The sequence below is a fragment of the Lepisma saccharinum genome, chromosome 4 (assembly GCF_977018435.1).
Source record: "Lepisma saccharinum chromosome 4, izLepSacc3.1, whole genome shotgun sequence".
Taxonomy (NCBI): Eukaryota; Metazoa; Arthropoda; class Insecta; order Zygentoma; family Lepismatidae; genus Lepisma; species Lepisma saccharinum.
Window position 1 is genome coordinate 52,576,227 of NC_139232.1, and position 72,089 is coordinate 52,648,315.

A 72,089-nucleotide genomic window follows, 5' to 3' on the forward strand; every position below is an offset into this window, starting at 1 on the left:
GGCAAGGGATTCGCAAATTTTAGGGCATTGAAATGAGAGCCCAAGTCAGCTATGTTTGCTCTTGAGTGCAATGCTGTTACCTGCTACCATTCCAGCGACCCAGGTAAAATCCGATGTGCAGAGTTTAGTGAATCCTCTCTACTATGTTTCAAATTCAAATTCAAATTCTTTATTTGCGTGGGCGAGGTTCAGCCTGAGGCTGTTCTGCCACCTAACCCGTAGCACCTGAACGAAGATACAGAGGGCTTTTTTTATTTTTTTCCCCATTATTGACAACCTGTCATGCAGTTGTGCATTTTTCATCATTGCCGAACTTGCTTATTTAAACTTTTAAAAATTTCCACAAAATTCAAATCATATTCGGAAAGAAACAAGTTTCCTGAAAATCTGCTTGTTGACTTGCAAATACAATTTTTCCAAATGTTTTTGATTACAAGGCCTTAGAAATGAACTGATTGTATTTTATAGAACTGCAACAGTCCAGGATACATCGCCATGTAAATTGGTAGCATTTACGATAAAATGAAATTTAGACAACGCTTTTAAGGAAGTTTTCCATTTGGCTAAATTATCTTGCGCACTAAACCAGATATAACAGCACCAGTTGAGAGTTCTTCTGCTCTCAAAAGAATTCACACTTAAAAATCAATACAAGAGAATGTGCAGTTTGGCCCTATTATCCATCGAGAAAGACCTCTTGAAGTCATAAAAGAAAATAAAGAAATGTACGAGTTGTAGATTACACAAATTCGCCACAAAAACAGTGAGGCTAAAGTTTCTGTACAAGGAGAGACGTTTTAAATTAATTAGTCCTATTTTACTTTGTAATTCATACACGTCAATTTGTTATATTTAATTACAGGAGGAATGGAAATTAATCAGATTTCATAATTCTCATCATATGGGAGAGCTTTTTTTATTGGTTGTTTCAATGTCTATGGTATTGCAGTGAGATTTTAAAATTTGAAAACACAACAACCTTGCTGTTTATCCCGCAGAATTATTTCACCCCACCCTCTCCTTTGGAAAGTTTCATCCTGATATTTAACAAATCTTGGGATGACTACTTAACAATGTCACACCTCGCCACTGGAGGTGGTCTTGTGGGGTTCCAGTAACTTATCGTAAAACAAAGTCTGCCGCTCAGGAAGAGGGGTCCCTCCAAAATGCTGGATTAACTTACTTGCTTTCAGATCATTAGGAAAGAACCCTCAAAGCTTTATTTACAGTTTGTTGTAAACTTCTAGAGTGAGTGTAAATTGTCTGCTAAGCCAGTCTGGCTCTTACTGTCGCACAATAAACTATCAAACTTAGGAATTCAGGAGCTTGTACAGAACAGTCGAAGGAGGAAAGGGGGGGGGGGGGAGCAGGACTTTTTCATATTCAATTAAGAGCTAAGATAAAATTGCTTACATTGTGTACACCTGTTATGAGTTACATGGGATTCTCAATTTAGCTATACGGTTGATTTTTCTTTTGTTAAACACTTCAGAGGGGCTCAAAAATCAGTAGAATGTAAAGCCCATTGCACTAAGGGACAGACCCCTTGATAATAAGTCGTACATTCTTCATCCCTTTTCTTCCGTATTGAAGTTTTGTGGACATTTCTGTTGAACAAGTATTTACAAGTGTGATATGAGTGTTCCCGGGTTCAAATCACAGCCTGGCAATATGTGTTCTTTGTGAGCATCCCTTTACCAATTCCATCATATCATCACTCATCCTCATCTTCACGATTAGCCAAAAGTGGCAGAAAAATCAAGTGAAACAAAGGTAAATAGTATTTTGTGAATGCATGTGTAGGTGTGTATATAAAGAATAGTACCAAGCAAAACATACAAATCATCTTGCACTAAATATTTCTCCAGTTACTCCACTATGTTGAACTAAAAGAAAATATTTCCAATTTCCTTATTCACTATTTGTTACATTCATTTAGTTTCCAGAAGCTTGGTCGATAAGTAAAAATTGGAAGACAGGGTATTTGCTTTAAAGTTATTTCCCGTGCATGTAAAAAATAGAGGGAGAGTGAGAGAGTGTGTGCGTGTGTGTGTGTGTGTGTGTGTAAAGTGGGGGCAGGGGGTTGTTTCCGCTTGAGACTACCGTGGACATCCCTCTATCATCATCAATGGTATATATGTTATAGGATTCTCTATAGTTTGTTTTCACTAAAAGGACCCCAATATTTTACTTGGGGGTGGGGGCCACATAAAATTGCATTACGCCACTGGTTCCCTCCCCAATGTTTTTGTAGACACGAGGCTTGGCAGACATACAATTGAGCTCCACTGTAACTTTTGCTTGTGCATGGATAAGTGTGTACTTCAGCTCTTTAAATCTAGTTGATCAACATATTTTTTATAATGGTCTGCGAAACATTTCAAACATAATGACTCCATTAAAAAAAACAACTGGCAAAGGGTTTACCATAAAATTAAAGAAATATAAATAGGTTAAAACTGAGAGTAAAAATTTATGTCACACATTATGTCACGGTGGCAGCAGGTCCTTTCCCTTCCTTTGCGAGTGTGGCAACGTTTGCAAGCTTCACAATTTGCACATTATGTTTGTAATGATAATTGTGTTAATAACTTTAATTATACAGTTGATGAGATACATTGCACAACATTAGGCAAAACTCAGAAAAATGGATCAATTTAGCCAAGCAAAAATTTTAATGGAACTACTTACTGATAAAAAAAGATTCATGAAAAAGCTGGGGGGTGGGGGCAATGCCTATAATGCTACGTTAATTGCAGTGATGAATATAAACAGAGGATTCCTAGCATTGATTGATTGATTTAAAATTGTTGGGTATGTTAGCACATTACGCCATTTTGCACCCTTCAATGTATATGGGGAAATATCCTCTTACCTTACTTGAAAATTTACAAGGGGTGTAAAAAGGCCTTTGAGAAATGTTAAAAGTGCAAGGTTGTAAATTGACCTGCACAAGTCAAGCAAAACACATTAAAAAGAAAGAATAAACTAAAAACTTCCTCACAGACAGTGGAAGAAACAAGCTCTTCTAAAAAAGCTAAAAACATTTGATAAAACACTGTTGTCATTGACCAACACGGATGGCAAGAATATGCCGAATAATTAAAACCACATTACAAACATAATACATCGGAGGGTCCAGCCCTTGCAGCAAGTGACCACGGGCTGTGTCCAATACTCAGTCGAGTAAGAACTTCTTCTCGACGAGGAGGACAGGACGAGGAACCCCATGCACCTATGGTGGCTTAACAGCGTGAAGCTTGTTTCCCGTTACTGCATCTACTGTTCCTACCAAGTGTCTACCAAGAAGATAGCAATGAAACACATTCTGCAGATCACTAGCTGGCAGCTGGATGAAAACGTCACCATCTGCATCAGCAGACTGGGCAGCATCATCGGCTAGAAGCAGACATCAGCATTGGCAGATAAGGACACAAGTCGCGGAAGAAGTTCTGCACTACCGGATCCCGGGAATTTGGGCAATTTCAGTGTGAAACACGCTGGTCGAATCAGTGCAGTCAAGGACTTTCTTCAGACCATTGATGTCAGCAAAGTCCAGCACCTTGAGTAACTGGAACTTTGAGGGTCTAGGAGAAAGGCGAAACCAAGTCATCATACCTATCTGGTTGCATACATTTTCAAGGATACAATTTGTTTTAAGAATGTATTGTCATTTCACTCACCTGACTCTTCCATTTGAGAAGATGACACTCCAACAGTGTCAAAAGCTGTGACTTTTTACTGTTAGAATTCATGTTTTTTATACAAGGCAAAATAATCCAAACTTTTCAAATTGCAAGTCTAAACAAAATATTTGCCATTATATATTACTACAACTTGATGTGTTCCTGCTCAGAGAACAAGTTTCAATAAAGTGCTATTCTATGTATAATGAACAATGCATAATCAAGTATACCAAAGTGACCTGCCAATGCACAAAACTTTTAATGAAGATATGCACGTCACTAGACTTTCTTAAGCAAAACAAAGGTTTATCATTTCAAACTGATATTGGTTCAACCTTAGTTTACAGAGCAACCTGCATGAAGTTAGAAAAATTGTACACATTGCTACGTACAAGTACATGTCTGTCAAAGCACAATAAAAGTAAAGAATATCCACAAGAAAACTTGTAGTTTCTATAATCAGCATGAGAAGACAAGCTCTGGACATATATCAAAAGAAAATATCATGGATTTGTCACCACAAATGCTGCACTTATATATTGTATGTGAAATGTTTGTAAGAGACTAAATAAGAATAGAGAGAAAGCAATAAAAACTTGATAATTTTATACATTGAGGGCTCGCTAAATTGCAACCTCCATTGGAATGTACAATGGCTGACACCTTATCACGTGACTACCTTGAATGCTGGCTATACGGTGAGCATAGACACAAGGCTGCATGTTAATCACACACCACAAGTTCACATGCCTTTCCAAACAAGCATGATTGTGTCCAAACATCAGGCGTCAATAACCCAGGCAGTGACACTTGTTGGGTGCACCTATTATGCTGTAGTGAAGATGTAGAGTGAAACGAAAAAAGGGCAGCCACCACGAGGCAGAACCGCAAGGGCACACACAAGATGGGATGAGTGTTGAGTACAACAGCTCATAAAAATTATGGGACCTACAGAACCATGGATGCACAATACCAAGATTTTACACAACTGTGTGGAGCACGCTGGCACACATAGTGTTCCACAGCAGACAATTCACTTACCATCCACTATTACCGAAATGTCACTGCTGATTTAGTCTTACCTGGCCCACGAAAATCCTGTTTGGACCACCGAGGTTTGCAAGAGGGTGTGTGTGGCACCAACTGCAGAGGCTATGGACTCTTCCTGAATGGTAAGTACTGTCCAAGCTGGTGCAAGCGGTGTGGTGTAGATATGCTTTCGTTAGCATGGACCGGGGCCACTAAGCCCCGCGCCAAGTTAAGTTTGCAGCAAGTTTTATGTACTAATCCAAGCGAGAACGGTGCTCAGCACCTCCTGTGCCAGTTTTGCCTCAATCGCCGAACAGCGCAATCACATACAGTGAGAAAATTCGCAGTATTGCAGTGGAACTATATTCTGCGCACACGTTAGGGGTCTATATATGCGAAAAATTGCTGCAAACTTAACCTGTCGCGGGTCTTAGTAAATCTGGAGCTGTGTGTGATATCCATTGTGTTTTGTGTGAGGTGTTAGGGGAACATGTACACCCAACAATGCAACACTTCTATACACACGGGGATGGCATTTTCAAGGATGGAAATCCATGGTGCCACAAGGATTATCCTTCATTGGCTGGAGAAACATTGTAACAAGATGCACTATATGCATTGTCACCCTAACTTCCCTAATTTGATTTCCATAGAACATATATGTTATGTTGTGGAACAGGCCCCCTAGAACCATGAATCCTACTATGCCTTACATCAGCTCATTATATATATACACATATGGTGATATATAGTGTTGGATCCCTGTGGTGGAATCCCTGCCGTGTTTGGGCTAAGGTTGGACCAACAAAATATGTGGTAGCAATTTAGTGAGCACTCAGTGTACATATATATAAGCACATTAATGAAAATATCTTATCTGCATTTGCATAAAATTTAATGAACTATTATCCAAAATGAATATCAATGAAAATAATAATATATTTAAATAAGAAAATATATTTCAAAATAATGTTTTCTTATATACATCACAAAGCAACTGCTTTCTTATTGAACCAACTTTTCTTTGGCTTATGTTCTGATGATTTGGTTCTGCGTGGTAGTAGCTTTCCAAAAATCCTCACTTTATTTTTATGTGGTGGCACTGCAACCGAGGATGATTGTGAAGACAACAGTGATATACTTGATCCAGCTACACTTATAGATTCTCCTTCACTCTGATTGGAAGTTAGGCTTAAGCTAGGAACACTTGGACTGCCCTGCAGTGAAGCTGTGAAGAAACTTTCTTCACTCTCTTCACGTGATAAACAATCATCTGTCCAATCTGACTGGCCCGATTTATTCTTCACATGGAGATTCTCCACACTCTTGGACTTCGTTATATCCAGTTCAGTTGGAACTGGCGATGACCTCAACGAGCTGCTTCCTCCAATTTTTCCAGGCACTTTCAATTCTGACATGTTACTCTGCTTTCTGGAGTTTGTATCTTTCACATCCAACCTGCAACAACAAGCATGGATATATACATACACAGGCATTGCCGGGGGAGGTTTGCACAGGTTATACTGACTTCCATTCATTTCTGTTGTCCTCCATACCTGCACCTCACTATAGACCACAATTCCATAGGAACACATTTTCTACTATAACGATTTTAAAGTTACTATGGTTGCAAATAATATAGTTATTTTAAGTGTTCTTTTCTTTCTTTTATTTTTCATGTAACATTTCGTCCACAGAAAATCTGCTTGTGATGGGGTGGTTGGAACAATTAAAAGACTTGTATAGACTTCTACAGAACCAAATAACAAATGTGGCAATGATGTACCAATTCTGTATAAATAGTATTAAAGGTATAAGTCTTTTATTCATCATCCCGAGTGAAATGACAAATACCCACAGTAAAATGTGTCAGCGATTGCAAAGTGCTACAACAGTACCAAGAAGATTAAGTATGCACTATTTTGAACTTAGAGGTTATTTATAGTATTCGCTAAGTTACTTTTAAAAATCAACTGTGTTACAGTTACTCATGAAATAAGTAACTCAGTTACAGTTACTGGTACTTTGAAAGTAGCTGAAAGTACAGTTACTGTAAAAGTAAGTTACAGTTACAGACTTGCACGTTTTACTTATATTTCTGGTACATAATATGTCTTCATAGATTTACATTATTACTGCAAATAAATGATGGAACACAGAGTCAGCTTTGCTTAAATGATTTTAATTAAGAAATCATTTGTACGCTGACAGTGGTATTTTGAATATGTTGTCATTCATTCCACATGCACCTATTTCTTTCTCCTCCATTCCAAGTTCAAGAAGATTCAAAGATTTACTCCCTCAATAATGACTTTCTCCTACCGGGACAACCACATTCCAAATGAAGGCAGCAGTCCACCAAAAACACTGAAGTTTTCATATACAATTAGAAATGAATTGCAATAAAGTGCAGATGTTCTAAATTTAGCATGCAACAAAGCGTAGCTTCCTTGCCAGGCGAAACCATGAAAATCCTTTCACCTAGCATCCAGAGAAGGCACATTTTTTATAGTTGGAAACAGAGTTGTCAAATTTAGTTCCTCCCTTATTGCAAAAAGTAACTCTGTTACCGTTGTTAACATTATACAGTTATTTACTTTAAAAAGGAGATGCAGCAATTAAATTCATGCATCCACTTGGTTCATCACCTTCCTACTACTGGCCACAAAGTATTCTGTGTCCAGTGGACATTAACAACACAAATTGAAGGACATACGTACTTAGTGATAAGTCAAATATTTTGGTGTGTTCAAAATGGTCAAAATATTCTAAATGTGAACGCCACAATTTAAGGTATAGTACATGAAATTTTGGCAATGCATATAGTACAATAGAGTAAGTATCATTAGACACTACCTTCATGGGTATAACTTCAGAACTATCTTTCAGGTGAGATAATCAAAACATTTTCCATCCAATAAAAATAGTGTCCAGGATTATTTACTAAATACATTTGCAAAATTACAATTATTAGTCTTTATTTGTTTGCTCCTCAAGTGCCAGGAGGTTCACAAAATATACTTAACTTTTAAATTTTAATTATCATATATATTTTGGAGGGCAAGCATTCCTCTTTGGCCCCGTCAGGTTATGCCTATGCTTCACACATAGTAAAGAGAAATTTTGAATAATATACTTTAAAACATATTGTACTTCAGGCTCTGTGCTAAACACATAAGCATTTCTAATAGGATTAATTTTTAATGTAATTTCATGCAAATGATTTTTTTTAACACCCTGTCTCTGAACTACCCATCCTAATTTTTTCATCAGGCATTAGTACACACTCTGAGCTACTTATATATAAAATTCGGGGGCAATTCAAGGGGAGGCAATGCTTGAAATTCACTGTTGAAGTTAGTCATTTGTTTTTCTAAAAAATACATAAAACTACTCATAAAAATACATGGTTATTGATACACTCATCTGAAACCCTATTTAAATGAAAACTTACACTATTATAAACAAAAGATAACAAACTTGACGTTTCTACAGCAAACCTGAGGGGAGATATGATCATTTATAACCTGATGCATGTCATTTGAAATGGAGCCGCATGTGGCGTACACGGAGATTTTAAAGTGTGTAACATATGAACCCCTTGACTAATCTAAAAAGCAGTTGTCATTTTTGTAATCAGCATACCGAATTACATCAAAATCAGGGATGTTGTGTGACATTTTCACAAAATTCTGGATGATTTGACATGGAATGACCCAGACATCTTACACAACTGGGAGCGTCAAATTGAAGCATGCACTCAAGCAGATTGAACAATTACTGTAAATGTAAACATAACATATCAATCATGTGTATGTTTCTATACATTTATTTGTTTTAGTATGTAACCTGACTTTTGCCTCACCCTGTAGGATAACAACTTCAGACGTATGAAGGTGAGTACCTATTTCAAAAGGATGCTGGGCCAGATTTTTAAACTTTAGAACATTAAAAAGTTTGTAAGGAAAATAAGTTCTGAACTTCTTGAAGTCTGTCGCATAAAGATGTGCAAGACCATTTACTAAAATACACTAAACATTGTGATGCAATGGCAATTTGAGAGCTACGGTCCAGATGAAGTCTTTCACCAGATGTATTCTTTCATTGGGTGACACGTGCAACTGAGACCCATCACAATCATGTTCTGGCTTTTGAGATGGAAGTCTGCTGTTATTGCTTTTAAGTAGCTCCCCAATTGTCTTAATGATGCTGGTCCAACACTGAAATTTTGAAACTACCACCAGGGATCGAACCTGGTACTGTTTGCACCAAAATGAGGAGTGTTAACCATTTGCCTATGCAGCTCTCCAGGACAATTACAGGAGTTTTTAAAAAAGACTACTGTATTTTCTAAAGTTTTCATATAAAAGTTCAACACTTCTTGAGTCATTTAAAATTTACAAAATAATAACATGAATATAGTTTTAGCTACCCTGGTACGTTACTTCTCCTAATATTGTTTTAGTAGATAATTTCTGTATATAAAAATTAAGTAAAGTGGTACATACTTGGCATTCTGAGATGATGGGACTGCTAAAAGAGAATCTTTTAACTTTACCCAGAAGTCATATAGTTTTCCTGCCCGAGTGTAATCCAGAAGAAAGTAGTAACCTAGTTCTGGTGGAAGTTGGCAGTACTGGTATGAGCAAGGAATTACTTTCCTTTGCCTCTGTTCTGGAAAATATTACAACAAATCAGTGCATTTTTTAATTTAAAAATTCAAATAAACCATTCCAGGAGTTTCAAGTATTAAAATATTTATAAGGGTAGCAGACAAACAAGTTAATAAGTTTAACTACAAATCAAGTTTATGTACCATATTGACCCGAAAATAAGCTGCACTCTCTTTCCAAATTTCAACTATGAAAAGTAAGGTGCATCTTGAATTCGCAACCTTGGCTCTTACATTTCATCATATTGTATGTTGTTTATAAATAGGGAGCGGAAGTTGATGACCTAAAAAATATAGGTATATGACCTATAGAATGTCCTAAAAAATGGGAAAAAATGACATAAAAAATGCAAAAAATGACCATTATTAAATTTGTTAGTTTCAGGTTAAAAATTGAAATGAAAAGGAAATTAAACAAAATGCAATCTTTGCTTTCAAAAAGAATGCACCGAACGATACCACATGCACATTCAATTAAAATATGCAATGAGGATTTCCAATGGAAACAACCAAATATTTTTAAAACAATTTTATGAAAAAGTCATATACACTGAATGAATTAGTGTAAAGTGCATTAATTTCCTGCACCTTTGCCTGGTGATGTAGTGTGGTGTGTTTCTGTGGCACTGTAAAGAAAAATAAATCCTGCGATATATATATATATATATATATATAGAGGCCTATGTTCACTTTGATGAAAAGAGTAAAGAATATTACCAAAATGAAAGAAGTGACAAAATATGAGAAGCAATACACTGAATATTGCGAAAAATGACGAAAATCGGGGAAAATGACCTAAAACCTGAAAATTGGCAAAAAATTTAAAGAAAAAGGCACTTTAAAATTACGTTTTTGGAAAAACTAAATATGCTGACCAAGGCAGTAATTAATTTTATTAAAAACATAAACTAAATGTAACGTTTCAACCTTCTAGCAAGGTCTTCTTCAGACTCTGTGTCAAGTACAATACAGAGTCTGAAGAAGACCTTGCTAGAAGGTTGAAACGTTACGTTTAGTTTATGTTTTTAATAAAATAAATTACTGCCTTGGTCAGCATATTTAGTTTTTCATAATCATGGAAACAAGGCTTAATGGTGTTATAATTGGACCTTTTTTGGTTTCTAGACGAAGTATAATATTGTGCATATTTAATGGAAATCGCGTCCAAGATGTCAGAAAAAAGATGACATTTCATCAACTTCCGCTCCCTATTTATAAATGTTGCTTAACTATATTTCTCATTTTGAAATAATGCAACAATACAGTTAGCATCTGTACAAGAAACTGGTGGCATTCTAATGACAGTCCTACTGAAGTTATAATGATTGATATTGTGCCTAACAAGAAAAAAAAATGTGTTGAAAAGAAATTCTATTGGAACATGTTAATTTCCAAATACTATTTTATAATTTCCTGCATTATACAGGGTGTTCCATTTACAACACAACCGGGAGTTGGGATAGTACAACTTTTGAACCAGAAGTGGTACACATATAATCCTTATACCAAATTGAAGCCTTGTTCATGCATATATTTTTAAAATGGGGAACAATGATTGGATTTCATTAGTGTCCACACAGGGAAGTGTAAATGAAATGTTTTACATGAAAAATGACACATAACACACACGTACGGATATGGCGTCGGTAATTTTCAGTTTGGTTAGCTCGGAATCTATGGCTATACCGATAGCCAATCGGATGAGGTATCTTTAAGGAGGAACTAGGAAAATCGTTGTTTTTAGAAATTAAGACTGTGCATTGGCAACACTGCTGGTGTTTCAATGCCACAAAAGGTGTTTCGAAACTGTATACATCATGCAATTACTGAAAACAATAAAAAAGAAACTTGGAAATGTTCATGAATATAGTGTTACTTACATGCACCAGGCAACCATGCGATGATATTACATTTTCCCCCATTTGGAAAGAAACAGAGGAAAGGCCAGTTGTGTTCGGTCAGCAGTGCGTATTGTTATTGAGTGTTGGTCTCCTTGTAAGGTTCATTTTGTTTTGTGTTTTGTGTTTATTGATTTACTGTTAAGTTATTCTTGTGCAATGAGGTACTCTACAGAGGAGAAGGTTTTCATTATTGAGCATTATTTTCGTTCCAATTCACATGCCAAAGTGAGAGCAGAATTTCAAGAACAGTTTCCCAATGCTAGTCTTCCAGATAAGTCAACAATATGTAGACTTATTTCAAAATTTCGTCAGACGAAAAAACAACAACAAGATAAACAAAGTCATATTCTTACGCAAGAGGTTCTTTGAACCGTTCAACAGCGTATTTCATCATCACCAAGGAAATCTGTACGTAAGCTTGCGACACAAGCAAATTTACCAACGACGACGACTTACAGGGATTTAAAAATGGTGCACCTACGCGCATATAAGGTACAAGTTGTTCAAGAACTTAAGATGCCAGACTTGGATTCCCGAAGGAAATATTGGCATTGGTTCAAATTCTTTATTCAAGACCAAGGAATCAATGTATTGGACAAGGTGTTCTTCAGCGATGAAGCTTTGTTTCATCTTAATGGTTATGTCAACAGCCAGAATTCCAGATACTGATCAACTGACAATCCACATGTGTTGCAACAGTTGTATCCCCTAATGGTAGGTGTGTGGTGCGCAATGTCATGGTGCCGAATAGTCGGACCTATTTTTTCCACACTACAGTCGATGGCACAGTATACTGTGAACTTATCGTGCAATTTATTTCTTTGCTGGATATTGACGAACGTGATTATTGGTTTCAACAAGATGGGGCAAGATGTCATACGTCAAATGAAACATTAGACATGTTGAAATACTTTTTTAGTGACCGGATAATAAGTAAAGACTTATGGCCCAGTCACTCCTCTGACTTTTCTTTTTGGGGCTACTTAAAGAAAGAGGTATACAAAAATAAACATTCGCGGAGCCATTCAGAACATTAACATTTCTACTCTTAGTGCAGTTGCTGCCAACATGGTGAAATGGGTGAACCTGTGTTTGGATGAAAATGGCAGGCACTTCCCGTATCTGCTGTAAAACTGAAAATTCTATTCCTGATGCATCACATGGTTGCTAGGTGCATGCAAGTAACACTATTTTCATGAAAATTTCCAAGTTTCTTTTTTATTGTTTTCAGTAATTGCATGATGTATACAGTTTTGAAACACACCATTTGTGGCACTGAAGCAGCAGCAGTGTTGCCAATGCACAGTTTTAATTTCTAAAAACACCGATTTTTCTAGTTCCCCCTTAGAGAGACCACCTAACCAAACTTAAAATTACCGACGCCATGTCCGTACATGTGTGTTATGTGCCATTTTTCATGCTTTGTAAAAAAATTCATTTACACTTCCCGTTACATCTGGCAACACTGCATGGACACTAATGAAATCCACTCATTGTTCCCCAGTTTAAGAATATATGCATGAACAAGGCTTCAATTTGGTATAAGGATTATATGTGTACCACTTCTGGTTCAAAAGTTGTACCATTCCCAACTCCGGGTTGCGTTGTAAATGGAACACCCTGTACATTCAATCTTGATGACCCCCACATAGCAAAATGTTATAAAATTTTCCTCAATTTTACATTTTCCCACATTTTAAGCTTTTCAGCTTGGTCCCCAGAAAAATACTAAATAGAGATTCCACTATACCTACATAGAATAAAATTGCTACCGGTAATTTTTCTTCCCTCAATTTGACTGATTATTGTCTTGTTTCCTTCCCTCTCCTTAAGAGTGCAGCTTATGTCTGAAGAATGACTTATTTCTTTTTTCACTTCGAATTTTTAGGGTGCAGCTTATTTTCAGGCCAATATATGCAACAGTGCCAGAGGACACATGTTCCTCCACAGATCATTCTTTCCAAAAAAAAAAAAAAAAAAAAAAAAGGTATGACCCATCAACTGACCAAAGGAGCACCACCAGGTTCTATATTTGCATGGTATCTGTCTGGGTGGATCTAGACAAATGTACTTACCCTCTAGTTAAGACATTTTTTTTTTAGCAAAAGTGAAACCCTCAGCTGAGAATCCAGCACACTTGATTTTAGATGGACACCACACTCACAACAAAAACACTGAAGTGATAGAGTTGCCCTGTCAAAACCATGTTACTATTGTTTGTTTGCCAACTTATTGCACCCATAAACCACTGGATACAACATTTATGGGTGCTTTAAAGGTGAAGAAATATGTGTGTGGCTAGAGTTAATGATCTCAGTGAACTGTTTGGAAAAGCATATTTCAAGGTACAAACAGGGGTTATTGCTGTCAACAGTTTCAGGGCAATGGGAATATACCTGCTCATGGGTGCTGAAACCAGGGAGCCCTGCTCCCCCCCACCAGTTCTTGTTCGGGTCCCCCTTACAAGGGGCCCAATGTATAACTATCAACATGATTACATTTTGTAATAAAATATTATTTGTGTGATGGAAATTTCATAAATTATTTGAGGACTCTGGGAAATTATGCAGGATTCTACTCTGAAATAGTCATTTTACTTTAGCTCAGTATTTCCTTTTCCAAACACATAGTTAATTAAGGAAAATGCATGGTATATTATGATTATGCGCGGGAAGAAGAAGAAGCATGGAAATATTGTAGTCCTTGTGCTCTTGAGTGAGTCAGTCCATTAAAAAATAGGTAGGTGCCTTTGTTTAGCACACGAATGTAAGCTACTTTTAACTTCCATTGTCGGTGTCTGTTGTTGATGTATCGGTTATCTCACCTTATGAACTTCTCAGGTGCCAAATTTTGGAATGTTTTGCCTAACATTTGACAAAAGAAAGAAATCAGAAAACGAATTGATCGTCTTTGTTCACTATAAGCAGTGAATTGTGGTGGGTGGATGTTTCTAGCTCAAGGTTGAGAAAAAGAAAAGAAAAACTGGAACACTTGACTCTTTCAAGAAAAATTCGAAAAATGTAAGTCGAAACTTGATTTACTAACTCTTATATAAAACTTAATTGGCTTATTAGACACATTAATCTTATCAACCTATTAACTAAGCTTTATTATTACCACACGTGCCTGGGATGGGAAGTATAACTGCAATAAAAAAGAGGCTGTCCTTGTCCCGGGTGACAAGGAGCATGCTCTTGCGTCTGTATTAAAGTGGCCTAATCCTGTCACTATCTCAGAGAACTAAAAGTACTCTGTTGGAAATACCAATAAGATAACAATTTGGTGGAACATTAATTATCTAAATTGAACTATTATTGAACTAAGACGGTAAAATGAATAACGAAATGTATCAGTTTTTAATTTATTATCATACTATCCTCATTAGTAAGTTCGTAAAAGAAATCTATAAAAGACATGCTATAGATATTCCATGTTCCGATCAGTACTCATGGTGCATAATTAGGGCAACTATTTAAGAACAGCAGATAGACTAGTGCGCTTGCTTTTCTTCTTGCGAGGTTCAAAGTAGTTTTGCATCACCTCAAGAACTATTTACGACCCAAAAGCATGTTAACTCTGTAGCACTGTGTCAAGTACATACTGAATACTGAATAATATTAGCACTAAAGGGAACATGAAATATTTCGTTGAATGTTGTTTCCCTTCGTAAAAGTCGAGTAGAAGTGGAAAATATTCTGTTTTGCAATATGACACTGTCTTATTTAATAAGGATTAGTATTTTTTTTGCTTATACAATGCGTAACCGTTAAAAATTACCATGCATTACAGGTTGCAGTCCCTACCTGGGCTTGGGTGTCTTGATCCCTGGGGGAAAAAAAAAGAGAAAAGAAAGAAGATAAGAAAGAGAAGAGAAAAGAGAGGAGGGAGGGAGAGAGAGAGAGAGAGAGAAAAAAAGAGGAGGGAGGGAGGGAGGGAGGGGGAGGGAGGGAGAGAGAGAGAGAGAGAGAGAGAGAGAGAGAGAGAGAGAGAGAGAGAGAGAGAGAGAGAGAGAGAGAGAGAGAGAGAGAGAGAGAGAGAGAGAGAGAGAGAGAGAGAGAGAGAGAGAGAGAGAGAGAGAGAGAGAGAGAGAGAGAGAGAGAGAGAGAGAGAGAGAGAGAGAGAGAGAGAGAGAGAGAGAGAGAGAGAGAGAGAGAGAGAGAGAGAGAGAGAGAGAGAGAGAGAGAGAGAGAGAGAGAGAGAGAGAGAGAGAGAGAGAGAGAGAGAGAGAGAGAGAGAGAGAGAGAGAGAGAGAGAGAGAGAGAGAGAGAGAGAGAGAGAGAGAGAGAGAGAGAGAGAGAGAGAGAGAGAGCACGTGCGTGCGTGCGCTAGCTAGCTCTCTTCCAAAAAGTAACAATTGTCATCAAAATATTTGAAGCAAACAAAGTGTGGACCCATGACAGATATAGAAATCCCAAAAGTGCATATTGAATGGGAAAATGTGCATTTTCTCTCTCCCCCTCATTTCTTCACTTGCTCTCTCTATTCCCGCACCTTTCCAGGCTGAAAGTCAACCCCGAAGCCTTAGCTTTGAGTCAACTATTAAATTTGTCAGCATACGTTGAGTGGACTAAACACTTCGACAAAAGTTTAACCTATCACACTCAGTTTCTAAGAGCGCTTGCAGAGATAACAGAGTTGGGAACACTACTTTCAACAAGACTTACACTACTACGTGGAACTAGGCGAGCTTAAATTCAGGATTGAATAATGATCAGGGTGGGCCATTCATTGTTTTGTGAGTGTACATGATGGGAGAGAAAATCAACAGTATCCTTACCAATCCCAAGTGCCTGAGCAAAAAGAAGGAAAAATTTGTGTGCTTCACTCTTGAGGAAGTGGGGAGACACAACAACTATCAGCCTATTGCATCTTTCAGCAATCATCTTCATCACTGCTTCATGCTCAAAAATGCCAGCAACAAGATCCCTGTCTTTCAGGCACAGCTATGGAAAGAAAAAACAGCATTTGGACAAATTGTAAACAAAGACAAAGTCAAATGGGCCACATTTTTTATCTACTGGACTAAATTACTGAATGCCATTTTCAACATTATTATTATACACACATTCATGTAATTAATTTAACAATAAAAAATTTATAAAACAGAGAAAAAAAAAATTTGGCAAGATGCGTTATCAAAATTTCTACAGGGTGACAAGAAATAACCCATACAAAGTTTGGCGTATCCTGCCATGAATGTAGTGTACCGTAGCCAAATAATTGTTGTGTTATTGGATTCTCCATAGTCTTTTGTAACTGTACCTGTTGTTTCGGCTTCATAGCGATTACAGTCTTTGTGTTTCAGACTGTCAACCAAACGCTTTGCAATTTTTTAACTGTGGCGTCAAGGAAAGCGTCAATGTGAAATTGTTAGTTTGCTGGGTGTTCCAAAAATGACAGTCTCAGATGCAGTTCAGCGATTCAAGGAGCTCGGCCATGAAGGCGACCGTCCCGGAAGAGGAAGAAAGCCTACCGTCAACACGTCCCAGAACCGCAAGATCATCAAAAAGCGAGTTCAGCGAAATCTGAGGGTCTCCATGAGAAAAGTCGCCCGTGAGATCGGGATCAACCGCGAATCAGTGCGGCAAATAGTGAAAAAGAACCTCAATCTCAAGGCGTACAAGCTCCAAAAAGTTCAGCTTCTCACGGAGGAAAGCAAGCGCCTGCGACTCAAAAGACGCCGCCCTCTGAAGCGCCGGGCCACAGGTCAGCAATGGGAACGCATTCTCTTCACAGAGGAGAAGCTGTTCACCGTGGAGCAGGCGCACAACCACCAAAACAACAGGACCTGGTCTGCAGAGGCTCCCGGTACCTCAGCTATCGTGGAACACCGCCAAAATCCGCAGTCGGTCATGGTGTGGGGCGGAATTTGCGCAAGCGGCAAGACGCCCCTGGTTTTCGTGGATCAAGGGGTCAAAATCAACCAAGAAGTGTACCGCCGCGACATTCTCGAGAACGTCGTCCTTCCTTGGGCCCAGCAGCACTTCGGCGATATGCAATGGACATTCCAGCAAGACTCCGCTCCAGCCCACAGGGCGAAAATGACGCAAGCGTGGTGCAGAACCCATTTTCCGGACTTCATTGCATCGACGGAATGGCCGCCCTACTCGCCGGACTTCAACCCAATGGACTACAGTGTATGGTCGATTTTGGAGGCCAGGGTATGTGCTAAACGCCACCACAGTTTGGAGTCGCTGAAGCAATTGCTGCGTCATGAGTGGAACCGATTGTCGCCCGAGGACCTGCAGCCCATTGCCCAAAATTTCAAAGCCCGTTTGGACCTCTGTATCGCCGCTCATAGAGGCCACTTCGAAACCGGCTGAACATCTTGTTCCTAAGGTCCCATGTCATTGTTCTTCAGTGGTTTTGTTCAATTGTTTCAGTTTAATAACTTTATGATCACAAACATTAGTACGGGTTATTTCTTGTCACCCTGTATTATTAAATTTAACACTTCATGAGGACATCTTAGAAATTTCAACAAAAATGAATCTTGACCAGGTTTCTGGCATACCGTGCAATTGCTCTACCAACTGAGCTACCAAGCCAGCCTGCCATTGCCTGATTTTTTGCTGTTTTACATGTGTGGAATTGTCTCTGTCAGTGCTATCACAATGGAATCTGCTGCCTTTGAAATACTGTTCACGTCAATGTTGAGAGTTCCCCCCAGCAGTGGTAGCACTGACAGACAATTCCACACAGGTGAAACAGAGTGAAAAATCAGGTGAAGCCAGGCCCACTCGGTAGCTCAGTGGTACAGCAATGGCATGGTATGCCAGACAGCCGGGTTTGAGTCCTGGTCGAGCCTGCATTTTTCGCTGATATTTCTACATGGTATACATCTCCTGTGTGTGCCATATCTTAATTCATGAGAACTTGCAACACAAATTTCTGTGCATGGAATTAACAGTATGAAAAAATATTTTAAAGAAATAAATAAATAAACAGAATTCTTGAATTTAACTTAGATGGTATCAGGTTCATAATGCTCCACTTACCTTGAGACCATATGTATCCTCCATTTTTGTAACAATTTGAGAAGCAAAGTCCTCATCCTCTTGAACATACAAGAGAAATGCATCATAATGCTGTGGCTCAAGCCCCTTCACCAACCTATTGGCATCATCTGAAAGAAACATGAATATGTAACCTCTTACTTGGAGCACTACCACTATGAGGCATGACCTTTGAAAAAAAAAAAAAAAGGAGACAATTTTAACACATTAGGAAAAGAAAAGAAAAAAAAACAACTTGGTGGAGTCAATGCTACCTTGAACAGATAACGGTAACATTCTTATCAATACCTGCTGATATCAGTTACACCAATAATTATTATTATTGTAAATGTTAAAATATAAAAATTATCATGCAGCATTATTGTACATTTGCTCTAAATTATTAGTACACTAATTTCAGTGTCACAAAATTAAAAACCGCATGTTATTTTAATATAAAAATATACCAAAATCATGGATGTACATTCCAGTACAGCAAGACCAGCAGTGTTGGCCCACAAAAATTCAATTGCAATATCCATTTCTTTTGTAACTTTACATTTTTCTATATTTCTTTTCTATCACCTTAAAAGTTTTAATTAAGAGATGAAAATCCTCAGCGTAGCAAGTTGACAAAACATTTGTGTATATTGCCCAACAAGTCAGGCCCAGGGTAAGCAGGACATAAAAAAAATGGTAAACCACCAAATAACACGCTAGCTTCTATGCAGAGATACTTTTCTCTCCAATTGACAGGGGTTGAAATGTAATCACAGCAGCAAGCACTGATGTTGCATGTACGATTGTGTTGCAAACATCCACATACAGGGTTCTTTTCGTACCATATCAGTGTCATTTCTAGTATTGTAGAAGAGATAAACACACACACAAAAAGCTTTAGAACAACAGTAATAATATAGCTCAAATAGCAGCTATTATCCTAAATTCGCATAAAATTCCCTCTGAAGATGACATCATGCCTCCAATCTTACATACCTAAAGTATATGACACAATTAAAAGAAAGGAAGGTCTTCCTCTTTAAACTATGCAGTTATTTTGACCTAAGGTTCATATCCGGTTGATGAAATGGCATAATAACGACATCATAATAAAATGATGTCAAATATCAATCAATCAATCAATATGTTCATTCATCATTAAGCATTGCAATAATGCAATAGATGTCATCATTTGTACAAATATAAAACATAATTCAAGAATAGTATAAACATACAAATATAAGACACAATACAAGAATAGTATCAACATACAAATATAAGACATAAAACAAGAATAGTATAAACATACAAATATAAGACATAATACAAGAATAGCATATATATCTAAATATAAAACTCAATGCAAGAATAGCATAAAGAAGCCTACATAACTAATAAATATATAGAGTGAGTATGAAGAGGACAGTATTACATATATTACGAGTTGTAGAAATTTAAATCATCTTTGAGTGCAGAATAAATTCATCTATTGAGTAGAAAACCTTCTCTCTTAGCCAGTCTTGTAGCACCCTTCTAAATTTTTCAAGAGGTGCATAGTGGGCTGTCCCTGGCAGCTGGTTGAAGAGTTTTATTCCCATGTGTTTGTATTTTTTTGTACTTTGCTTAGCCTGGTTGATGGTCTTATAACTTAATCTTGTGTTGCGTCTGTGTATAGTGTGTCTTAAGTTGAATTTATGAATATTTTCTTTGATAAACAGTAGGCAGTTAAATATGTATAGGCATGGAACAGTCATTATTTTATATTGCTTGAAAAGAGGTTTGCATGAAACAGATTGGTTGAATATTCCAGCCATATTTCTTATTGCTTTTTTCTGCCAAATGAATACATTGCCAGCAGTTGATGAGTTACCCCATAATAAAACACCATATGTTATATGGCTATGAAAAAAAGCATAATAAGATTGTACCAATAAATTTTCACTTACGCAGGATCTAAGTTTATTTAATAAAAAAGATGACTCTGGCCAGTTTGCAGCATAATTTGTTTGTTTGAACATCCCAGGATAATTTTGAATCTAGATGTAGACCAAGAAGCTTTACTGAGGTACATTCAATGTCCTTATTTTGGGTGAAGATTATTTTCTCTGTTTTGTTTTGATTAATAGTAAATTGATTAGTTTCAAACCAGAGAGCGGACTTCTCTTCTACTTCTTTGTCCAGTTCTTCAAGTATGCATTTATTATTGCCAATTGTGAGGAAAGTAGTATCGTCTGCATACAAAACTGTTTTATGGGGTATGAAGTTGGGTAGATCATTTACATAAATGTTAGAAAGGAAAGGACCAAGAACAGAACCTTGTGGACTCCGCTTTCAATATTTAGGAGATCTGATTGTTTACTGTTTATACTGACCCTCTATTGTCTATTTGATAGATACTATTTTATGAGAGAGAGTTCAGCTTCTAGGATACCATAAGAGCGTGCCTTTTTTATCAGCATTTGGTGTGAAACTGGATCAAAAGGCTTACTTAAATCAATAAGCGCTGCACTCACAGAAAGTTTAGATTCAAAAGCATCCAGTACTGTTGCGAAAGTGTTTTCATTTGCTTTTGTGGTAGATGAATGAGCTCTAAAACCATACTGAGCATTTGTGAGTAAATTATTATTTAAATACTTAAATACTTATCTAGCTGAATATGTATGCAGTGTTCTATAATTTTTGATAGAATAGGCACAAGTGATATTGGACGGTAATTACTTGGATTGGACTTATCTCCCTTTGTATGTATTTTAACAACTACTGAGACTTTGAGACATGTACGAAAACACTCACTGTCAAACATCCAATTAATAATAGTAGTAAGTGGGTACTGCATAACATCAATAATTCTTTTTGTAACAAAGTTTGATAACCCATAGAAATCCTCTGATTTTGAATTGCTAAATTGTTGTGTTGCTTTAATAATATCCACTGGCTTAACTTCATACCATCTGAATCAAGGCAGATTACTACTATTGTCATGTGATGTTGGTACACCATTTACATCGCCATGGATACAATCTTTTGCAGCATGTTTGTGGGATCACCGTTACCAGACTTGACAAAGAAGTAATTAACTTCGTCTGGAGTATTTGAGATATTCTCATTTGGTTTGTACTTCACTTTGCCTAGCTGAGTTTTAATAATATCCCAAGCTATCTTACATTTATTATTGGAATTATTAATGAAGTGATCGTTTGCAGCAAGTTTGGCTTCTTCTATTTTTGACTTATAAATGCTCTTAATTTTTAGATATCTAGCCTTATCCACCTTATTATTTTTATATCCATAGTAATACATCATAAGCTGTGTTTTTAATTGAGTTAATTGAGGAATGTACCATTCACTTACGTGCTTTTGTTTTCATTTCGCCTCGAATGGTTTTTCTTTCTTAAGGACTTTGAACTGTATATTTTGAAAATAGTGTTGATAAAATTGTCAAATGCTTTGTCACATTTGCACAAGAAGTAATTAAGTAAAACCAATCAATTTATTTTAATTCGTTTCTCAGTGTATATATCTATAAGAATAATAGAGATATAAGAGCACCTATTCATTATGTAGCTTACGTATAGAAAAGATCGGCATAATTTTTGTAAAAAGAAGTTCCCTGGCAAAGAAATTCATCTCAAATTGATGAATAATTGAATATTTATTGAATAACAAAAAAGGATGTTAGATTCCGTTGGCGAAAAGTAAAGTTTCTGATTAATATTTTATGCATATTATCATAAATAGTAGCGTGCAAGCATAAATCATTGGTACTGCTCTTGAAAGCGCAATGATCCCAATATAATCCTTTTCTTCGAATAAGTTCAGAAGAAATTAATGACCATCGATTAAGCAATAAATGCTAAACAAATATATATGCTAAACAAATATATTTTCATTGTTTAATTTTAGTACTTGGTAAGTCTTTCAAGGGGGAAGATCCGGACCAACCGGACCCCCCTAAATACATCGTTAGTGTATGGTAATGGTAACGAACTTACCTCGTGTAAGAATATATTTCTCCAATGCAACATTTAATCGATCGGCAGACTTTTCTGATGATTCATCCCTCTTTAGGAACTCCTCTGCATCTTGCTCTATTGTGCATAAACATATGAAAAAAAATTATTCAGGTAAATCTGGCAATAGATGTAAACAATTTACCAATATACCAGAAATTACATATATCATTGCTCGATTTTGATTTTTGTTTAAAGTCCACTTTATGCACAGATAGGCTAATTGGGACAGGCCTTCAGTTAAAGTGGGGAAAGCAAATGCATAACCTCTGCTCTTTCAAAAATCCTGGGCATGCCACTAGTCAGATGTGTACGGTGGTCTCATAATCATCAATCAATTTATGATTCATTGTATTTGTATTTTTGCTATTTACCTTCACTGCGATGATGAGGATGAGAGACGATATGATGACATTGATGAACAAACACTGAAAAACAGCTCATGATACAGGCCTAATAATAGAATTGAAAAAAAAGGAAAGTGCTGTTGTATTGTAATCAAGGGATCCCAGATACAAAAATACATTTAGAAGGTTAAAAAAAAAAAAGTTTTCAAACCAGCTAAGATGATATTATGCCTTAATTTTCATACACAGTCAATTAAAAATTAATCTACTCCATCACATCAAATAAATAAATGGAAATAAACTTCACATTACAAAACAAAAGACATGCAAGTATTTTGCTTATTTAATTTTAGTGTTAAACGTACATTTTAAACCCCTGCTTCTCCCACTCCTCTCCCTTTGCTTTCACTACATCACATGGAGCAAAAACATTTATGTGAGCTATTCTTATTGTCTATATTGTTTCTGCCATTTCTATTTAACACAAATTACTCAAAACTCTACAACAACTTTGACTTTTTTCCTGAAATAATTACTTAGAAAAAGTTACCTACGAGAAGACCAGAGAAAACCGAAAAATTATACTCACCAAAGAGAACATTTGTATCATCCACAACATCCCACCTGTCAATCTTGGAAAGGTATGACTGTAGAAGATGTAGCGTAACCTGAATATCCTTACATAAAAGATTTAAAATTTCCAAGGTTGGGTCAGATTTGTATCCTATGGTAGACACAGTTTCTCCAGTCAAACCAAGCAGCTCTGCCAAACCTCTCCAGTCTCTGGAACAGGAACACTCATAAATTGGGGGGAAAAGTCACCAATTCACTTACCTGTAAACTTATTAAATAAAAGTGCAGGAAATTGTCATCATGTTGACATGCTACACAGTAAAAAATATTATTTCATGCAAACATACAAAATGTATTATTTAAAAGGTGCAGAGCATAATACCACAGACAAAGGTAATATGCAGACACCGAGTTCAGGCAGCAAACCTATTGCGGTTTCAGCAAGAAGTTGCTACATCCTCCGCTTGGAGGTGACCGCTTTCACTTCTGGTCAAACTTGCAAACAGCAGATGGCGCTGGCAAATTCCAAGCAACTGGGAACGGGACTTAACGGGAGGTACTCTGCAGGATGTGTGTTTGTAAGGAATGGTAAAGTGCTTATCACATTATCTGTGGATTGATCTTGGAATGTGAGTTGAGAGCAAGGTACATCGAATGGTAGTCTCCCTGCTGAGAAGTTCCTCCATAACTGCACTTTCTACTAACCCCGTGTTTGCAAAGAAGCTGTCCCACGGGCAGCCATGGCATTGAAGAAAGAAACTCATCGGTAAGGTGTGTTCTTCGTGAGTGTCCTTTCATCAATTTCATCCAATTGTCCCTCAACGTCGTGATTAGAGACTATGGATTATTATTATTATACGAATAGTGCAAGAGAGCCGAGGTGTAAGGTGTGTGACTGCTACGAGACCCAATGTTCGATAGGTTGATATAAGATCATTGAATATTTCAGCTCTTGTCTCTGCATGAAGCACCTCTGGGGTTCACTCAGCCACAAAGTACAGTGGGCAACTGCACATAAGCATAACGCAAATGGTACTCATAAAATGGAAGATTTATAGATTAACAATAATGCTGTTAGTTTCAGTTTCACTTTTCTCTTTTAAATGAAGTTTTCTTTTAAGTCCACTTTGTGCATAGAAAGGCTAATTGGTACTGAACCTACAGTTTAAAGTGGGATCCAAACTACTGTGTGCCTCCACCGGGACAGGGACCCCTTGATTTAGAAGTCGTATGGTTATTATGTTAGTTCATATTGTTATTGTTGATATCATGCACTATTCGCAGACATGGGCAGTACTAATCCATCCAAATCGCAGAGGCACAGCAACATATCGCAAGGCCCTGGGCGAGATTAGAATGCAAGGCCCCCATCCTTCATTAAATTTGAAATCTCAATGTGAATCGATACAAAATCTTCAGGGATACGTCAGCAATTATCATACGGAAATAATAATAATAATAAATTAGCCGAAAATTATGTTGAATAATTTCATTCACACTAAAAAAAAAATTCTCTTTTTCCGGAAGCTGAAATCTGAAGCTGTAGGAATGAAGGAAGAACTGCTAACATTATCCAAGCCCTCCTTTAGTTGAAAACAACACAAACATTTAAATGCTTCTCACCTTGCTCCATGGCAGTTGGAAGAACTGTATTGTTAACATATTAAAATCTGGAGTGCAAGGTCAAGAGAAAGAAGAAAACACAAGACAAAGTATTTTTTTATTAAATGAAAGAATAAATAAGTAAAAATGTCCAACTCCAAGCAAGTTATCGTGAATTCATGTCCAAATGTTTCACATAAGAAATACAACTATAATTGTTATTTTTTTCTGGTCCCTTAGGCTTAGGGCCCACCCATCTGTATGTTACGCTCCTGATTTGACTTATTCATTTCAATTCTGACGTTTAATTAGAATTTAAAACAACATGAAAACAGAATGTTTTAATTTTATTGCTCACAAAAATTTCCCTTTTCCACCATTTTCTCACTTCTATTATTACATTTTTTGAATCAACCCCATGGAAGCGCGAAGCCCCGGGCAGTTGCCCACTTCGCCCACCATTTTCTATGCTACTGCTCCATTGTATCCTTATGACCTTACCCCTAATGCAATAAAGCACGGAATTATGTTACATACTGCTGAAATGTATGACAGGCAAGCCCAGAATTGTGTCAGTTTATCTCAAGAAGTTAAGAATCTATATTTACCCTACCGAAATATATATGAATTTAAAGGTTATAATATGCAAACGACATCTGTAAGAAATTTTAGGCATCAAATTAAATTTTTAGAAAATATTACGTTAGAACCTATGGAAGAGGATAGATGGATAGAGAAATTCACCGCTTTAATCAAGTATTTTAGTACTTGTCATATCTTTCGGGTAGAATGTTACTTCCCCCCCAAACGCTTCCTCTAAATGAGTCATTGCATACAATCACTCCAAAAGATATTGCATACAGAGAGATCTGTATACTATTTGAAAGAATTCATGCCTCCAATTTGCGAAACAGCTAGCTAGCTAGGGAAGGCCAAGTACTTCCACGATGACGTCACAGAATTCTTTGAACATGGCGGTTGGGACAGACAAAGGAAAGGACTTTCGCAGAGAGGGAAGGAAGACTCCGATTCGACAGACCTTGCCGCAGGAACCCCATGGGGTGAGGAATAACTACGGTAACGGGAAAACAGGTTTTTCTTCTTGAAGATCATCAACCATGCCCATTCTCAACCTGAGAATGGATCTCTGCGATGGCGTTTTGGTAATGTTTGTTGTGCTGGGGAGTGAGTTTGTTCGTTGTATACCCAAAATTTTTATGGCGTGACCTTTCTCCGTGTCTATCTGCAATGTGCATTGTGCTTCGCTGTGTTCTTACCCCAGTGAGAAGGTATAAGGCTCTATGAGTTCACTCTCTCTTTGCCCTTTCACCTCTGATTTTCCCCTTGACTTTTCCTCCATTTTTTTCCAACTATCTACTAGGGCCTCCCCGATGGCGCAATGGTAGCATCCTCGGCTTGTAATCAAGGGGTCCCAGGTTCAATACCTGGTGGAGGCATATAGTGGATCGGGTCTCACTCAAAGCTGTAGGTCCAGTCCCGATTAGCCTTACTGTGCATAAAGTGGACTTCAAACACCAATTCAATCCAATCTTTCCAACTTTTTGTTACCTCAACCAAGGTGCATATCACCGTCGAAGCATGTAATGTAAGCATTTCTTTTTCAGCATCATTCCTACCAACATCTCCAATGTTATTTTTTTAATACTTTCCTGTAATATTTGGTCAAAATGTCCTTTGTACCTTTGCAGAATGAACAAAGAATTGGATGCTCGATATGATCTTGCAACTTTCCTAATAAGATATTAATTTAAGGTATTCCATTTGTTTCATTATGTGGCCCTTTTCAAATCACTTTGCTCCAGTTAAAGAGACCCTTTGCAGATGGAAACCTAGAGCTGCAGCCTCCCCTCCCCTCCCCTATACGAGTCTTATCACACACACATAATTTTGCACCTTTCGTAAAACCAACATCTTGGCTACAGCATACTAAGACTGTTGTTTGTTTGCAATCACAAAATTTTTCATTACATCACAAGTTTTGTTTCAAGGTTGCTTTCGAATAACACAGTTGAAGTTGAAACAAAATATTAAAATTATTTGTTCCACCAAAGGACAGCTATGTTTGTCATGGGATGGTAATTTCCAAACATTACTCGTGTCCATAATATCAAAAAGTAAAAATGTATGTGGACCAGAATAAACTTATTTATTGTTATATATTCATTTTTTCCTCCAGCGTAAGGAATTATTGAATTAGTTCCGGTGGACAAACGGGTGAGCAGAGAAATTACAGGGTGGCCCGCCCACCCGAGTTCACCGTTGTCGCTGTCCCAGATAATGTATTTTCTTACCTTAGAGGAGCCCATGTTCGAACCCTGGGTGAGTGGACCTGGATTTATGCAAATTTGGCGTATATATGGAGGGGGAAGGTAGAAAAACCCCAAAAATTATTTTAAAAAATTGTCACTTCACCCAAAAAATGTCCTCGCACTTGGGCACAAAACGACACCTACCCACAACATTCACGGACGAAAAGCTAGAATGCAGTGAAAAATGAGCGCCGATTCTTGCAGCTGCTTGACATTCTATTTTTAGACAATGCAGGGTAACCCCTGTTGCAACTTGTGGACACTTGTGCTAAAAAAACAAAGGTTTCCTTCAGCGTGCTTCGAAATTCCATTCTCACAACGCAGATTCAACAACCAGTCTTCCCCCTCTCCCACCCCCTGCTTGCACCCTCACGGAAAACTTTCATTTTGACATTGGATACTGATAAACAAGTTTCCTTCGAATGCAGTTAACAAGCAGGAGTGAAAAGGATTGCTTTAGAACAACAAAGCCCATCTTCCTTTGTCGGCAAAAATTTTCAATGAAAAGAGACGCAAAAGAGAAGTCCCTTTTCCCACCTTTTCACCTCCATTTTCATGAAGAAAAAAAAAGGTGCAAGAAACATTTCTGTTAAATACATGTGTTAGGAACAACATAAAAAAAATCGAAATTCTAGCCAAATATAGAAAAGTTATAACGTAAAAAAAACTACGACCTTGACACAGTGTCTCAATCGAGACGCTTGGGACCGTGATGGTTACATTTGGGTATCTCGATCGAGACGCTTGGGACCCAAAAGGTTAAAGTGGAATCCGAACCACTATGTGCCTCCACCGGATACAATGAATGAATGTAAGCTAGTTCCAATTGTGTTGTACAAGCAATGTGACTGTGAATTCTCCAAGAAGCAACAAGTGGAAACAAAGAACAGAATCAAACCTTCGACAAAATGTCAAACATATAATGGTGGAAACAACTTCCACGCTCCAATTAACCATGTCCTAAATCCGAACACCGACTAAATATTATGTACCAGAAAGTTTGTTGAGAACTAAAACATAACAGTATTATCTAGGCATGCTATCGAGTTACAATGACATAGAATATGTTCCGAAACCTGATTTTCGTCTCTAAACAATGTAAAGAGCATGTCGAGAGTGGTCTTTAAAAAAGATCGTGATGAAACTGTCGTATGTGTGACGCTTATTGCATAAATAGTCTGTATGGTTTATAAGACCTTTGAAGTTGTCAAGATGTAGGTAAAAACAGATTGTGTTTTGTCTTGTATAAATGGAGTTCATTATAGTTTGTTGAATGGAATTTTGTGATCAATTAAATATTGTTGAATTATGCGTGCATATCATTTATAATCTATTCGACACCTTGAGTGTGATCTGCGTGTGTTCCAAATACACAACAGATGTATTAAATGGCGACGAGAAAATATTTAACAGGATAGTACAGATTTAGGTGAGTTTTGTCTATGATTAATTGGATTTAATCGTTGCTGTAGGCATCATGTCTTATGTGCCAGGATTTGACAAATATGATCCACATGAAGGAACCATTAACTCTTATTTGGAAAGATATGATAATTATTGCCGAGTTTTTAACATATCTGAGGAAAGCAAAGTTCCTAGATTGATATCTGTAATTGGCGCCAAACCTTATGAAGTGTTACGCGAGTTATTCTCTCCAATATTACCAGAGAAGAAATCGTTCAAGGAAATTTCTGATAGGCTCACTTCTTATTACAATCCAAGTAGTAATTTTATGGTGCAACGCCTAAAGTTAAGAAAATGTACACAATTGGATGTGGAGAAGGTTGAGGATTTTACAAGAAGGCTCCGAAAGATAGGTGAAGCATGTGGATATGGTGAGTTTTTACCTATTGCATTGTTTGACACGTTCGTGAGCGGTTTAAGGTCTGACGTTATTAGGAAGAAAATAATAGCAGAAAATATCATGGAATTCCAGAAAGCTTTTGAGTTAACTAGACAAATGGAAAAACTCGAGTGTGATATGAAGGATTATTACCGTGAAGTGAACTTAAAAGGCACAATGAATAATATTAAGTGCAAGGGCAATGACAGAAGATTTCATGAAGCGAATAACGTTTCACGTAAAAATGAGATTGATTCCAAATTTAGCAATCAGCAAAGTAATCTTCATGGTCAAGGTAATAATTCAAAATCATATAAATCAAAGTCCAAAGTGCAAGGGCATTATGAAGGAAGTTTTTGTTCGTTTTGTGGGAAGCAAGGCCATAATTATTTGAAATGTTATAAAAGGATTAACATTGAACGTAGAAAATCCACACATTATGAACTTTTTATTAACAAATTTGTTGCTCATACAACTGAGTTAGAATCCGCACCTAACTCTGAAGCTAGTCCAACAAACACAGCTGCAAGTCAAGATTTATTTATTGCCACTATTTTTACGCATTCTAATGATGCACAAATGAACTTTAATAGTAAAGTTGATAAAGAAGAAATCGTGGATCAGGCATCCAAACTTCAATCATCAAACTTCAATCATCACAACATGTGATCAACGATTCTGAAAATGATATAAAAGTGTGTACAAGGGAACTAGATTCCAACATTAACCAGCGCACCTATTTAATAGAAATTAATGTACATGGTCATGAAGCAAAGTTTGAGATTGACACTGGATCCTATGCATCTGTAGCTAGTAAAGATTTTTATCAAATGTTTCTGCAAAATGTACAAATGTCTGAATCTAACTGTACATTGAAAGGTGCTGATAATAATGTGATACCTTTACTGGGAAAAGTTAATGTGAATGTTGCGTGGAGAAATCAGTTCTATCGTCTAGATTTGTACATAATCAACTGTCATTTAGAATTTCCGCTTTTAGGAAGAAGTTGGATTCAAATTATGATACCCAAGTTACATTGTGAGTTGACTGAAATTTATGCAAGGGGAACTTGTTCTCCGCAGTCTGATATTATTGCACACAATGTCACAGGAAATAATGCAATGAACTCTGATGTTCGTAATGTCAAGCATATATTAAATAAATGTGACAATTGTATAAAAACTAATGATGTACAAGGGATCGTTGATATTATTAAGGAAGAATTTCATTCTACATTTGATGGCGATTTAAGCTTGCCTATAAAAGATTTTAGAGCTGATATTCCATTAAAACCTGACGCAACTCCAATTTTTAAGAGATTTTACAATGTGCCTTATGGAATTAAAGATAAAGTAAAATCAGAATTGGATAAATTGGTAGAAAATGGCATTTATGAAAAAGTCAATACTAGTGAATGGGCCAGTCCGATGGTTGTCATTAAAAAGAAAAATGGAGATTTACGCATTTGTTGCGATCTAAAAAGTACATTGAACAAATATGTAGAAAATGCTTCTTATCCCCTACCTCTGTTAGAGGATATTTTCCAGAAAATTAGAGGAAATGCCGTATTTGTTAGTTTGGATTTACAGAAAGCTTATTGGCAAATAGCTTTAAGTGAAAAAGCAAAAAAGTTGCTTGTAATGAACACGCCATGGGGATTATTACAACACACAAGATTACCGTTTGGAGTTAAAATTTCGTCTCAAATATTTCAGAGAGTAATTGAACAGATATTGCAAGGTCTGCATTATGTAATTCCATATCAAGACGATATTCTAATTTGTGGATCTGGACTGAATGAAATGGTTAGCAGATGTATTGAGGTCATGCACAGGTTAGCACAATATAACGTGAAGGTTAATTTGGAAAAGTGCAAGTTCTTTAAATCATCCATTCAATACTTAGGATATGAACTCTCTGCGGAAGGAATTAAACCTTGCCAGTGCAAGATTGAAGCATTACTTAATTGTCCACGTCCGCACGACGTGAAGGAATTGAAGTCGTTTTTGGGAGGCATTAATTTTTTTCGAAGGTGCATTCCAAATATGGCTATACTGATTCCAGCCTTGTACAATTTATTAAAGAAGAATGTGCATTGGAATTGGAGTGATGACTGTGAAAGTCAGTTCAAAACGGTTAAAGAAGCACTGCAGTCATCCGAAACTTTAACTCCGTTTGATCCTAGCAAGGATACAGTAATCATATGTGACGCTTCGAGCTATGGTCTAGGAGCTCAGATATGCCATAGAATTAATGGTGAATTGAAAACAATAGTGTGTGCATCTACTACTCTTTCGCAAATGAAATGGCTTATCCTCATCATGAAGAGGAAGCTCTTTCAATTATATTTGCCGTGAAGAGATTTAGAAAATATATTTATGGAAAGCAATTTCAAATATGGTCTGATTCACTACCCGCCAAACAACTACTTCAATATGGAAAGGCTATACCCATTATGGCTTCATCCAGGATTCAACGTTGGTGTTTGTTCTTGGCTAATTATGAATATGAAATTGTGTACAAGAAGAATGTTGAAGTAGCGGATCTGTTGTCGAGGTTGCCATTGCAAGGGGAAACAGTTGATATCGACGGGATTCAGTTTGTAAATGCAATCAAGCTCACGGATCATCTGAAAGATGTCTTCCGAACTTTGCAAGAACAAGATGTGATGTTGAAACAGGTCAAAAGGTACGTTATGGAAGGTTGGCCAGAATCTAAGATTAAGGATCCAAATATAGATGCAAGTGAATTCGAAGCGCTGAGAAGAAGAAGAAATGAACTACAATGTGAAGAAGATATATTGCTGTGGAGTTCTAGAGTTATTGTACCTAATTCAATGAGGCAACAAGTTTTGGAGAAAGCTCATGAGAATCACGATGGCGTAGTTAAAATGAAGTTACTATTGCGTGAAAGATATTGGTGGCCTGGTATAGACAAATGCTTTGAAGATTACGTAAAATCGTGCAACGTTTGTAATGCAGTAAAACCTGACACCAAAAAGAAAGAATACAATGATTGGAAGGAAGTAACTAAGCCGTGGGAGAGAGCACACATGGATTTTTTCTATTTTCAAGGAAAAGTGTTGCTTCTTGTTGTTGACGCATTTACTAAATGGCCAGAATGTGAAGTTGTATCTTCTACATCATTCAGGGATGTAAAAGGATTTATGTCGAGACTAAGTTCAAGGTATAATCAGCCATACACCTTAGTTACGGATAATGGTCCTCCCTTCCAATCTGCAGAATTCAAGAAATATTGTGAAAATTATTAAGGGATTGCTTTGATGCATTCACCAGCTTATCATCCGGCTAGTAATGGACAAGCTGAGAGACACGTACAAATTATAAAAAGTGCTCGGAGATGTAAATTGTACGAAACTAGAAGAGATGACAAGCATTTTGATTTAAATAATGTTTTGCTGGATGTGCTACATAGTATCCGAATGGCTCCAAACACTGTTAATTTGAAATCTCCTGCTGAAATGATGTATGCATTTGAGCAGAGACCGAAAGATGATATAGGTCGGTTGCAGGATATTCCTGATAAAAGCAAACGCTAGGATACCAGTGGAGGTGTCAAAGTTTGGGTGAAACTTGCCAACCGAGATTCCAGTGGTGCATCCTATGTTCAAGGTGAAGTTGTCCGGAGAGCAGGGACATATACTTGGTATATTAAAGTTGGTAAAGATGTTAAGTTAGTGCATGGGAACCAGATAAAATGGAGAAATGTGAGAGAAAATGATAGAGGATATCATCATGATAGTGATGAAACAGGCGATAAGAATAATGACGCATCTTCAGAAGTCCACGAAGGAAGATATTTAGATGCGAATGATACGTTTAAGGATTACGAGAGAGGAGACAATCATGAAGTGGTGGAAGAAGCTGCAAGAGGTAACATAGATTTAGATAGACGTGAAGCAGCAGAGTCAAGAGTGTTAAGGAGAAGTCAGAGGCAAAGAAAACCACCTGACAGATTGGATTTGAGCGATTATGGTTATAAGAAGTAGACATAAAACCAAAATTTTGCTAATGCAAAATTTCATCGACGCGGGGGAATGTCGTATGTGTGGCGCTTATTGCGTAAATAGTCTGTATGGTTTATAAGACCTTTGAAGTTGTCAAGATGTAGGTAAAAACAGATTGTGTTTTGTCTTCTATAAATGGAGTTCATTATAGTTTGTTGAATGGAATTTTGTGATCAATTAAATATTGTTGAATTATGCGTGCATATCATTTATAATCTATTCGACACCTTGAGTGCGATCTGCGTGTGTTCCAAATACACAACAGAAATGTGAATTAAAAATCCCAGGCAGGAGGAATGTTATTAGCTATATTGAAGAAATAACAACTCACCAAAATTCAGTGTACTAGACAATCCTACCACTGATTCATTATGGAAAGGTTAAAACTGAAAACAAAGTTAATGCAGCCTATATTCCTCCTGATGCAACTAGAGTGCACGATATATAACGTCATAATAACTGTGTAAAGTTGTAGCATTCATTTTGAATTACCCTGTATTATTAAGCTATAAAACTACACACAGCCCTCTTTAATTGGGAATGTCAACATACGAAAAATCCCAGCCACTAACTGTAATTTACTAAATTCTGGAAACCGTTGTTTAGAGCTTCAAAATGTTCTAAAAGCTATATTCATAAAGCAATAACAATTATGTCACAAAACCTATAGGCTGAACACTACATTTAGTTAGATTTAACCTGCCTCGATCAAGTTTTGTTTGTTATAAATTACAAAACCTATGCTTGTTGTGCATAAACAAGCAAGAATGAAACAAGTCAGTAGTCTTCTGTTTCACTGGTATATTTTCATAGAATATCACGTGAGGTTTAATAGTATTTAATGGTGTGGCTAAAGAATGTTTTATTTATTCTTGACATCGCACACCCCATCACCGCTAGATGATAATAAACACTGGTGTACTCACCCACACCCCCAAAAATTTTAGAAAATACAAATAAATCACATGAAAGCAGTAAAGATGTAGGAAAATTCCCCCATAAAATGGCCCACGATAACCATTTTTGTCTTTGAATAACTTTTAAAAGATGAAGGTTCAAAATTGTAATTGGAGGTCATATCTCATGAAAAAGAAAAAAACAACAACAACGGGTCATCACTGACATTGATTTACGTCAATGTATTCTACAATCCAAGCAAATATTAGATTCATGGCACTGAGCCTGCATTCAGATTCAGCTACAGATATTGGTACAATTTCAATTGAGTTCACTAATCCTTGAGTGAGGTGGAACTGTGTTTTGGATTTTCCCTGTGGATGTGAAAATATTTGAAAATATTTAACTACTAACAGACACATTCTAAAGTTCACCTGACATGTCACCATAAAACAGACGTTAATAATAATATAACTGCCATCCATGTATGTGCACTTAATAGGACTACACACGAAAAGAAACCCAAGTCTTCAAGTGGCTATTCATATTGTCCATCAATGATTGAAAGAAAAAATGCTTTCTAACGTATGGTTTTTCTCAAATATGTGAACTACCGCCCTCGTACACGTTGAAAAATCGTTTTCAATGTTTCAAGAGTAACCATGTCAATTTCTTGATTTTCTTTGAAAACTGAACGATTTCGGTTTTACATATACAAATTTTGTAGATATTAGAATAATATGGGAATTAAGAGGAAGGAATTAATCATGCAGATCTGGCCAGGAGAAATTCCACGAGAACATACCCAGATTACATGCCGGGACTCTGGCTACCGCAATTAATTCTCCCCCAACCCTCTAGTAGTTCTGGATCAAGTGATGATCTTGAACGAGTTTTATCCTGTACACATACACATGCACATACATACATACATTTAATATACAGGGTGTATTAGAAGTCCCTTACCACCCCTTGTAAAATCTGCAGTTGTGTATTTTCATGGAATTTGACATGGACGATACAAAATATGCCTAGGGGGACACCTTTTGGAGTATGTCACGGGGACGGCCGCCATCTTGGTTCCGCCATCTTGAATTCAACTTTTTTATTTAAAATGATAGGTGGGTCATGTGATACATGACCATAGGCTAGAATTTCGTCAGGATGTCAAATCTGAAATCAGATTTCATGTAACATCATCATTTGGTGAAAAGTTATTGGCAACTGAAAGTGCCAATATATATATATTAAATGGAGCAACATAGGGGCAGCATAACTGACGAATAAAGAATGTGAGTGTTAATAACAAGAAATTTGCTAGAGAATAAAGCGGCATAGTTCAATTACAAAGGAAATAATGCACCCCCTCCCCCGTAGTTGCTTGGAACTTTCATCGGCTTGAAAATACTTAATTTTCTATCCTTAATATACTATTCTATACTTAAATACTTAATTTTCTACAAAATTATATAGCAGCATGGACGTCCAGAAGGAAGTGCAAGGATGGTTGCACCCCCTCCTCTTCTGGAAAATGAATGTTGCATAAAGGTAGGCTATTATTCCAGACGTATCAGTTGATTTCAGTCACAAAAATTTACACCCATTATTATAATGTGATAATTTTAAACTCAAGTGGTGTTTTCTGAGAAGGCAACATTATTACGGGGTAATATGCTTCGTTTACCCACCTGATAAAAATACATTGTTTCTCCTTCGCTGGAAAAAATCTGCGGACGTCCCTTTGCCCCACAGTTCGCATGCCTATGCCGCCCCCGAGAATGTCGTTCAACCGCTACTACTAGATCATCGGATTTTGTAGCCGATATTCTGGTTTTCCAAGGAACGATCAAGAATCAAGTCTGACCTGGCAACACTGCTCTGAGCACCGATAACGGCAGGAAAGATGTGCGAACGCTTTTCAGCAAAGGTTTTTTCCTTGTGGTCGAACTACAGTATCTCAAATTTAACAACTTGTTTACATTATTTTCATCATGTAGTAGCTGACCATCGAGGTGAATTGGTTAGCACATCGTGCCATGGTGTCAGTTAGGTGTGGATGTTCTTTGCCAGTGTCCATCAATTTCATGACATCATCACTCATCCTCATCTTCGCGATTAGCCAGAAGAAAGCAAAGCCAAATGAACCAAATCAATCAATCAATCCTTTCATCATGCAGGAGAGTGAATCCTTTTTTTTCCTTTGGCATCTGCCACTCTCGTTAGTTTTACGCAAATTTATGTACCAGTGATATCACAGGAATTAATTCTCTTCTCCTGTCTTTCCGCCTGTATCTCACGCTGCGCTTCTAATTCATTGCAAAGGAAAGTAGCTGCTCATTTCATTTAAGAGTGAAACGTAAAAACAGCTTCTTATACAGTATAAGTGTTTGTGTGTTAATGTAAGAAAGTAGACGTAAACCATCAAAGTGACTTTTCAAAAACATTATAACACAGAAGTCTATAAAAGTCTGCTCTTGTGTTTAAGTTGCAGAAGTCAATAACATAACATAAAATAGAAAACATTGAAATCAACGAAAACTACGCGATGTTTCCTTTGGAGATCTTTCATCTTTACATATAAATATGTCTATAATGTACTGCATAGAAATCATTAGAACACGTCAATAGACAGAAAGGAACAAGGTAGAAAACACAGGACCATGGAAAAGAAAGAATAAAGAATGAATGAAAGAAGGAAACTTACCCCAAAAGGCTATAAAATTAACTGGCAGATCTTTTTCACCCTTGAAACTGGTTTTGGTTACGACATTGACCTTGTTCCTCCCTAAAGTTCCCATACATTGTTAACCCTGCTTGGAAGCTTGCAATTTCTACCACTTGGTGGTGCCAAGATTTCTCTCGTCGAGTGTAGAGTTGTATGCATACCGAGCTAAATATGTAGCTATTATAATGTCATATAGGTGAAACACATATTTAATTAGTGATTATTTAAATTTTATTCACAGCATTCATGCACCCCCCCCCCTCCTTTCTTATATGAGGGCATATTGACACTGTATAACGCTACGCCACTAATGTTCTCTATTATACACAAAATTCAATACATCCTTGTATGGAAAGCCATGAACATTTTTTTTTTTTTTTTTTTAAAAAAACTTCATAGAGAAAACAGAATTAAAGTTACAAATTGCATCCTCCAGGTTCGATACCCGTTGGAGGCATATGGCACAGTGGTTCGGTTTCTACTTTAAACAATAGGCCCAGTTCCGATTAGCCTTCATGTACAAAAATCGGAATTAAACAACAAAACAAAATCAAACAAATCACTTTATGATTTGAAAGATTAATATATATACTCTATTAAAAACAGGCATACAAAATTAAAAACAGCTTAATTAAAAAAAATTGCTGTTTCTTCAACAAACTTAATGAATTTTATAGTTTTACTCATCCGTTTTTCAATTTCATTTGCCCTACTCTCTGGCACTCTTCCTCCAGACTGCTCGTCAAGAAATGCAGCAAAGTGAGAATAAATCGGACAACACCTCTAGAGCTGCTGAAATAAAATAATTCTGTGGAAGCAGAATAGGTGACATGAGTGAAAATACTAACCACAGACAAATCTATTAGCTTAGGTTTGTGATAGAAACGGACTTCGCCTTTGCTGTCCATGGGCAGAGCAAAGAATGAGCTGAGTGGATTCTCACAGCAGGTGCACCGCAGGGCTTTTGCCCAGTTAGTTGGAACCCTGTCGTTCACTCAGCGGAGAAGGTATTTGAAAGATTTTAGTAGCAGATAACAACCAACCGCTTCCTTGGTCACATACACCTCACATTTCCTCTGAGATTTTCACAACATTGGCGTTGGGGGGAGGGAGGTGGTTGAATACGCTGGTAGAGTTGTCTGCTAGTCCCGCGCATGGGTGTGACCACGTTGGGTTTATACACAACTGGTTGCTAGGTTGGTTGCTAAGGGAAATCAGTATCCTTCATTTCAAATTATTGCTATTATTATTATTATTATTATTATTATTAATAGCAGTTATAAAGTTTGGTTAGTCTGAATTTGAAATATTTTTAAAGTTAAAATTGTGTTAAGATATAAACTATAGGAGAGAAAGTTAAATGAAAATATTCTTCAACTTAAAAGTCCGGTCCAATGTAAGAATATAGTTTAAAATCTACCAGCTCTCATGCAAGTTAAGGGGAAAATTAATTAAATTAAAAATAAGCACGTGAGGCAAATACTAAAATTTAGGCTCCACACCAAACTGGCAAGTTGCAAGTACATGACAGTGTGAGTACAACTTGCATAAACATATCAGTGGTGGTAAATTTTCCATCTAACCTTTTGGATGAAAATAAAATAGCCGAATGCAATGGATGGAAATGACAATCTCCAGTTTTCGACACGCTATTGGATAGAAAGTAAACAGTATTTGCATAAAATACAAAAGCATGCTGAACACGCAAGTTACGAAATATAAGAAAAATAGCAGAAAGCTCAAAAATCTATGTTCCAGTGGGGAATTGTTGATGTGTTTCTTGATAAAGTACACAATTCCTTTTAAGGATATATCTTCACTAACTTCGTATTTTTTTTTCGAGTTTTTTTCTTCAATGCCATGCTCCGTGGGACAGCTTCTTTGCAAACACAAGTCTCGCACACCTGCCTCGCGTGACGTCACGTTCCCAAGTTGCTTGAAATTATACAATAAGTGCCTTAATGTAGGTGGCAATTATGTTGAAAAGTAGATGTAGGACCAGGCTTTTATGTAAAAATAAAATTATTACAACATGTGTCCTTGTGTTTATGTAATATCAAAATGGAATTACTTTAAAAATATGCCTCATATATCTTAAAGATCTTTGGGATAATAACAATTGGAAATTGATGTTGCATTTAAGAACTGAATAAAAATTCTCCCTACTTTGTTGTTAAATTTCCTATGCAAATTCTAAACGTGTCCAAAACATATTTCAAAAAATTAAGTTCTGACATTTTTTTTATTATTAGGTCAGGAAATTCAGTATGAAAAACAACACTAGTTTCTACAACTGCAACTCACCTTAAGAATCCTTCCTCTGTTGGAATTACTTTAACTGAATTCAGCATTGTAGAGAGTTTAATCTTTGTACTGCATCGTAAAGCATGAATTGGAACTTTGGATAAATCACGTGATGATGTACTGGTACTAGCAGAAGTCATTTCTGTTGCCGTTGCCATCACATAATCCTGTAAAAAGTCATAATACGTGTTATTTTATCCTACAGATTAAAATAAAAATAAATTGTTAGTGAAGTCTGATTTTGTACACCTATGACAGGATAAACACCACATTGACAAATATCTGTGTTCTGCATTTATCACTTAACCAAACTATATAAAAAAAAAACTCCATGGTATAACAGACCTTTCAGAGACAAGGTCTACCATATGTGTGTGTCAAGTGGAGACACTTGACACTGCACTCAGGGGCAATTCCTCCATGTAGAAAGTGAGGAACTTCCTACAGTTTATTTATACTTATTTCCAGTTCTCTACTTTTAAAGAGTTTAATGTGCATTATAAAATTATGAGCACAATTACAATTCACTAGGTTAGAGCTGACTGCTGTTCTTCGCTCCAGTCGCAGCACACAGATGAGGGGGGATGGACACACTGACTGAGGAACTTGACAGATCAAACTACAGACAGATGGGTGAAGGGCGGAAGAAACAGTGTGGGGGAGGGGGGAATGTTGAGTAGCAACACAGAGCAGGCTAAAAGATCCACGTAGGAAGCATCAAGAGTTTCCTCAATCAGCGATGCCAACCCCAGCAAAATGGTACTAAACCTAGCACAGTTTGATATTTCTTGGCCTAGCAACCTGTTTTTGCCATAAAGCATAATCTAAAAAGGGAGTCCTGGGGGGATGGGGTGTTTTCAGGAAATAAAAATAAAATTATATCCATATCTTATTTCTACTTCACCAGCGGACATTTTTTCAAATACGAGACGGGAGTATTCCGACCGAGTGACAAGCTTTTTACAATCATGCCATGAGTCATCCTTTATCTTTTCTTTATCCTGACCAATTTAGTTCATGAAGAAATTTTAGGGCAGGAAATTGGAAGTAAACAAACAATTTTCTCAAACCCTTTTCAAGTTCTATGTTGAACCCATTTCGTTTGTTGACCCATTGTACAAAATTTTGTGGGACAATTAACAATATTACATAACTGCAGCAGTGGTGGATCCAGAAGCTACAGTTGGTTCTTATTGCTCCTCTCATTGCCATGGTAAACTGAATGATCAGATATGAGGAGTAAAGTAAATAAAGAAAACAAAACCTATTATTTCAAGGATTCCCGGGTTCGATTCCCTTTTACACAGTGGCTCGGGTCCAAATTTAAACTGTAGGTCCAGTTCCGATTAGCCAATCGTGAGCTTAAAGTGGACTTAAATGAAACTTTTAAAAACATTCTCGATCCTGTTGAAAATGGTGATCAGACAGAACATTCTTTAAAAATATCAGGCAGTTGGGAGGGGCGATGGCCCTTCCCGTGGATCCGCGCCTGAACTGTAGTGAATAATAAGTAATGCAAGTTCAAAACTCGAAAAGTAGATGCATAATTTAACTTGAACACTTATCCGGAAAAAAAATAAGTAAATAATAATAAATCCAAGCACAATTTAGAAGAACTTAGCATAATATCAGTTCAAACAGAACTTTTTATTATCCTCATTCCACACGATGACAGGGAGGGAGAAGAAAATCAAAAATCTTGCAATCTGAAAATACGAAATATCGTCAATGCTATTTTCGTACGTTCATAATATTTCATAGTTCAAAGTGAGGAGCAAGGGCCTCCATACCTTGAGCATGGGCCTGCCGCTAACATTCAAAATGCAAAGGATAGTAGAAGCAATACATGTAATGTAATTGAACACATTTTTCAAACCTTCCTCGGTTTTCCATAACTTCTTCCTACATCCCAAAAAAAGGCACGAGTTTCCACTGACTGCACTGCTGGTCAGCATGTCAATACAGAGCAGAAAATAATAAAGAAATGATGTGCCAGGAAGAGAAAGAATGAAGCATCCTAAAAGAAAGAACTAAAGCATACAGTCATTTGTTCTCTCCGTTTGCAGACAAAACGTTGACGTTCTTCTTTGCTGCAGATGCTTTGTCTTCTTTCTACAGCAGTACTACACTATGTGATTGGTGCCTCATCTACCAGAGTCCCAGTCAGGCACGGATACATGGGGAGGGAGATGGGGGTGATCGCCCCTCCAAAATAATAAGACTAGGTTTTGCATACATTATATTTAATCTACATTACATTTCTATCTCAGTATTGTTAGATCTTTTATTTCAATGGCATAAAACATTATGGATGGTAATTTTAGATATTTTGTAAATATTGTAATACCAAATGTCACTTTATTATTATTGTTGTTATTATTTGTTTCTAATTCTGTATTGAGGTCTTCTGGAAATAATCTACATTTCAAATCAACATTAAATAAATAAATAACGACCCTAATGCTTTACGTATATTTTTACATTTCTTGGCTCAACAGGGACGATGTGAATCTAGAGAAAAGGCCCATGTTTCTTCTTTTCCCAACTTTTCGTTGTATCTTTATATTGTTAGGTTTATCACAACAATGGAAAGATATAATCATGATGAAATAAAATAATATACATTGGGCCCAGTATCCATATTTTCACCCTGTGCACGTTATTGTCGATAGACCACAGAGTAGATAAAAAGCTATGTAAATATTGGTTTTCTGTGGGATAATCGTCCCTCCCAAGCGTCATTCTTGGATCTGCCATTGGTTCCAGTACAACTTATTTTCTGAATGCACCACTACCACCAGGTATTTTTATTCACTTACATGGTCATGTCTTCAGCACGGCACTTTCTCGTCCTCTAGATCAGAATCTCCACTACTTCTTTTTAGCTTCCCAATTGTCCTCACGCTGCTTGATAAACACTAATACAAGGTTCGCCCATAAAAGAACAACAACTTTTTTTCAGGAAAGATAACAAGTAATTACCTTCAAATGAGTTTATCACCTTCAAAATAATCACCAGAGGAGGCAATACACTTTGACCAACGTTTGTACAGGTGTTGGAAACACTGTTGATAGTCATTGACAGTAAGTGTTCGCAATATACGCGTAACATTTAATTTGATGTTCGCGACGTCGTCAAATCTTTGCCCTTTCATAGTCATCTTAAGCTTGGGAAAAAGGAAAAAAAATCAGCAGGCGATAAGTCCGGAGAATATGGAGGGTGATTGATCACTGTCACTGAATGCTTAGCAAGGTATTGTTGTACAGACAATGCGGTATGAGGCCGAGCATTATCGTGTAACAGAAACCATTGGCCAGAATCACAGAGGTCCTTTTTAACCTGCTTCATCCTGTTTCTGAGTCGACCAAGCACTTCCTTGTAATACCACTGATTGATTGTTTGATTTTCAGGGACAAATTCATGGTGGATCATTAAACGTCTATCACCTCTCACCAGAGCACGAACTTTCTCCACATTGTCGTCATTCCTTGACTTTGAAGGGCATCCTGATCTTGGTTAATCCTCGACACTTTCACGTCCACCTTTGAAACGATTGTACCAGTCATACACCTGGGTTCTTGAAAATGCTGCATCACCATACACTGCCCGTATCATCTGCAATGTTTCGGTAAATAATTTACCCAATTTTTAACAAAACTTTATGCTGTAATGCTGTTCCATCTTGGTCCACGTATTTTGTACGCCGCCTGCACCTGACACATGCTTGCCCCGATACCAACTGACTGTAAACGGTTGAAACATGCACTGACGGGAAGTTTAGATATAGCTTTTTGCAGTGTTGCCAGAATATGGTTCCTTTTTATTTGCTTTGGTTCTTTTTTTCCTTTTCTTTCTTTCTTCCTTTTTTTTTTTTTTTTTTTTTTGACAGTTAGGTTTCTTTATGGGCGGACCTTGTATTTAGGTCTTCCTCCGTGGACTGAATTTGGGACTTCTTGTACCAAAGGCAAGTGCTATACAGGAGCCCATTTATCAACTTTTACCATTGTACAGTGCTACACACAACCAGCAACACGTTACATGTTGTACATGTACATGTTACATGTTAGAGAGCATACATTCATACCTTATAAAATATGGATTGGGTTCACAATACATTTGACCAGCCTTGCTGTCTGGTTGAAGTATGGGTGTTTAGAAGTAATTTTCAGAAATACCTGAAACGTATAAACATGTATCAACAGAGTTTGCAGATATGAGAGGGTGAAGTCCTACTAAAAATATAGAGCAGAGTAAAACTTACTGTTCTTCGTGCAATATGGTTCTCATTTCACATTGAAAATAACAGTTCTGATTGTACATGTATAATGACTTTCACAAGCTGGAAAGAAGGATGAAGAATACATTTAGAATTCTAGAAATGATTGCTGAATTAAGTTTTGAGAGCATTTCAAAACATAAAGTATTAATTTGTGAGGAATTGTCATGAAAAGTAGATTGTGCAAGTGTCACTCCGCATAAGTTCATGGTCCCCCATGTGTTATTTTCATATGGCATATGGTGTACACACATATAGGAGACCAATAAAAAGTGAAAATACTAAGGCAATAAAATCACACCACCCTAACCTATTCCAAGTATGAATCTTTCCCACCAAAGAATCACAATTGTACAGGTATATGCTTTCCTTCTTGTCTGCGACAACAGTGTGATCCTATGCTTCACGATGGACTGCAATGCTTCGTTGCTGTATGCTTTTTATGAAGTCACCATGTTGTCAGGAGAATTAGAGGGACAGGAAAAGTTTTAATTGGTTGCCAATATGCCAGCAGCGTGCATTCTGCGTATCCACAACACGGGAAGAAAAATGAAGCATTTTTTTTTTCGCCTTCCGCGAACATGAAAATTCGACAATTAACGCTCCGAAGGCATTTCCACTGCAAGAAATACCGATTTCCGCACGAACACGCTACTGCCTGCCTTGTGTCGCCTGCATCATCTGGCCCTCCTGGACGCAGTCCCGAATGATCCCGATTGATTATTGTCTCGGGGGGAAATTATGCGAACAATTTGCAAGTTTCACACAATACTCTAAGAGCACGAGAGTATCCCATTCCACAGATCAACATTTTATTTAAGTTCATTTGCATTTCAGCCTATAAGTTGATGATGATGGGAGATGACTGTTGACCCGACAATATAAATGAATTTTAAAAAAAAAAAAGACATAAGTAAACACAATGCTACTATGGGATTTTAATGAGGCACCCCCCTCCCAGACATTGCAAAGTGATGTGTATGGGTAGGGTTACCAGATCGCTGTAAGGAAAATGTAGGACATGATGTCCCACTGGTCAAAAAAATTAGGGGAGCAAGCAAGAAATCCCAAAACCAAAGTTGGTAAGTCAAAAGTAGCAATGTATTTTGATTAGGTGAGTGTGTCCTCAACCAGTACAATACATGTCTATTGAGTCATTAGCACAACAGAGTTCTAGGGGTGATTTCTGCAAGGTACTGCACAAAATCAGGAGAGCAGCACGGTGATAAGACAACAGAAATGGACAGATACGCAACAGATCCATACCTCTAATAAGCAGAGCTAGGAATTTTAGGTGCTGCACCTTAAATTTTTTTGTGTGAAAATGGGTAAAAAAGTGATTCATCCCTAAAATAAGCACTTATTGAACTCTACTCATGGTGTTTCGGTTGCACCTTTTTGCACCTTTTTCACAATCTCAGAACCTTTTCCACCTTTTTCACAATCTCAGAACCTTTTGCACCTTTTCGCCCTTTTTGCATCTTTATCATTTTTTTTAATACAACTTGCGCACTGTTTAACCCCACCCACATTCGAGACACCGCTTCTTGTTTACCGCACAACAATGAATCGGCTTTCTTCAGTTCTTGGACGTTAATGTAGTAAGCGCTCGGACTTTAAACAGTGCCAACAATGACGCGTTACAATTGCTAGAAGTTGTGCTCTTTTTGTCCTATACTGTATTGTTTACGGATTGTTGTAGGAAAGCTGTTTTGTTTTCGTTTCCTTCTCCCGTCTCAGCGAGCAAGGTAACTGCAGTCTGTGATCGACGCATCAGATTGGCTTGTTCACCATGCCAAAACATAAAGTAAATGTTGGGAAACTGCAGGACATTGTTAAACAGTTTAGCGGTGACAGCATCCTGAGTGATGGATCTGTTCTGAGGTGTGATGTGTGTGATATTTCTATTGCTGTTGATGACAAACACCAATGCACTCGGGTTGTGCAGCATCTACAAAGTGGGAAGCACGTCTGGAATAAAGAACTACGAGATGGTAAAGGTGGGAAGCGACAGTAATTCATTGGTGAGGCGCTTGTATCTTCGAGTTCCAGAAATACAAGGACATTTATAGCGTGTGGAATACCTCTTTCGAAAGTTAACAATCCTGTCATGAAATCATATTTGCGAAAATATACTGGGAAGTCTGTTCCAGATGAGAGCACCTTAAGGAAATCTTTACCTTCAACCTCTTTATGAAGCTAAAATCTTGCAGATCAGGCAAGTAGTAGTTGACCATCCAGTCTATTTCATACTAGATGAAACCACAGATAGGTAAAACAGGTACGTTTCGAACATCTTAGTAGCACCTCTCAATGGGCATCAAGTGAAACCCATGCTTTTAAAAACTTATTTTCTTTGCAAAACAGATAATGCATGTGTAATGCAAAGTTTCAATGATGCATGTTTTGTATTGTGGCCGGAGGGCGTAAAATATGATAGTGTGTGGTTAGTTCTTACAGACCAAGCATCTTACATGTTAGCTGCATTTTCTAATCTGAAGAATATGTATCCTAACTTAAAACATGTGGCCTGCATTGTTCATGCTTTGCATCGAGTTTGTGAAGCTCTTAAAGATGAATATACATATGTGAACGAATTTGTTTCTGGCATTAAGAAAAAAGTGAAAAAGGCTCCTAGAATACAGAAGTACGTAGAAATTACGAAACTTTCATTACCACCCTCTCCCATCCTCACTAAATGGGGTACATGGTTAAAAGCTGCAGTGTTTATTTGCAATCATTTCCATACAATATCGAAATTTTTAGATGCTTTGCCTAGTGATTCCTCAGCTGTAGAAAAAGCCAAAAAACTTGCACTTAAACAGGAATTTCAAGATGAACTCTATATTGTACATGGCTTCTCTTTCCTTACTACTGCAATCACAAAACTGGAGGAGCAGTGTTCTGAAAAGGAAGCACAGTGGGCTGTTTTGATGGATGTGCAACGAGAGCTGCAAGGGGTCGGGAAAGAGAAGTTAGAACAAAGTTTAGCCAAGAAGAACCCTGATGTTCAAAAAGTCACAACCAACAAGGATGTGGATTACTGGTTGAAAACAAAATACGCACCACTTGTGTCTGTTGACGTTGAACGTTCTTTTTCAACTTACAAGTATCTGCTTAGTGACTGCAGATGTAGCCTCACTCAGAAGAACATAGACATTTTGAATGTAATATATTTTAACAGTTTTCTAGATGACTAATTCTAAGCAAGTAAGAAGAAGCATGTTTTCCTTTATGTCGCTTTCTAATGTATCAGAGAATTTTCTTTGCTTAGTTATATTAAATGATTTAAAACCAGTGAATACTCTGTGTTTATCCAGACAAATTGAATCATATATGTATGCACTGCTCACAATAAATTTTACATCTGAAAATTAGCACCTATTTTAGCACCTTTTTTGTACAAAAATTGGCACCTTTTTTGCACCTTTATTGGCAAATTTTTGCACCTAAAATTCCTAGCTCTGCTAATAAGGCATGTGGTCGCCATGAACTGCTATGACAGCTGCACATCTGTTTTGCATGGAACCAATAAGGTTATCAACGACAGCCTGCGGGATATTCACCCATTCCTCCAGAAGGGCCATTTCCAACTGTTGCAGAGTTGTAGGCGGCGCTGGCCGAGCAGCAATGCGTCCCACACATGTTCAATGGGATTCAAGTCTGGGAAGGATGCTGGCCATACCATTCGTTCGATACCCTCATCCCGTAGCATGGCGTCAACCAGACGTGCTCGGTGAGGTCGGGCATTATCGTCCACAAAAATGAAACTATCACCGATATCTGCAGCCATTGGGACAACATGACACCTGAGGATCTCATCCCGGTACTGTAAGGCTGTCAAAGTACCGTTCCGGATAATGTGCAGGGGGGTACGTCAACCAACACTGATCCCTGCCCATACCATTAAGCTGCTACCATACTGAGACACTTCACGCACATGTGCGGGATAATTGCGAGTCCCACGTTCCCTCCAGATGAGAATGCGTCGATTATCTGACTGGAGACTGAAATGCGACTCATCCGAGAAGAGAACTGAACTCCACTCTCCATGTCCCCACTCACGATGTTCCACAGCCCACTGTCTGCGGGCCCTACGGTGTTGGGCATTCAGAGGGACACACACCATTGGTCTTCTTGCATAAAGACCCCTTTCCCGCAGGCGATTTCGTACAGTTTGGCCCGAGAATCTTCGTCCTGTTGCCAAAACAAGGCCGCGTTGCAAGTCAGTTGCAGTTTGGTGCCTATTCCTGCGAGCCGACAATGCTAAGTACCGGTCTTCCCTAACTGTTGTTGACCGTGGGCGACCTTGCCCAGGCCTCCTTCGTACTGTACCTGTCTGTTGAAATCGTGTCCACAACCTGGAAATGACACTGCGTGACACACCAAGGGCTGCAGCCACCTCACGTTGTGTTTGCCCTGCTTCCATCCCCCCAATGGCTCTCCATGCGCTAGATTCCCCTAAATCGTGTTGTTCTGCCATCGTTCCTATTCAACACTACTCAACTGAATCCCACCTGCACTTACGGTCTGCCAGCACCACACAACCGGTGTTCCCAAGTGACCTCGTGATTGCTCCTTATATCACAAATTCTGACATGTGCCTTATGGGGTCACTAGAGAGCTCTTCATGCTGATGATTCATCACAGATGAATTGTACTGGTTGAGGACACACTCACTTCATCAACACACATTGCTACTTTTGACTTTCCAACTTTGGTTTTGGGATTTCTTGCTTGCTCCCCTAATTGTTTTGACCAGTGTAAGTAAACACAATGCTACTATGGGATTCTAATGAGGCACCCCCCTCCCAGACATTGCAAAGTGATGTGTATGGGTAGGGTTACCAGATCGCTGTAAGGAAAATGTAGGACATGATGTCCCAAAATGTAGGACATTAAGTCAAAATGTAGGACACAAAACATTCTCAATAAAGGAAAGAAAGTAGTTGAAAAATGACACTTTTCAGTTTTTAAAAAATGAATTTCTAAAGAATTTTTAAATTAAAAATTTCAAAACTTGCAATCATACTAATCAATGCACCTCTTACTACATGATTTAAGTGGTACTTCTCAGAGGAGACAATTTTTATCAAAATTTCAGGTTTAGTCAAACTATATGTATGTTAGAGTGGACAGTCAAACTCTTTGAAATTATAGGGACCAGTTCCAAATGAACATATTACAGACTTTATGAAAAAATAATTTATCTCGTGAGTCTGTTGCGCTGATGGTAATGAATGTACTCTCTCAACATTTGAATTATGGCCTGTAATGGTAAACAAATATTCAGCAATTACCATAATTTAAAATTGTTCAAGAAATTTCATCTTGGGTAGTTTTTAGTTCAATAACAAGGTGTCTACCAAAATAACATCCAGAATTCTTGACTTTTTCTGGACTTTTTTCTGTTTTTCTTAATGTTTATTTATTCGACCCCTACTTAGGTAAAGTTGGAAATTAGTAATTGAGAAAATAAATATTTATTTAATGAAAACCCCTACCAAAGGGCCAGTTAAGATAAAAATTGAAGCTGGATTTAAGAAGAGAATTAGATGTGCTTTCTCGTATTAATGTATCCTGAACTGTGTTTGGAAGCAAGCGAGGCTTTGGGTTCTGGACTCACAGCCAGTATAATCTTATGTGGGGCTTGTATCAGTTGTCCCTATATGTTTGTGATTATCCCTTTATCCATCTTATCGTAAAACCATTCATTCTCATCTACGGGATTAGCCAAAGAGACAGAAAAATTGAAGTAAAATAAACTAAATCAACCAATCAGTCATTATGATAGCAAGAATTCTTGACCACAAGAGTAATTTATTGCCTTTTCATTGACTTTCTTGACCTACTTGTTGATTTCTTTACTTTTTCTTGACTTCCATGACTTTCTTGACTGGCAGACACCCTGAATAACTTTGTTCTCTATACCCCTCCTTTACAATCAAATTATATTGTATAAGAATGGGCAACACCTTGTTCCATCAGTATAAACCCTAAGGCAAGAAATTCTGCTCAGGCATTGAACAGTGACGTTATCAGAAAGTGGTCTCAAAACTTTGTTCATTAAGTGCTTCCGGTTTCCAGTTTGTTTAATAGCACAACAAACTTCTTTTCTTTTTGAACAATGACTGAATCAAAATAAATTTCACTATTGAATTTGTAAGCGCAGTCCATAGACTTGTAACTTGCATGTTTTTTTTTTTCCTATGTGATGCTCAAAATGTAGGACATTTATGGTATTCCTCCTGGACACCGGACATAAGGCTCAAATGTAGGACATGTCCGGGAAAATCCGGACGTCTAGTAACCCTATATATAGGTGGTATCTTGTGCCCATTTTTTTTTAAGTGTGCTGGGATGAATACCATTCTATGCTGACGTATTTTATTCGTGAATCCTTTATTATCTCCCTTCTACAAAATATTTCTTCAACTGGCAACTCCGAGTCATTCATCCACAAAAACGCGCGGTTCGGAGATGGCACACTTGTTACCATGGGACTATTGCTTTCTCCTTGTCGTGTGAAATTTGCAGCGAGTGTTCTGTTCCTATTATTTGCTTGTTTGTTGGTGCAGTGAAGTGATAAAATAAGAAGGGGAGGGGGAAGAGGAATTGGGAGTTATTGATGACATTCTGGAGATCTTTTATATAATAATTACGAAAAAGTGCAAACAATCCAAAATTTGGATCTCTCTGGCAGCGTTTAAAGTTATATCAGAGATTCCTTAGTTTCCTGGTTAATGTTGTGCACAAAGCAAGCTTTAAATAACTTCTGCTTCCCATAATCTTCAGTTAAAGGGAAGATTAGGAGGTAAACAGGAAGTAGCCATTCTCGGATGTCTAGTGACGAAGTAACTGAATGTGATGTCATATCAGGAACATGACCTTCTATCAGAGCTTGACTGCAAGCAACCTAGTTCTTCCATCTTGCATCTGCGTCAATGTATTTTCCTATTATCTAAGTCAGTGTTTACCTTACTATTGTGTGTTAAGTACTTGAGTACTTTAAATACTAATGTTTATTAATAGTGTTTAGAAGTTATGAACCTTGTTACAAAAATACTAGTTATGTTAATTAACGTTCATTCACTGAATTAATGAGTTATCAAAACATTAATTATTTAATTAATGAGAGTGATAGAATAAAATATAGTCGCTAATGAAGTAATAATTACTCGATGCAGATAGTTTCCTCATTCATTTTTTGGACTTAGTATAGTCCTGTTGCTTTTACAAAGGTCTCAATCGGAGACAGTATGCTAAATAAGCATGAAGCTTAGTAACCTACCTCAACTTATTATTTAGAAGTAAAAAAAGGAATTTAGATTTAGATCAAGTGAATTGGTGAATTGTTACTAGTAGAGTAACCAAGACAATGAATGTAATTTTAGGTGGAAATAAATAACGATGTCATATTGTCATATTTTAGTCATGTCTTATTTACAGGAAAATAGATTAATTGCAAATATACACCGTGTCCCAAAAGTCCGGTAACACTTTTCTTAATTCATTACACAAAACCTGCAAGTGATATAGCTTTCGTTTATATGTCATATGAAAGAGTATCTCAAATGTTTTTTTTTATTTTAATTTTTCAGGCAATGCTCATAGTTCCCACATTCACCGCAGTTGGTGTTGGCGTGTTGTAAACATGGCGACTTCTGGTACAGAGCGTGCTTTCTGTGTGTTGGAGTTCGATAAAAACAGATGTGCAACGGAAGTTTAGGACAAGGTACAAGAAAGAAGCACCAAACAGGAAGTCTATTTATGCCTGGCATAATAAATTTGTGACTACTGGTTGCCTGTGTCCTAACAAAAGGAGTGGCCATCCTACAGTGAGTGAGGAGACCGTTGACCGTGTGAGAGAGTCATTTGTAAGAAGTCCGAAAAAGTCTGTTCGTTGAGCATCCCGCAAGCTACAAATACCACGGACGACAGTTTGGAGAACGCTACGTAAGAGACTGTATATGAAGCCCTATAAATTGCAGCTCTTGCATCAATTGAAACCAAACGATAAACAACAGCGCTATGAGTTTTGTATCAGAGTGCAACGATTCATGGAAGAGGATGAGATCTTTGTGGATTGCATAATCTTTAGTGATGAGGCAACTTTCCACACAAATGGCAGAGTGAACAGACATAACTGTCGAATATGGGGTACCCAGAATCCTCGCGAAATCGTCGAATATGAGCATGATTCACCCAAAGTAAACGTTTTCTGCGCAGTGTCATCATGGAAACTTTACGGACCATTCTTCTTCGCAGAAACCACTGTAAATGGCCATACGTACCTGGATATGTTACAGCAGTGGTTGTTCGCACAAATTCAAGAAGATTCTGACAATTTCCTGTTCCAGCAGGACGGGGCCCCACCGCATTATCATCACGACGTTCATGAATTCCTGAACAATGAGTTACCTCAACGCTGGATAGGGCGAGCAGGGCAAAATGATCAGTGTTTCGACACGTGGCCTCCAAGATCCCCGGATCTAACTCCCTGTGACTTCTTCTTATGGGGATACATAAAAGATAGTGTGTATGTGCCACCTTTACCACAAAATGTAGAAATGTGTTACCGGACTTTTGGGACACGGTGTATTTAAATGATAAGATAGTTTGATTTGATTTGATTTAGTTTATTTTACTTCGCGTTTTGTGCCTCTTGGCTAATTTGCGAAGATGGGGATGAGTGATGAAATGATGAAATTGATGAATGGACATTCACAAACAACCAAGCCCGACCGGGATTCGAACCCGGGACCCTTGGCGTCGCAGCACGATGTGCTAACCACTCGGCCACAGGGTCGGGCAAATGATAAGATAGGATAAGCTTATAATAAGAGTAATATTTCCCCTTGTTTCATTATTTTATTTTATGTGATTAATTAATATGCCTTCATACTTTTAGTATTCATATACATGGTTGAATATGTGAGATAACTTGTCAGTACATTAATGCTTGTTATATGTTTGTAGATTCCCTATTTCTTGCACATAATGGATGGATGCTGACTGACTTTTCCCTTGTCTACTCCTTGGTTTGTGTTTCCCATTTGGATTCTACTCTTCCTTACTCTTGACTAATTGTGGTAGTCTACCAGCAGATCTGAGATACGGCCGGAGGCGCTCTCCAGTCTCCGACCCAAGATGGCTATCCACCCAGCCAAGTCCAGGCTGTCTTCAGGCACTTAGTAGATAGACAAGGATCTTCACTTCAAGATTACGAAGTATCACTAATCTACCCTTCTTTCATTGCAGTTCCCTCCCCTTAACACATAGGTTGGGATATTCTTCATATATCAACTATGATTCTCTATAATAAACCTTGTTATTGTTAATCATTACTTATGCGCCTAATTATGTACAGGTTCTCCTATTTAGTATTAAGACTCTACCTAGATAATAATGCATTCTCTTTCAGCTCTAAGCCCAGACGTCTGAGTTACATAACCCCTAACAGTAGTGGTCGGGGACTTGGCCCGAGTAACCGTTACACAGTACATGTTCCTCGTAAAAAAATAATTTAAAAAATGGTGTAATTCTTTATTCTCAAGCAACAACTTTTCTACGGGATGAATGAAGGTCTATCAAAAGGGTGCAACGATTGATAAATGCTGCTGTGCCGTTCCGAAAAGTGATTCCTGTTATTTGAAAATGATATAAGGATGATAAATTTCTCATTACAAAATTTTGGAAAAAGTAATTTTCTGTATAACATGATGGACTGGGGGGTCTGACCCCTCTAGTGCGCCCAAGTTGCATACCCTAGTCTAAATGTCACCGCATGCCACTGCAATATGCATTCCAGAATAACATCCATTGTTTTTTTTTTCTCGTTGCTTTTCTTTGGTATAATTTAGATGTAAATATCCAGTCCTACAATCAAACAGGTTAGGTAGTCTTTGAGTTCACAGTGCATGTAGAGATTTTTGTGCGGTACATCATGGTTGATTGTTGGAGGCAGTGATAACCTATTAAAATATTTTCTTAACAAACAATTTTCTTTCCGAAATAACGTTTCAATGAAGCCTGTTAGTTTATAAATTGTGAAAATATGTTATCTGGTATGTCTATACACATAACGATTATATTTTTCTTTCCAACTTTTGCTGATAGCTATGTATCACAGTTGCTAGAAAACTTCAATGTTGAAAATCACCATGCTAGCATCCATGACATATTTTTGAAACCACAGTGGAATGATTATGATGCTTCTTCCTTCTTTTTCTTTTCTTAAGGGGTTACACTCAGTCACCAGCCCCCAACAGATGGAAATTCCATTGGTACTAACACAGTGATTAACAATCTAATTACAAATATGGTAAAAAGACAAAAATAGAGAGGCCATTAATTTGCATTAAAATTGTACCTTTCAGATTTTGTTCAGTTGGTTCTTTACGATGTAACAAACGCATTCTTGTAAAAAACAATCTTCTCTCACATAAATTATACAAGTGTAACAAAAGCATTGTTTAACTTGTATGGTTGGAAAGTAAAGTGCATCATCAAGAACAATTGCAGTTATATTTATTTTATTCCTCAAAGTAGGGGAAGGATATTAATTAACATATAATTCTGCTTAGTATGAATATCCACCGGTAACGGTTCCGATCTGAAAAAAGTTATTTGCGTTGAAAAAAAAATACCACGCAAGCATATGCGCTTCCTGTGGAAAAGGTGTTCTCTGTTGACAAGTGACAGTAAGTATTGTGGACTAGTGGAAAATGAATGTAGAAGAAAATCGGAACCTTAGTAGAATGCATTTACGGACTTCATTTTAATGGTAAGGGAACCAAACCTGACCTGCCTAACCACGAAAGCACATAGGTATTGAGCAAAATCTTAAGTAATCCCTAAAACTCCGCAGTATGTGTTAACAGACGTAAATCGAAATCGAACCATGTAAAAAATGCGTAACAGTCTGTTATAGAAAAAACACTTTTCTTCAATTTTACAGGAGAAAGTACTTACGGAACTGAGTTTCTGTAGACTTTTGAAAGGTCGTTGAAGTGTTTTCTCCCTTCCTTCAATTTATTCGACTGGTAAAACATGTATTTTTCGACATTAATATCTCTCCGATGCACAAAAGCTCTTGCCTCCATTACCTTCGACTACGTGATCCAAATGTTCCGTGCATTCAATGACGTAACCCCTTGTCAGTGTTTCCAATGACGCCATTGTTTTCCCGGAACATGACAATTTCAACTATGTTTGCCTAACCTAACAGAACCTAACTTTGTCGTGCATGGTTTGTGGGGCTATTTATGAATGGTTTATAGGGCTTTCCGTAAATGGCGTGTGGGGCTAGGCTATACAAAATCTGTAACACCAAAGTAGGATTTTTTCGGTTAAGAAGGTTGGAAACACTGCATACCCACAGAGGATAGACACCGCTAGTCAAGATTTGCCCGCCATATTGCGTGTAACGGAAGCGAAAAAGCAACGAACAATAAATACTCGTAATGTGAAAAATTACAATTATTTCAATGAAAAAAACAAACTCCCACCTTAAATAATGTTTCGCAATGCATAATAGGGTAACAGTTTCATACATCGGAGACACATTTCTTCAATTTTACACAAGAAACTACGATACTACTTTACTATACTGGAGACACCTATCAATGATTTATTTCGTAATTTTTTACATTGCTAACATACTATTCTGCATTGCGGAACATTTCTTTAGGTGAAATAATAAATTTCAAACGAAAATAATGTCCATTTCTTACATTAACGAGTACTTACTCTTGTTCCTTATTTCCACACACAATATGGCGATATCTTACCCGTTCATTGCACGTTGTGCCAGTGTTTTGTCGATTCGGAGTGTTCATGCAGTGTTGCAACCTTGTTCACCGAAAAATACCTAATTTCTTTTTAAAAAATTAAAACATTTCACGAAATGTTTTTACCAAAAAAAGTTGGAATTTTTTACATAAAGAGTAATTATTAAACCATTGATGTTAGCCCCACAAACCATCCATGGGTAGCCCCAAAACCATTGACGTTAGCCCCACGAACCAACACGGGGACGAGGTATGCCTACTAGGTTAGGTTAGGTTCCATTAGCACTCCTTTCGTTCAATTTAGCATATACGGACAACATCGGTTTTTCTGGATGAAAGAAAATACACGGAATTATTTTAATTTTAACCTTCCATGTCCTGCATTCCACTTCTTTCTTCAAGATTCCGTGTTGAATTACAAATTCCACGGCATCTTCCACACCCGGCAACAACTTCACGACGCATCCTCGACACGTCATCTTGTAGTGATAACATGGCATGCTTTGAAACACTGACTACGGGGTTTACACATTGTGCTCTCGTGCAGAAAGCAAATGGTGGCAGCAGCAACAGCGCATCGGAAATAGTTATTCGTAGAAAACCACATGCATTCGCATTAAAATGGATCAAAACTACATTCCCGAACATCAACAACGCTACAGAAAATGATTTGCGTAAGTACTTTCTCCTGTAAATTTGAAGAAATCCGTCTCCGGTATAGTAAAATGTTACCGAAACAACCACTCAGAATGTGAAAAATTGAGTTTGTTTTCGTGTAAAAAACATAATGGCACCTTCAACTATGTTCCGCAATACACAATTGGTTAGTACGAACCATGCGAAACACAAAATATGCGATTTTAATGTGTCTCCGACCTATGAAACTGGTACCCAAAAGAGGTAAGTAGGAATGTAAAAAATAACGAAATGGACGAGTGAAATGTGTTTTTCCTATAACAAAAAATGCATTCGTAGCATGATGCAGTCGTAATAAAACAAAAGGAACTTGTGCCAAATTTGGCATTGTTCTTGACTTTTTTTGTGAATGACAAGTAAAAATATCGTTCGTAATTTCGAGGTTCAATCACAACATAAATAAATAAATGTACAAATGCATACTTGCCAATAGGTCTTCAGACAATCTTTGAATGGAATAAATACTGTGATACGTGCTCACTTCCTCGAACATCCTACCCATTGCACGAACTTGTCACTTTCTCAAACTACACATACAGGTTAGGAAAGACCCATTACTCATCAAAGAAAACTCTTTCACTTACCTGAAGAAATATCTCTTATTCGTAATATTTTAAGCAAGTTTTGGAACGCATAAACATCTCATGTCATTGTCCAGTTTTTTTTTTATATTTATTTAACTAAATCTACAAAAGAGCTGATAAATACCACACTACTTCCTCCTTTCATCACCTGTTGCATCGTCAACAAATCCAACGCCCCCCAGTGTTGTTCCAGTCAATTGAAATTTCCCTTACGAACGACGAAAAATTCCCTTTCCGAGCTTCAAATTTCCCGTATTGTGGTTCAATATGTTTCCGTTTTATTGAGAGCTATTGATATAACCACTGAACAGTAAAATTAACGAAAATAATTTTCATTACAAACTAGTAATCAACTATAATTTTAATTTTTATTTACTGTTGTTATCATTATTGTATCTTTAGATGATATACCATGTGAGTGAATATCGGGCACTATTGGAGGTTATGAGGATTAGAAACCCCCTTCCCCCCCTTGGACTATAGAAAATGGACTCTATTTATTTCTTTGCAATTTTCTATTCCTGATTGCACTTAAAATTATATTTCAGCAGTCGAACCACCCCGTTTAAAAATGTTATAGGTGTGCACCAGTTTTAGCACATCTGTTTTTCTTTACTTTTTCACATTTGACACTTACGTGAAAATTTAAGTTGTATTTTTAAAAAAAAATCATGGGACTAAGAGGTAGAATATGAAAACATGAAGTTCTAACCTGATTCGTGCATCTTACACTGAACTATTTTTTTAAACTTCGCTTTAACAAATGGAATACAAAATAACAACTTTAAGGACAACATTTTATCCTTTTGTATTTTTAAGGAAAAGGCAATGAACGATGCTATTCTCAATTCTTTATTTGGGAGGGGACGAGGGAGTGCTTGCGCACCCCTTAATTTTCTTCCGCACCCCCTACTTCAACCTCAGTGTCATATTATGTCATGTCGTCATATTGAGCACAGAATGTACTGAAGTAAGACCGTTATAATTACAAGCAAGCACCGAAAGAGATGCCGATGTACGAGTACATACTTTCCTGTACTGGTGGCAGCCTCTATAAAGATCAGTGGGCCCAGTGGCGCAGGAACGTTTTTCATTTGGGAGGGTACAAAATTCAGCCTCCCATATATATATATATATATATATATATATATATATATATATATATATATATATATATATATATATATATATATATATCAGAGGCGTGGCGTGCATGTAGCCGCTGTTACCGCAGGTAACACCAAAATATAAAGAATTGAAGAACCCGTCTTAAAATATTATTACGTACATAAACTGGTAATATTGTCGTAAAGTAAACATTGCAGACTGACATTTTTTCTGACACCGGCAAAAGCGAAGAGGAGAACTGATCCGGTACCCTCCACAGGCAACATGAGGAAAGGGCCCTGAGCCCACGCAAGGTAGACTTCGCGTCGCGGCAAAGACTGACCGCGGGAGGAGGAGGGGGGTTTATGGTATGCCTGTTTAGCCGGCGCAGTTGCAGGTGACCCTTACCGGAAACATACCAGTGTTGCCATATTCAATTGACAGAAAAGAGCTAAGTCGCCTAATCGGGTCTATCTTACTCTGAAGGTGTCCAGTCACACTGGGGAACGATGGCGCAGTGGTAGCGTCGCCGCCTTATAATCAAGGGATTCCGGGTTCGATACCCGGTGGAGGCACAAGTGGTTCGGCTCCAACTTTAAACTGTCCCGATTAGCATTACTGTTCATGAAGTGGACTTAAATCGCCAAATCAAAATTTTAAAAAATCAAATCACACTGGGGCAAAAGCAAACTACCAAGTGATATTTTGTATTTACACTAAATATCAGCGATTATGAAAGTCCTCTTTGTCCTTCTTCGACATCATGGGCGAGAAGGAGAGGAGAGGGATGGGTATGGTCAAGGGGTCCGCTGTCCTTCTAAAAATGTCAACCTAAAATTCTATATTTCACACATATAATATTATTTCGGTTACAGGAATTTGTGATAATTGTTGATAATACTGATTGAGATTGACATACGTTGTCGCAGGAATGCAATAATTTCGGATTGAAGCAATGTTTTTGAGGTGGTAGAACTGTTTTTGGGTGAAAACAATACTTACAAGCATAATTTCCCGATTGTTATCTTAGCACGCTCTGAAGTGTCAGGTGTCGCAGGTTCGAATCCTCAGCAAGAAATTGTTATTTCAATGTTCGTTGTTATTATTTTACTTACATAATTATAAAAATTAATAATTACATACACAAAGAAATAATAATTTTATTTCAATAATTCACCATGCATCCTCATCGTCACGATTAACCTATAAAGCGAAAGCCTTAAAGGTAGCAAAGGACGTAAAATATACGAAATAGTACTGGTGTCAGAAATGAGATTTCAGTGGATTTAGCGAAGCATGGGAGTGGGAGTAGTTAGGAAACAGATGAGGACTACATCTACTCTACATACGTCTTATTTAAAACGAAAAGTTTCGCGATTTGGGCAAATCTGGTTTCAAAAGAACTAAGATGGCAACATTAGTAGAACTGGACTTCTTGCAGGTTCCGAAGGAAATATTGGGGAAGGGCCGATGCTGAGAGGGGAGGGGGCAAGGAGGGTGCTTCACGTGTTACAAAAGTAAACAACGGTTTGTGGGAGGGACTGTGCAGTGGGAGTTTTGTGACTGGTGTCTTTCGTCTTTATGTTGTTTTCGGACATTGTCAATTAATTAATGAAGCTTGCTCCGAGTTCCGAGGTGGCGGGTTCATCCTATCTGGACAGTGTGTGTAATCGTGCGATAGAAGATATTTTGAAGCAATCTTTCGGTTCGTTATTTTGCAGAAAAAATCGAAATTGTGGCGAAAGGGAGGCCAAAGCCTATTTTGAACGATTTAAAAACCAAGTCGTCTGCTGGATATGACCGACATTTCAATGTTTCGTGGTATAACGACTATCCGTGGTTATGTGGATGTGTGCAGTTGTCGAAACTCTTTTGTTAGCCATGTACTCTATATTCGGGTGAAAAAAAAACGTGTCGAATTCAGATGTGGATAACGTGGACCATGACCATGACGCACCCAAAAATTCAAATTCAAATGAAAAACTTCTCTTTATGACAGCATCATGGAAGTTTTTTGATTTGATTTGATTGATTTTGCTTCGCTTGTGCCACTTTTGGCTAATTTGCGAAGATGGGAATGAGTGATGATATGATTAAATTGATGAATAGACATCACAAACGCCCATGCCCAAGCTAGGTTTCGAACCCGGGATCCCAGCAGCATATAACTATTGATCTGCTCTATAAGTAGCCTTCGATGTTTCTGTAAGTATCAAATTACGTATTATTGTGTCAACAACCAATGTTTGCGATTTCACTTTAGTCCTTATGTCAATATTTTTTTTCCTGATTAATTGATTGATTGATTGAGTTGCTGTTTTAAGTCCACTTTATGCACAGTAAGGCTAATCGGGACTGGACCTACAGTTTAAAGTGGGATCCGAACCACTTGTGCCTCCACCGGGTATCGAACCCGGGGCCCCTTGATTACAAGGCAAAGACGCTACCACTGCGCCATGGGGAAGGCCCTTTTCCTGATTAATAACTTTACCAAAATCTAGTATTGAATTGCATACGTACCAGATTAATATTATATGAACTACTTGGAAGACATTGGGGGGGGGGGGGGGCATGAGGTGGGGAGGCGCCCAAGTCTCCCTTAAATGTCCTACTGATAACCGGTAACACTTTTAAAAATCCACGCCACGCCACTGATATATATATGTCCAATCAACTGTAGCAATAATAATAATTAGGATAATTATATTTAATTAAATTAATATATTAATTAATTAGATATGTACATTAATTAATATTTTAATATTGTATTGTTATTATTACATGAATAGGTAAAAGATAGTAAAAGAATAGAAATATAACAGCAAGTATTCATTATCTAGCGTACGTGTAGTTAAGATCGCCAAGATTTGCACAAAATCAACTGCCCTGGCAAGGAATTTAATGTCAGATAGAAAAAGAATTGAATATTTATTGAATAACAAAAAAAGCAGTTAGATCCAATTAACGAAAAGTAAAGTTCCTGATTAATATTTTATGGATATTATCATTAGTAGTGTGCATAAATCTTTGAAATCCTTCAAAGCCGTATGAGGCAAATTCCTTGCCTTCCAATAAGTTCAGCGGAGAAAACCATCGAGTATACAGGGTGCAGGAGAAATAACTCCCGAATTTCATTCGTGAATAACAAAGCAACGATCGATGTTATGCAAAATTTTATTTCACAGTTGGAAAGAACAAGGATTACCATTTTGTTTCCCATATGTACCGAGACAACTCCATGAAGAGTTCCACTTCAGTTCCGTTCTCTAATTTTAAAAGTCCCATAGCTACGCATAAAAATATCCTTAAACAATTTATGGCAGATTACCACATCCAATGCCTTTTAGAAGCCATGTATTTGGTATTTTCTCACACACCTATAGGGTGTTGTATTAAGAAAGAAAAAAATGAGTTCAGATGGTTCCCAATCAATTCGTAAGAAGTCTAACTTTGAAATATTTGTGAAAAAATTGACAAATCATTTATTTGTAATAATTAATTATCTGTACTTAATGACGCTCTTCAAGTACTGAAAGTAATATCATTCGGTACATTTACAAAACCGAAATCCTTCAGCTCTCAGAAGTAGCAAGGAAAGCCGTACGCTCAAAAGTTTATTCTTTCTTTTCAATTTTTGGTGGACAATGTGAAGAGCCGGCCAAGGTTTATTTTCGTATGTAGTGGTATTAAATGCAGATACATGCGTGTGTTTTAGGATGACATGTCAATTTATCGTTTATGTGAAAAGGTAAATTTTAATGTAAGCAGAAGCATGTGCGCGTCACAGTTAAAGATTTTCGCATCTACAAAGAAAATCCAAAACACATTCCCACCTCACCGGACTCCGTGGCGGAGGGGTTAGCATAGCGCGGTATGACGCCTGAGGTCTCGAATCCTGGCCTGTCCATGGGTGTTATTTTTGAGTGTCCATCAATTTCATCATATCATCATCACTCATCTTCATCTTCGCGATTAGCCAAAAGTGGCAGAAATGCGAAGTAAAATAAATAAATCAATAAAATATTCCCATCTTACTCCCAGCGACCTTGTAAATCCAATCCAAAATCTACCAATAGAACCTGCAGTGAGTCTCATTTATCTCGTGCATTCATCTGACTAATGTAATTTTTAACCCATGACATACCTAACGTTGCTACATAATGTTCAGTATATGTTGTGACAACGTTGTCAACCAACGTTGCAGCAACGTTGAAAAAAATGACCCTGAAACGTTGACACAACGTTGTATCAACATACATTCAACGTTGTAACAACGTTAGGTATGTTAGGGGCTAACGTTGCCACAACGTTGTGGCAACATTACCTTGTTGACTGGGATGTGTTGTACTCTGCCTGCAGTGAATAATGAGAAAATTAGAAATGAAAATGTATCCCAGAACTCAAAAAGCCAAATGAATATCATTGAAGAAAGTAGAAAAATGGTTTGTTTAAAGTTGTGTTTTGTTGCCCATCGCTTTTTCTAGCTGTATAGATTTAATCGGAATAAGTAGCTAAGAGCTTGGAAAGTCGTGAGGGACAATCATAAACAGAGAATTCTAGGCTCCTGATTTCACAGTGCCCTGCAGATGCACTGGGAGGAAATTATTTGTATTTTCTTCTCTCTTCCATCGCTTTACCTAATTTCTGCCATGACGATGAACATTGATTAAATTAAACGGGTGAAGAGTGGTTGCAAATAAACACTCATGCAAAGGCCAGGGCTCGAGCCCGGATCCTTCAGTAACGAGATCGTGAGATGGGGAAATTATGGAAATCAAGCAATGCAAAATTTTTGAAAAAACGTTAATCATATATGAAGATGGTATTTCAAAAATTCAATTGAAAATTACTACTCAGGAGAAATGCAGTTTGCTTTACCGATACCCACGTATCCGGTCGGCCAACCTACCTGGGGGGAGTGGAAGTGGTCCCGGATCTGTACCCGATGGAGGCATATAGTGGTTCGGATCCCACATTAAACTATAGGTCTAGTCCCAATTAGCCTTTCTGTGTATAAAGTGGACTTAATCAACCAAATGTATAAAAAAGCGAATCAAATAAAATCATTCATTGATTGTTTGATTTGGTTTATTTTACTTCGCTTTCCGCCATATTTGGATAATCGCGAAGACGATATGATAAAATTGATGAAGGGCAAGGGACACACAAAGATCACCAATTGCCAAGCCGAGATTCAAACCCGGCATCTCTGGCTCAGTAGTCAAATCAAATCGCTTTTGATTTTCGAAAGTGGGTGGAAGTTATGTATACAATTTTTTGTAGTCATTCCTAACTTTGCAATTTTTCCTGTATTTGACGTTCTTCTTTTAGGAATACTGGGCCCTAAAAGGTGGGGGGATTATGACCCGTAGGGCACGCCACTCATTGCTACCCCAAGTGTCGACGTCACCGCACGTCACTGCCTAACATTAGTAAGTGTACGATTTCAGGCTTTTTCAAAAACTGTTAGGAAGAGGCCCAATGTTCGTTGTTGGTGATAGTGCGGCAGAAGGGATTTTAACGAAGGCGAAGTTGCTGTGGATTTCGCGTTTTGTCCTGAAGTGGCAGGCGGAAGGTACAATGTGCTATGTATTTTGTACTACCTCCATTGGTTACATTGAAAAGTTCAAAAATTGTGTTTTTAAAGGGAAGGATAATTTCATTTTGTATTTCAGTACATAGTTAAATAAGACTGCAACGTGTATCTGAATGTTTACACTGTATGACCACATTCTTGGAGTGTAAGACCACAGAGAAGTGTGATAAGTCTGTGATAAGACTTAATGCACATCATCATGGACGTCCAGGGGGAGGGCAAGGGGGCACAGCGTCCCTGGAAAATGAATGTCAATCAAAAGTTATATATTTCACACATATAATTTCATTTCAGTGAGTAATTTATGTTAATCAGTGGCGGCGATTAGGGGTGCAGTTGCCTCCCGCTTTTTGCTTTTTTTGCCCCGCACTATGCTAAACCTTATGTAGGGGAAGGTGGGGCAAAGTGAAATAGCTAACAAATAATAATATTTGAAACGCATGTAATTACAGAAATAACAAATCTAAATACACAGTGTAATACCTACATATGTTGGCTACATATAATAAAAACAATGAGATGTAGCCATCTTTACTTTAGGAAAGACATACAATATTTATAAACACTGTAAAAATTTCACTTTGCCCCATATATGGGGCAAAGTGAAAAACTAATTGGGGCAAAGTGAAATACACCAATTGTGAAACATTACAATTAATTATGTGTTACAATTGTCACAAATGTAATGGTTTTCATCATCAATCTCATTATCAAATGTTGTGCATTCCTCGTGAGCCCATTTCTTGCACTTGGAGCACGTGATCCATCCCTCACCTGGCTTCGATCTTGAAAAGGGCTCACTACAAAACATGCACTCTTCTTCGTCACTCTCATCAGAAGATTCATCATCCAGGCCTACTGGTAGTTTTGTTTTTTTGTTCTTACCCTTGCTTAGAGCTCGACCCCCAAACAATTGTTTACGCGCTGGCCTGTTCTTACGTGATGAATCTTTGCTGTTTCCTGTAGCTGAAGAGTTATGAACCTTCAGCTCTGTCAAGTAAGTACTAGAAGTCAAAACTGCTGTCACTCCTGTCTTTCTCGATGTTTTTCGGATACTGTTGTCTCTTATCATTGCAGGTAAAGGCAAGATGTCCTTAGGGCTCACCTGTTTACACACTTTTGATGAAGTGCTAGGTTGTGGCTGTACCGTTAGGACGTCAAATGGACGAACTTTTGGCTCATCGCGAACTATTTGTACTCCTACTCCTACTCATAATATTATCTTTTACAGCTGTTACAGCTAGAGCCATAGACTCCTCTGTCCAGGATTGCTGATTAGTTGTGCGTTTGTAATTACGTACCATCTTGCCTGAAACAAGAAGATGTAACATAAATAATACACAATTTTATTGGAATTGTATTAAAATCTAACCATTACTATTTAGATACTTCGAGAAACTGTAGCCCGGGGCAAAGTGGAATAACATTTCTCTTTGCCCCTTTCATTTTGCCCCTGGCACACAGTACAGGTTTATAAATTATTTGCATTTAATTTATTTCGTCTTTACACATTTTGCCATTGCCACATGATGCATGACTTTATAAGTAATGATAAAAATATCAAGAGAATAATGTTAACAAAATACATACCTCTCAGTGTGCAACGAAGCAGGGCGTCAATATTACAAGACCATGTGCTCCAAACACTTTCTTTGTTACTGAAGCCGGAGGAAAAGTTGTCACGTGCTACCACCTATGAGGGAGATGCACCTGTACGTGATGGTGACAATACATCGGCAAACCAAAAGATGGCGCTGCGTGTGTGCTTGGCAATTCGATCATTTCACTTTGCCCCTTATTTCGCTTTGCCCCACTTTCCCCTACCAAGGGAAAGTGAACTGTCCTTCCTTCCCCCCAGTTTTGGCACCTTGCTACCCAGGGGCGCCAACTTGTCAAAATTATTGGGGGGGGGGCCTCTGATCACTGAAATAAATGAATGAATGACTCACTCCCTTTTTTTAAAAATAAAAATTACGTCTTCGTTTAGCAGTTTTTAAGCAGTTATTATATTCCTCATGCAAATGAAATGTAAAATGCAAAATGTTTAGAAAATGTTTCAAATTCTCTTTATGTCTTTTGTGTCTGCTCATTTGTTTTTTAGATAACAATTAACATTTTTATTGAAAAGTATGTATTCACATTAAGAGACAAACCTAACAGTTTTATGCCGGCCTCGGTAGTAGCCTAGTGTTGCCCACGGAACGAGACGGGACAGGCTTTTAAAAATTCGAGACGAGACGAGATTGATCATGTGTCCCGAGACAAACGAATATTTTCGAGACGAGACAGCAATTCACAGCATTTCCACGAGACGAGACAGGCCAAAGTCTCGTCTCGTGGGCAACACTACTCGGTAGCCGAGCGTGTTGGGTGGTCGACTCAACTCGCTTTGATCCAGAGGTCTCGGGTTCGAGTCCCGGCGAGAGCATGGGTGTGTTTTAATGTCCACAACAGACATTAACCCATAAAATAACGAATATTCACAATATTTAACAGTTTTATTTAATTATTTACATAAATGCTAACACAAATCGTAGGAAAATTGTTTTACTTTTTTGTTCTTGCTACAACTTAATTTTGCAATAATAAAAAAAATAGCATGTACACTAAGATATAAAGTGACATACACTACAAAAACATATGAACAAGATTTAAAAATAAAGCAAAAGTTGCTCTACGCACTGGGTTATTCCTTATGAACTCATTAACGAGCGGTCTCAGGTCCAAATTATCAAGCATAGTTTGATGTATGTGGAGTACCGCTAAGCTGCTTAGTCTCTTCTGCCTCATTGTATATCTCAAATATGTCTTTAGTCGGCTAATAGCACTGAATGACCTTTCGGCTGTGGCTGTCGTCACTGGCACAGTGCGGAGGACCATCATGAATTTGGCTCCTGGCTATGTCACGCATGGTAGTTGGAACCACTTTCTTCTGTTTGGCGATATCACCAAGCATGGACATGTGTAAGGAGAGCCTATCGGCATCCAAATCTTGGCGAAAGAATTCTCGCGTTTGCTGAAAGTTTGTTGTGCAACTGTTCACAGCTGAGATGCATGCTTTCTCTACGACTGTTACTTTTTGTAGTCCTGTAGACAGTAGCGTAAGCAGGATTTCATCAAGGGGGGGTTATTTCTAAAACTATCTCCAAATTTGCATTACCAGTGTTTTATTATACTTTAATTAATTAATAATACTTATAATTAATTAATTATTAATATTTGTAATTTATTAATAAGTTTAATTACTACTATTAAGTAGTAGAGATCTACATAAATATATACAGTATATGAAAGCAGTAGACCGAAATTACTTTCTAGTCATTCTATTTTTAACAAATTCTAGGAGCATGTACACTTTGTTACGAAATGATTGTCTAGTCAACGGTTATATATGATAGGTGAGACATTTCAAGTGTGAAGAAAATTCACAAGAACAAGCAGATATATTAAAAAAAAATTGAAATAATGAAAGTATGGAACTCGCCCAAGGAGCCACTGTGGTCCACCCGGGGGCCTTCTCGATGGCGTAGTGGTAACGACGTCACATTGTAAGCAAGGGATCCCGAGTTCGATACCCGGTGGAGGCATATTGGAAGTAGACCTCCATGGTGGAGTGGTTAACACAGCGTGCTGCAATGCTACGGGTCCCGGGATCGAATCCCAGTTCGGACATGGATGTTTGTGTTTGAACAAATGAGAATACTGAGAATATAGATAAAAAATTGACAAATTTGAAAATTTGAGAAAAATGTGACAAATGGGGATACTACCGATTAGGGGTAGTATCTTCTTTTAAAAAAGAAAAAAAAGTCGGTAGGGCATCAGACAACCACGGAGATCCGGGTTCGATTACCTATGCAGTAAAATGTTATTTTATGTCTGGTTAGGAGCTCTGTAGCCATGTAAGTCGTACATCTTCATAATTACTACAATGTCAGCTTTGTGCACAAAACCTCCAGCAGCATTATGTACTTGCACTATAATTTGACAATAAAATTATCAAAATATAGTGCATGAGTTAGGGTGGATGGGCAGGGGGGATGTCATCTATTTAATGATGATGATAACTGTTGTAAATTTAGAATCATTTAGGTAAAATTATTTCTGCAGCTAAAAAAACGTGTGAACAAAATTAAGCAATTTGTTTCAAGATTTTGGATGAAAAACTTAATTTCCACATGTTGCAGGTAGGCTCTATGCTATGCTCTACAATGCTTTTTTTTAATGGTCTAGAATACATTTTCAGAGTATAAGGAATTAAACTGAGTAATTTTAGAGATATAATTGGTCCGCAATTTTGCAGTAAAACTTATAAAATAATGTTTCGTAGCTTAGGAGAGGAGTGTAAAATCACACACATTCTATTTTTGATAACTGCCATAAATGCAAAGCTTTTGAGTTGCAAGATAATTTGAAGGATTGATCTCACATTGTATTTGAGAAATATTGGTCATCATGTTTAAAGATAGTACACGGCAGATTGGTTTAACATGTCTTGCGGCAAATTTAAATTATTCTTATATTTGACTAGGTTATATTTTCGTAGATTAAGAAACACAAGTCTCAGCAATGATATGGCATCACTTGAGTTTTAAGTTTTTAGTAAAACTCTGTAATAGTGTGTGTTTTAGGAAGGTTAGTCACCAATTTTGAGACCACAATAACTGCAGTAAATTTAGAGGTTTTTACTTGAAATTAATCACATCTAGATACACCTCGGGAATGATTTTGTTTTTCATTTGCATTTGTTCAAAGTATTTCAAGATTGTAGATAAAAAAATGAATTTTGTTATGCTGAGGTAGATCACACAGATGTTTGGTGAGATAGTTCTAGCTGTAGTAGAAAATAAATAGCAAGAGAGGAAAGAGCTGAAAAGGAAGAACACAAAATTAATTTTTCCGTTCTTCTTTCTTTTTGTCTTCTTCTTTTTCATCTTTTTCCTCTCTTGCTACTATTTTCTGTTTCTACTACAGCTAGAACTATCTCACCAAACGTCTGTATGACTATATACGCCACACTAAATCAAATATAGTTGAAACAAACATAAAGTGTATATATACGCTTTCCACACTACAGCAGCACAATGCGGAGGGCATATACTGAATTTGACGAAAAACCCTACATTTTCCAGTCGCAACTTGTTTAACAAATTCCACACTTACGGGGTTAACTGCAAGAGCTGTACCTTTGGCTCTTCCGCATCGTTAATGTTATTTTAAATGTTCAGCACATTCTTATGAAATGTGCAGGTTTTAATGTCCTCCAACGTTTCATCTCCTACGTTACCATAGTTTACCCGAATACATACAAGTGTAACAGTAGACCCAGTAATATGGGGCTGGACACAAAGAGAGCATCTTAACCAGACTACAACAGTTGAACCACCAGCACCAAACAGTCTATTTCATATGTTTAACATTTGAGGGCAGAATCAAAAAGTTTTTGAACCCATAAAAATATCATCCCAGACTATTTTGATAACTGTTACAATTGAAGAATTATTAAAAAAAATACTCGTTACCTCAGGTTCCAGGAGGTTAACAAAATTACCATTAATTCGTACGTTTTTGGTCATTATGCACCCTTCAGTATATATGGGGAAAAATACATTATCTAAGACCCTTACCTTCAAATTAAAAAGGGGGTATGGAAAATAACTTTCAAGATATCAAACTCTCACGAAGATGTGTAGGCCATGTGACTTACAATTTGAAACAGTAGTTTAAAAACACCATGAAGGTATAATTTCAGATGTTTGCAAGACAATGCACTATAATGAAAATATGAATTTTGGCGAAAATAACACCTAATAGGGTGGATGTTCCTAAAGTCAGCCTCCTCCAGTAGTCAGCCACATCACAGAAAAATGTACATTTATAAGGCCACCACTAAACCTTGTATCTATAATTGGTAACAGAATTAAAAAACCATATTCCAGTAGTCAGCCAGCCTTTGTGTGAAAGGTGGTGGCATCTGGTGAAGAAGGAATGAACCATCCAGTGGAGCTGTTTGTGTTACTGATGCAAGTACGTGTTTTTCTAACGAAAAAATTAGCAACAGCAACTGTGATAACAAATAGGTAACAAGGTTATTTAGTGAAGAATTACCAAATATTTTGTTTGTAGTTGTGTTAGAAGGAATAAGGATTTGTTTCAAAGACGTTTTAAGTTGTATATTAATGTCTGTACGTCGACAGGGGGGGATGCTGAGTACAGGGTTGTGAATTCTGGCTTCCTGCCAGTGGTCAGCCTCCAGGGGCTGACTACTGGATTTAACCTTGGTTGGCTCGTTGGGACTATGTTACCATGTTCTGGACGTAGAACAGTAATCCCTGTAACATGGTCCTGTTTAAAATGCTATGAGACAAATCCTTCCAGTGGGCAGCCCCCATATCACGAAAGTGGCTGACTACTGGTGCCAGCTTATCCTGTAGTCAGCCCCCTCTGCTGAAGAAGGAAAATCACAGGTATTTAAAAATTCTAGCTATTATAAAGTGCCTCTTTCACCTGTCGCAATAAGTGCATTGATAAGCAGGTTGTTTATTTGGTATGAGCACATATTAAAATAAGAAAAATACATTGAAATTGTAAGCTGGAAGTTGTAGTCATATTATAATTAGCCTACAGGTAACTGAATGAGGGGGATAGGTTAACAATAATTTACTTTTCATGCTTTTCCATTGATTCACATGTTATAAAGCAGAGCAGGCCCGTAGCCAGGGCGTAGGGGAGTAGGGCAGGCCTTACCGACTGAGCCATCAAGGCCATAGACTACACAAACTGTGTGCAGAATGCTTTGGAGCAGATGTCTTTGACCACAAACTTACAAGAAGGTAGTACTAATATTCAAATGAAACCAACAAGAGATGAATGTGAAGTTGCAATTGTTGTAATTAAACACTTCCAAGCTAGACTTGAGAGAAGAGGCATTGATGTGGCAGCAGTTGTTGAAGAAATCAGTAGTGCAACAGTGACTTCAGGAGAAAATGAAACTACGTGCGTTTCAACAGACTCTCTTGCCCCTACCTGTGTTCAGTCAGAAATGCATGAGGTTCTCCCTGTTCCACCAGATGATGCAGACAGCCTTTCTGCTGATAATCAGATTGATTCTGACTTGGGAAATCTTGCGCCTGGAATGTATCAAGGAACGAACTACCAGTGGACTTCTGGAGCCTACTTTTGATCTGACACACAGTGAATCAGGAATAGGTAGTTACTCTTCCAACAGTTTCTCCACCAACAACCAGTTCCCTTTCCCCAGTAGCTAATTCTTCAGGTGGAGCAGTACAGTGCCTACCACCAACTGTTTCGTCCTCACCAGAAACGACAGGACATTCTCAAGCAACAGATTCCCTACCAGAAACAAGACTTCCCCCATCAGCAGCAACCACTGGGATGCATGAATCTCTCTCTCCACCTCCAACAACAGTGTGCCCATTAGACACAACTCCTCCATCATCAACAGTCCCTTCACCAGGACGATTTGACAGCCATCTGTTTTGGCCTGGTCTTATAAGAAGAAAGGAACCAAAGGACAGAAAAAAGAAAAAAAAATCCACACGCAGTATTGTCAGAGGCATGGAGAAAACATGTGGCAGAAAAGTTAGAAATAAGGAAGAAAACTGAAGAAGAAAAGACAGCCGGAATGACAAGAGAAAACTGGAAAGTTCAAAGACAAAATCTCAAAAGAGACACCGATCTGGCCCATCTAACAGTAGCACTGGAGAAAGGAAAGACAGTCATGAAAAATGTGCAGTGTGTGATGAAGATTTAATAAGTGATGTCGAAGATGATGATCTTAAAAAGATTGGTTGTGATTACTGCATTCGCTGGTTCCACCTGAAATGTATAGAGCTGTGTAACTTGCCTTATAGAGATGTATCTCAGCAAGGGTTTGCCTGCCCAGAGTGTGCTTAGTTGGGCCAAATAATGAATGGTTCTCACAAAAGTATTTTTTCTTTCATAAAACCTATACTAGGGCCTATCCTTAATGTTAAAAAAACAACAGTCTGTGTGAAGTCAGGTGTTCTTAATGTCACCCACGAGTATACCTATTTAATGTTACTTGGCATACATAATGTTACTTACATGATAAGTTAACCTTCATTTTTAAATATATACTCTCTTAAAATGTTTTAAGCATAAAAAACAGCTCTGTGAAACAATATCCGACCTGGGGCAACCTATATTATCCTTGTGCAGTTGCAGGCTGACTACTAGTTTTGACCATGGCTGACTTCTGAATTTCAGTGGCTGAGTACTGGGAGTTTTGCTCTCTTTACAATGTGAGCTTAATTGCTATATTTTGTGGTTTATTTGTGCTATAATAAATACTGCAGACATAAAACTGCAATTCTCCATTTTATTTACATTCTGATTACTAGAAAATGTACTGGGATTTTTATTCACTTGAAATCACTGAAATAAAAATTTCTCTTAAAGGGCTGACTACCGGCGAAATCACCCTAGTAAGAAAAAAATAAAAATACCAATTTGAAAAAAAATAACAAAAAATCAAGGTCCGTACCGATTAGGCATAAATAAAACAAGAATATCAGTTGTAATTTATTGCATTAGTAACAGTGAGTCCTAACCTAATTTTCGGCATAATCACCACCGTTGTTCTGGCATTTGTCGTAGCATGACACTTTTGTATGCCCATGGCATATGTGTCTTGACAGCAAAGACTGGAACTATCTCTACCGCAGTGTTGCTGTCAAATCCTTGTCCTGCCAGAAACCTTCAGTTAAACAAAGATATGAAAGTCGGTACATGCAATGCCAGGGCTGTACAGGGAGTGGTCCAAGATCTCTCACCTGAAGTGATGCAAAGGACCCGCATGTACTCAGCTGTATGGGGTTGTGCACATTCGATTGGCCTTCCGTGAATTGTCTGCACCTTCGTCTGACCATACTATCACTCACAACATCCAGTCTGCACACCTCACAAGATTGCTGGTGGCTCTGTGGCAAATTCTGAGCGTGCAAAAATCTGATTACTACATGTAGGCTACATCCCAGTCGGTGGGAGACTGTATGAGAGCTGCAATCTTTAATCTAGAACTGTCCTAAAACCGGTCCATTACGACTTTACCAG

General features: G+C 37.6%; 1 protein-coding gene across 6 annotated transcripts; it reads right to left on the reverse strand.

The window, feature by feature from the left end:
* Positions 1-5,654: 5,654 nt before the first annotated feature.
* On the reverse strand, positions 5,655-56,492 carry Myd88 (myeloid differentiation primary response protein MyD88). Of its 6 annotated transcripts, none has more exons than XM_083121658.1 (8): positions 56,439-56,492; positions 38,942-39,108; positions 23,230-23,423; positions 22,276-22,371; positions 18,287-18,414; positions 16,066-16,231; positions 9,224-9,389; positions 5,655-6,173 (listed from the first exon to the last, which is right to left on the reverse strand). In XM_083121658.1, exons 1-8 carry the CDS (start codon positions 56,445-56,447, stop codon positions 5,702-5,704), a joined length of 1,398 nt encoding a protein of 465 aa, XP_082977784.1. In that variant the 5' UTR covers positions 56,448-56,492; the 3' UTR covers positions 5,655-5,701. The 6 variants fall into 6 exon arrangements, with proteins under 6 accessions (XP_082977784.1, XP_082977782.1, XP_082977785.1 ...); XM_083121656.1 differs by having other exon boundaries at positions 56,415-56,471; XM_083121659.1 differs by having other exon boundaries at positions 56,291-56,471.
* Positions 56,493-72,089: the final 15,597 nt, after the last annotated feature.

What these genes read in the sequence shown, in the direction of transcription:
- Myd88 (XM_083121655.1), bottom strand. Translation starts at nt 56,208, where the DNA reads ATGGGTAGGATGTTCGAGGAAGTGAGCACGTATCACAGTATTTATTCC. An exon ending in GAAATATATTCTTACACGAG is followed by an intron (nt 18,415 to 22,275) that starts GTAAGTTCGTTA and finishes TGTTTCTTTCAG; the next exon opens with ATGATGCCAATAGGTTGGTG. An exon ending in AGGATACATATGGTCTCAAG is followed by an intron (nt 16,232 to 18,286) that starts GTAAGTGGAGCA and finishes TTCTTTCCATAG; the next exon opens with CTGTGCCTGAAAGACAGGGA.